The sequence below is a fragment of the Panicum virgatum genome, chromosome 5K, assembly GCF_016808335.1.
Source record: "Panicum virgatum strain AP13 chromosome 5K, P.virgatum_v5, whole genome shotgun sequence".
Classification (NCBI taxonomy): Eukaryota; Viridiplantae; Streptophyta; class Magnoliopsida; order Poales; family Poaceae; genus Panicum; species Panicum virgatum.
This window is the reverse complement of record NC_053140.1, coordinates 43,168,165-43,236,920: the sequence shown is the minus strand read 5'-3', so window position 1 is coordinate 43,236,920 and position 68,756 is coordinate 43,168,165. Positions and strand designations below refer to the sequence as shown.

General features: G+C 48.1%; 7 protein-coding genes across 7 annotated transcripts; 6 read left to right on the top strand and 1 right to left on the bottom strand.

The window, feature by feature from the left end:
• The first annotated feature begins 3,912 nt into the window (after positions 1-3,912).
• Positions 3,913-6,639, top strand: LOC120707559 (putative receptor protein kinase ZmPK1). Its single transcript, XM_039992477.1, has one exon. The coding sequence runs from the start codon at positions 4,081-4,083 to the stop codon at positions 6,466-6,468; it is 2,388 nt and encodes a 795-aa protein (XP_039848411.1). The 5' UTR covers positions 3,913-4,080; the 3' UTR covers positions 6,469-6,639.
• Positions 6,640-20,754: 14,115 nt separating this feature from the next.
• Positions 20,755-23,487, top strand: LOC120707557 (putative receptor protein kinase ZmPK1). Its single transcript, XM_039992475.1, has one exon. It carries the CDS (start codon positions 20,925-20,927, stop codon positions 23,313-23,315), a length of 2,391 nt encoding a protein of 796 aa, XP_039848409.1. The 5' UTR covers positions 20,755-20,924; the 3' UTR covers positions 23,316-23,487.
• Positions 23,488-25,858: 2,371 nt separating this feature from the next.
• On the top strand, positions 25,859-28,576 carry LOC120707558 (putative receptor protein kinase ZmPK1). Its single transcript, XM_039992476.1, has one exon. It carries the CDS (start codon positions 26,002-26,004, stop codon positions 28,462-28,464), a length of 2,463 nt encoding a protein of 820 aa, XP_039848410.1. The 5' UTR covers positions 25,859-26,001; the 3' UTR covers positions 28,465-28,576.
• A 2,229-nt stretch (positions 28,577-30,805) lies between these two features.
• LOC120707556 lies at positions 30,806-41,506 on the bottom strand. Its single transcript, XM_039992474.1, has 6 exons — positions 39,979-41,506; positions 39,546-39,686; positions 37,470-39,201; positions 35,602-35,822; positions 32,749-33,671; positions 30,806-32,592 (listed from the first exon to the last, which is right to left on the bottom strand). Exons 1-6 carry the CDS (start codon positions 41,326-41,328, stop codon positions 31,425-31,427), a joined length of 5,535 nt encoding a protein of 1,844 aa, XP_039848408.1. The 5' UTR covers positions 41,329-41,506; the 3' UTR covers positions 30,806-31,424.
• A 3,141-nt stretch (positions 41,507-44,647) lies between these two features.
• Positions 44,648-45,803, top strand: LOC120707555 (fasciclin-like arabinogalactan protein 11). Its single transcript, XM_039992473.1, has one exon. It carries the CDS (start codon positions 44,833-44,835, stop codon positions 45,583-45,585), a length of 753 nt encoding a protein of 250 aa, XP_039848407.1. The 5' UTR covers positions 44,648-44,832; the 3' UTR covers positions 45,586-45,803.
• A 2,509-nt stretch (positions 45,804-48,312) lies between these two features.
• On the top strand, positions 48,313-50,102 carry LOC120710125 (zinc finger MYM-type protein 1-like). The gene is made up of 3 exons (XM_039995794.1): positions 48,313-48,319; positions 48,425-49,485; positions 50,082-50,102. Exons 1-3 carry the CDS (start codon positions 48,313-48,315, stop codon positions 50,100-50,102), a joined length of 1,089 nt encoding a protein of 362 aa, XP_039851728.1.
• A 7,050-nt stretch (positions 50,103-57,152) lies between these two features.
• Positions 57,153-58,168, top strand: LOC120707554 (monothiol glutaredoxin-S5-like). The gene has a single exon (XM_039992472.1). The coding sequence runs from the start codon at positions 57,347-57,349 to the stop codon at positions 57,806-57,808; it is 462 nt and encodes a 153-aa protein (XP_039848406.1). The 5' UTR covers positions 57,153-57,346; the 3' UTR covers positions 57,809-58,168.
• Positions 58,169-68,756: the final 10,588 nt, after the last annotated feature.

Sequence of the window (68,756 nt, the reverse complement as noted above, 5' to 3'; positions counted from 1 at the left end):
GAGCAGAGCCGTGCAGGCCGCCGCCGGCGTCCACGCCGGCCATCCTCGCCACCCCGCTCGATTCTCCGCGCCCCAAGCCGCACCACCTCGCCCTCCACCTCCACCGCCCCTCCCTAAGCCCGTTCGTGCCGCACGCCGGCCGAATCAAGCTCCCGACCACCGTGCCGCCATTGCCGTCGTCCCCGAGCTCCGCCCCTCTCCGTCGAACCCCCATCTCCGGTCCATCTCCGCCCAAATCAAGCCCCTGGTGAGCTCGGCCGCGCTCTCCTCTCCCTTCCCGACCCCTTCCCTTGCCGAACCTCGCGCCACCGCCGCCGGTGAGCCGCCGCGCCGCCTTGCCCGCCCGCTGTCGCCGTGCGCACACCGCGGGACGCCTCTGCATGGGCCCCCGCAGCGCTGCCGCGCACCCTGGCCCCGCTCAGCTACACTGGACGCAGTGCCGCCCTGCCCCGCACGCGCCGCCGCCCTGGCCTTGCACGCCGCCGCCGCCTCGCTCCGCCCTCGCGCTACCCTGTGCGGGCCGCGAGCCCACGTGCCCCCTTGCGCGAGAGCCGCCGCGCGGTCCTGCTGGCCGCCCCCCCCCCCCCCCCCGGCCCCTGCTCCCTCTGTTCCACTGCGGGTGGGGCCCTCTTGTCAGTGGGGGTAGGGGTGGTCTTTGGTTTTGTTTTTGTTTGATTTGAGTGAAGTTTGTAAAATTTGTAGAAAAATGCAGGAAAATGCGAAAAATGCAAACTAAATTTTGTTAGGTTTCAAAAATCATTATTTTCAGAAGAAAAATGCTTGTGCTTGGTTAATGTCACTTTTGCCCCTGCTAAAAATTCAGTTTGTGTTTAACCTAGTTTATTTAATACCGGTTGTTCTATTGCTCTGAAAATTATGAAATTTGTTCAGTAAATTACTTTTTGTATGTGTAGTTCACTGAAAAATTTCCATGGGTAAAAGCTTTGCGTGTGTTGCAAGTCCATTTATGCTCGATTTATTGTAGCTAGTAGCAAAGTAAATGTTTTCTTTTCTCAATAATGGTTAATAAATTTTTCTTGCATGTGTTATCAATGTATTTTCATGCTAGTAAAGTTTGTGATTTATTCGTGTCGGCAAGTTGAGTTCCTGCACGTGTTTCGCTCCTAGCCGCAATCTTTTCTTTTTGCGCTGCCAAATAATCTTTCTTTCGGTGTTATCGTTGCATCATGAACACTTGTGTCATTTCATTGCACTAGTTTAATTATTGCATGGCATCCTTTTTCATACGTGTAGACGTCACGAGCGAAGCCGTCTACGAGTTGGCCGTTGAGCCGATCTAGGAGCCGCAAGCAGGAGAACCGCAAACCGAAGCAGCCGTCGAGCCAGATCCAGAAGTCGCTAACCCCGCTGACCTACAAGGCAAGCCCCGGAGCATAACCTCTATTTTCAGTATTCAATGTTATTAATTAAATATTGTGCATTAAGTTTTCTAGGAGTTGAATGAAACCCTAGTATGCATGTTTCTCCCTAGGTACCTCTGGGTCTCTACTAGTATACAGGCACCGTTAGAACTGCTTTGCTAATTAGGAACCCGGTAGAAGCCGAGTGATTCCGGTCACTCGCGAGAGTTAGGTCTTGTGACTTATGAAAGGTTGCTGGAGAATGAATCTTTGAGAAAAAGAAAGGAAAAATGGAGACCGGGCGGAGATGAATTGGTTATGGATATGGAAGTTATGGAAAGTGAGCCTCCGCCTGTGTCGATTGAGGACCGTACCGTTGTTGGCACTACTGATCGAGGATTGAACAGTACTAACCACATGCCGGAAGTAGGAGGTAGTCGAAACCGGTAAGCTCAGTACCATATGTGCACCGGTAGCCGGACTTGATACTGTCTTCACCAGTGGAGCTAGTATACAAACTCATGGCTGACCCTTCGATTGTATCGGTGGGGCTAGCAGTCCCGGGTCGCAGGGCAGTTCGGTTCTTCGGTGTGCATATGTGAAGGGTTGCCACGTAGGGTCCGACGGGGCCTATATGTGACGTGTGTGTTAGGTCCACCTTGCAAGGTTAAATGGAATCGATTCGCCGTGACTCGCAGATATGAGAACCTTGATCTCTCTGTCACATCGTAGTAAAGAAGTGGAATGAGTTTGAACTGAGAATGTTTGGCTGTGGTAATCTGAAAAGATAATGTGATCAACCATACGTGCTCTAGATGTTTAAGCAAATCTAGTTGGTACTTGATAAACTTAAATTGAGCTAAAATATTACAAGTAAGGATCCAGTATTAGTAGTTTTTCAGCAAAACAAATTCCAGAGCCAAAAAGCTTTTCATGTCTAGTTAATGGGCTAAGTATACCCATGGACGGGTAAGTCTTGCTGAGTATTAGAATACTCAGGCTTGTTGTTGCCATATATTTTTAGCAGGATGCGTTCCAGAGGACTCCGAGGAGATCTGCGCCTCGTGGATTGGTCAACCACTTCCTCCGGGTTGGTCGGTCGAGTGGGTCCCGTCTTCTCCATGAAGTTCGGGCAGGTGAGCCTCACATCAGTGGGCAAGGTGTGAAGCTCGTCTTTGTCTGCGACGTTATCTATCGTAAAGTATTTTGAAGCTTGTTTTAAACTCTAAATTACTTTCCGCTGCGTTTGAACTCTAAGGTTTGAAGTGTAAAACTGACTTGTAAACACTTGTTGTAGTACGGTGGTACTTCTGTTATAAACTCGGGATGTAAATGGCTTTGAACGCTTTTGTTGCCGGTAATCATCTGTGCTCGTCTTTTGGCGAGAGTTCCTGTGTAATCGATCCTGGTTACAGCAGGCGGTCTGAGTGTACTGATTGAGTGCAGTAATTCTGGTTTGAGTTTAAGTGTTAATTATTGCACTTAATTGGTATTATTTGGACTGTTCTGTGACAGCTGGCATCAGAGCTAATTGCTCTGGGGTGATTCCTGGCGTACTTAACTGTGTTAAGTAAACTTTTTTTTTGCAACATTTCGGGTTTTCGAAAAGTTGACGTTAAATGCGCTAAGGAATAGAGTAGATAGTTCGTATGCCCTAATTATGTTCTATAAGTTAGGTGGCATCTAACGTCACTGGGAGGTATGTTGTTTCGATCCGGGCCGGGCTAGCCAACTCGACCGCCCGACCTTTCGCGGCTGTAGTAGTAGTAACCAGATACTAACCTTGTTGCTTTGGTGAGTGGCCGAAAAGGCAGCAAGGTGTCATCAAGCAACTCCCGTCACAATAACAAGCACCTCTAGAGCTCCCAGTATATTTGGATAGCCTAAATAAATGCTAGACTTTAGCACATATTAGCATCCAAGCAAATACTAAAATTTTTAAGTCTTGGATTCTTGGTTATAGTTTAGCCCACCCTATTAGCACTCCCGTTTGGATTTTCACCTATTAGCATTTGGATCCAAACGAGATTATAGTAAAACGTAACTGAAGGAACAGTAAATTGAGATGCTACAAGTCGTTCCGTCAAACTAGTAGCTATTCTGGGCTTCTGGCCAAGTCGCAAAGATATCTTTCAGCTACGATTCTTTTTCCCAGAGTAACAGTAAGGCACCCAAACTACACTTTGACACGGCTTCCAGATGAACATCTTGACGAACGTTACCGTGGGTTTTGAAATTCCTGGGGAAAATAAGAAAGTTCAAAATTGCCTTTTAACTTTTGTTAACAAAGAATCAAACAAAGATGCAGCTTTAACAAGCAGAGACGATACATGTGGTTTGCGCACGACGCCGCTCGCGCGCATGTTTACACCGGGGATTTCCAAGATGCTCGATACCAACCGAGGAAAAATTGCTTCAATGCTAGTCTACGACTTAGAGTCACATGATCAACATAGCATCAATTAAAAAAAAGCTACTTTAGGGTCACGGGCAATGGCAGCATCCTTGTTGGCCACGATAAGCCGATCGAATATTAAACACGTGACATGGCCGAGATCTGATCTACGCATCTGCTATTACGTCATCAAACATTTAGCTTTCACTCTGATAAACAAATTTAGGTTTATATGCGTGTCATCGTCTAGCTACCAACCCACCTTATCACCATTGCTCTACCTTCCTACGCCTCCACAGCCAAAAGAGCTCCCTGAGAAGAAGAATGACTGCACTGCTCTATCTCCTCCTTATTCCATTGCTCTCCAAGATTTGCTCTGGTGCATCGCCATGGCAGACCATGACCACCGGCTCGCACATCAGAGGAGAGGACCACAACGAGGTCTTCCTCATCTCACCGGACCGCACCTTCTCTTGCGGCTTCCACGAGCTTGGCACAAATGCTCTCACCTTCTCCATCTGGTACACCACAAGCACCACCAATAGAACTGTCGTCTGGACGGCAAACCCCTATTTCGCGGCGAGTGGCTACTCTCCCGTGAACAAATATGGCTCCAGGATATCGCTGAACCACGACGGCAACCTGATACTCACAGAAACCAATGGTTCCACGGTGTGGGAGAGCAGGACATCGTCAGGCAAGCACACAACAGTAGTCCTCCTCAACAACGGCAACCTTGTGATCAACGACTCCAGCAACAATATCGTGTGGCAGAGCTTCCATTCGCCAACGGACACCTTGCTCCCGGGGCAGAACCTGACAAAGGGCACAAGGTTAGTCTCTGGTTACCATCACCTCTATTTCGACAACGACAACATCCTGCAGATGTTGTATGACGGCCCAGAGATCACAAGCATCTACTGGCCAAGTCCGGATTACAACGCTGAAAAAAATGGCCGCAGTAGGTTCAACAGCACCAGGACAGCAGTTCTAGATGACATGGGTAATTTTGTGTCAAGTGATGGGTTTAAGATAGAGGCTTCAGATTCAGGTCCAGGAATCAAGAGAAGGATCACAATTGATTACGATGGCAATTTCAGAATGTACAGTTTGAATGCATCAACAGGGAAATGGAACGTCACAGGACAGGCTGTAACACAGATGTGCTATGTGCACGGGCTATGCGGAAAGAATGGGCTCTGTGACTACTCCAGTGGTCTCCAGTGTAGATGCCCTCCAGATTATGAGATGGTTGATCCAACAAATTGGAACCAAGGATGCCAACCAATGTTCTTGACTGATAAAAACCAATCACCTGAGGATTTTACATTTGTCAAGCAACCTCATGCCGACTACTATGGCTTTGATCTGTCCTCAAATAAATCCATCTCATTTGAAGCATGCAGGAACATTTGCTTGAACATCAGTACCTGCTTATCTTTCACATACAAGGCTGGAGATGGTTGGTGTTACACTAAAGATTTACTTTACAATGGTCAGGTCTACATGTATTTTCCTGGAGACAACTATATGAAAGTACCAAAAAATTCGAATAGTTCTTTATCCCCAATCTCTAAAAAGGAAAGCCTCACCTGTGGACCACCGGGCTCTGAGGTCAAGCGAGGATCAGCAAGTATGTATGGAACAAAGAAGGACAACATAAACTGGACATACTTCTATGTCTTTGCTGCAATACTGGGAGCTCTAGAGTTGCTTGTTATTGTGACGGGCTGGTACCTTTTCTTCAAGAAGCATAACATACCCAAATCAATGGAGGATGGGTACAAGATGATTACAAACCAATTCAGGCGGTTTACATACCGAGAACTAAGGGAAGCAACTGGAAAGTTCAAAGAAGAGCTTGGGAGAGGAGGAGCAGGAATCGTCTACAGAGGTGTGCTTGAAGATAAGAAAATAGTGGCAGTAAAGAAGCTTACAGATGTTCGCCAGGGAGAGGAGGAATTCTGGGCAGAGGTGACACTTATTGGAAGAATCAATCACATAAATTTAGTCAGAATGTGGGGATTTTGCTCAGAAGGGCCAAACAGGCTATTAGTGTACGAGTATGTGGAGAATGAGTCACTGGATAAGTACCTCTTTGGTGAGAGAAGTACGGAAAGCCTGTTTGGTTGGAGCCAAAGGTACAGAATTGCCCTGGGCACTGCAAGAGGCCTTGCTTATCTTCATCATGAATGCCTTGAGTGGGTTGTTCACTGTGATGTGAAGCCAGAAAACATACTCCTAACACGAGACTTCGATGCCAAGATAGCAGACTTTGGACTGGCCAAGCTTGCGAAGCGAGATGGCACTAGCTTCAATTTTACCCATATGAGAGGCACAATGGGGTACATGGCACCAGAATGGGCACTCAATTTGCCAATCAATGCAAAGGTTGATGTTTACAGCTATGGGGTCGTACTTCTGGAGATTGTGACTGGAATCAGGGTTTCAAGTGGCATACTGTTAGAGGAAAGACAGATAGATTTCCTGGAGTTTGTCCAGGAGGCTAAACATATTCTGTCTTCCGGGAATGTTAGTGACATTGTTGATGATAGGTTGCATGGCCATTTTGATACAGAGCAGGCAATTGCAATGGTGAAAATAGCCTTTTCATGCCTCGAAGAAAGAAGCAAGAGGCCGACAATGGATGAAATTGTCAAGGTGCTCATGTCTTGTGATGATGATGACTACCATCCTGCTTATTCATATTGACTTGCAACAGATGCCAGACTAGCTGAAGACGTAACAAGTTTCATGCCAAGTGCAACTTTATCATGTTATTATAGGAACGATGAGACAAGATAAAAAGCTCTGACTGAATCGATGTAATGTAAAATGTGGAGATTGTGATATTTGAATGCAATAATGTCAAAATTACTAGAACCCAGCAGCTGCAGTTCCTTTATCTCAATTACATTTGCTAATTAGATAGAGGGGAGCATCTCCCTAAACATTTTCACCATCACAAGTTTCAGCACATCATATTCACAAAGACTGATAAATCTTATCCACATCAATAGGCAAATATACTCCTAGGATATCATTGTACACAAAGACATACAAGGAACTATTTTGTTACCTGAGGAAGCAACATCCACACAATTTATTGGAAACAACCTCTTTTCAGCAGTAAAATCGAGCCTCCAATGGATGTGCGAGTCTGAACCTTCCCCTTGCCCCTGCGTCGCCCCCCCACTCGGGCAACCCGGGAGGCCCCGAACCTAGCTGCCGCCTCGACCTTCCTTCCCCCTCTCCCGCCGCGCCACCGCCGAAGCAGGATGCCGGCAAGGCCGCGCAGCTCACCGGGATGGCGGCGGCAAGGCCTCTTCTCGTGTGGTGGCGTGGGTGGTGGTGGTCCGGCGGGGCGGGGCCGAGCCCGGGCTGCGTGGAGCTCGGCTAGGCCGCCCCTACGGCACCGACTAGGGCCTAGCGGGTTCTTATGGCATTGGAGGTTCCTCCTCCGCCTTCCCCTCACCTCCTTCCTCGCTAGCGGCGCGGCGCCGGCCTAGTCTGCCCTGGTGGCCGAATCCGGTGCCCCAGCGGCTGGATCCGGCTCACCCTAGCCAGGAGGCGTGGCGGGCGACGGTGGCTGTGGCAGTGGCAGTCGGAGCCCGTGTAGGCGCGGGGCGGCAGGGGGGGCTCTCGGCCTGGCTTGCCTACTCGCGGCGGCCCGGGCAGTTGAGGACGGAGGCGGGGGCGTCTGCCGGGGGCGCCGAGTTCGTGGCTGGATGTGGCGCCCTTAGGGCGAGGGGCGGCGCCCGACATGGTGGGACATGCGCCTCGTGGCTTCTAGCGGAGGCCGACGGCGGGTGCCAGTGCCGGAGTCAGGTCCGGCTCTACAGGTTGCCCGGACAGAGGGGGTGGCGGTCGACGCAGCTGTGCGGCTGCTGCGAGGAGCTAGCGCGTTGATACCCCTCTATACGGATGTCTGTGGGGTTATGGGACAACGGTGAGGGCGGTGCTGCTAGGTATGGGGTGCTTCAAGGCCCGACATCGTGCTAGAGGGTTTTTTGGGTGAAAGCCTTGATGACGGTGACGCTGGTAGGCGCCACTTTTCCTGATGGGGACGTCGTGTCTTCCCTTCTAGCAGTTAGGGGTGGTAATGGGCCATGACCCTAGTGGTCACTTCACAGCCCAACTTGGCTCTTAAATTTTTAGCTCAAAATTGTATAGGATTAGAGCCCAGCCCTTTTAGGGCCTGGCCCTTAGATTATCTAGGCCAAATTTGACGACCCTTTACCACCCCTACTAGCAGTGTCATCCAAGGGTGAAAAAGCCCGGTCCGCAGTGGACGTGCGACAGTGGCGCTATCGGCGTCGCTTCCTTCTTGAAGGCGTTGCACTTGGATCGTCACCGAGGCTTTGAATGTCTCCTTCGGCGTTTGCACTTCTCGGCACCCGGTAGACGCGTGGAGGCGGTTCTTGCAATGTGAAGTCGGAGCTGCTGCGTCAGGGACGTGGCTCGGCAACGATGACATGCGGCACGCCCCTTTCATCATGGTTCGGTGCTCTACGGAGGGTTTGCATCCGCCGAGGCGAAGTGGGGTTTGTGACTGGAAGTCGGAGCTGCTCTTGTTTGAGCTTGGCAACGATGACCAGCTGCAGCCTCGTGCTTTGAACCCGTCGGTAGGTGGCTCGTTTTTTTAGATAAGGGATAAACCGGCCTCTATATCCATCTGGTGGATATATATACCCAAGAGTTACAAGAGTTCTTAGACTCTACACCTCAAATGAGGTTCTCAGAATACAAGAAAAAAACTCTAAAACAATGAAAGAAAACTAGAAGACTAAGCTTTAACTTTCTTCTTCGCTCCGTTTCATCCTTGTAAAGTCTTTATGCCGCACCAAACACCACATCTCTCGTTTACTTAGAAACTTGATGTCTGAATTATTTGATGCCGCTGAAGTACCAAAGTCGGACCGAATGACCTCCAAGGTTACGCTTCAAGAAGAGAACGACATCGAAGATGTCATCGCCGCCACATCCAGCAAGCTGGACTTGAGTTTTCACCCGGAGATCCACCGACAGTTGTAGGTGACACCACGGTAACGCCTCAAGGAAACGACGCCCAAAAGCGCCGCCGTTATCGATACCGACACAATGCCGAAAAGGGCTTTCGCCTGGAACACCTACCCGGCATCACCACCATTCCAGCAAGAAGTAACGGTGATGCCGCTGCCAGGGTCGACGGAAAAGATGGCCATGCCGAATTGGAGAGTGGGTGACCGCGGTGGTGTCGTAGGTCCCCAGCCATGATCTGAGAGAAGAATCAGCCCGATGGAGGGCGGATCCGGCGCCAGTGCACTTGCACGGCAGCAGATCGGCGCAGAAGCGACCAAAACTGTCGATCACCGGTCCCACAGAAGGCACGGGGGCCACCACGCCGGTAGGTAGGGCGACGAGTTCGGTAGCACCGCCCACTATGCAGGTTGGGCGCAACGGGCACTGAGCCTCCTCGGTAGGTGGCTCGTGGGTGGCCTGCCATCGGAAGTGGGAGCTGCTGGTAGCTTTGCTTCCATGCTCGGCAATGATGAGCAATGGCAGTGCATCGTGTTAGTGCTCAACCGGGTAGCGTGGGGGTGGTTAGCTACTCGGATGCTCTGTTAGCATCTCGTTTGACTAATCATGTGCTTAACCCGCTAATGATGGACTTAACCTCATCGTTAGCGTTAATCGAGTTCGCGTGGTAAAACATTGTTTAGCCGCGTTCGATCTCGTTTTTCTCCTTAATCCGAGCCTCGAATCAATTTTCGCCCAAAAGCAAAGTTGTAGACCTTCTATCCCTCTACAACTTTTATTTTTGGCCAAATTTCATGTTCCCATATGAAGTTTGGAGTTTTGGGTGGTCAAATTTTGCTCAAAATCATTTCAAATGAATTCAATTCGGTTACTGGGCTCTCCAGTGAAGCCGTACGCGTGCCCATACCGCGACCCCGCGTCGTCGCCGGCGACGCCACGCGTCGGCCGTCGGCGAACCTTGTCTGTCGTGCTCACGCACCGTCCTTATCTCCCACGAAGCCGTGTCGTTTTCTCCTCCTCCTTCTCCTTCATCCTCGAGCCGTGCCGAGCAGAGCCATGCAGGCCGCCGCCGGCGTCCACGCCGGCCATCCTCGCCACCCCGCTCGATTCTCCGCGCCCCAAGCCGCACCACCTCGCCCTCCACCTCCACCGCCCCTCCCTGAGCCCGTTCGTGCCGCACGCCGGCCGAATCAAGCTCCCGACCGCCGTGCCGCCATTGCCGTCGTCCCCGAGCTCCGCCCTCTCCGTCGAACCCCCATCTCCGGTCCATCTCCGCCCAAATCAAGCCCCTGGTGAGCTCGGCCGCGCTTTCCTCTCCCTTCCCGACCCCTTCCCTGGCCGAATCTCGCGCAACCGCCACCGGTGAGCCGCCGCGCCGCCGTGCCCGCCCGCTGTCGCCGCGCGCACGCCGCAGGACGCCTCTGCGCGGGCCCCCGTAGCGCTGCCGCGCGCCCTGGCCCCGCTCAGCTGCGCTGGACACAGTGCCGCCCTGTCCCGCGCGCGCCGCCGCCCTGGCCTGCAAGGCAAGCCCCGGAGCATAACCTCTATTTTCAGTATTCAATGTTATTAATTAAATATTGTGCATTAAGTTTTCTAGGAGTTGAATGAAACCCCACATCTCTCGTTTACTTAGAAACTTGATGTCCGAATTATTTGATGCCGCTGAAGTACCAAAGTCGGACCGAATGACCTCCAAGGTGATGCTTCAAGAAGAGAACGACATCGAAGATGTCATCGCCGCCACATCCAGCAAGCTGGACTTGAGTTTTCACCCGGAGATCCACCGACAGTTGTAGGTGACACCACGGTAACGCCTCAAGGAAACGACGCCCAAAAGCGCCGCCGTTATCGATACCGACACAATGCCGAAAAGGGCTTTCGCCTGGAACACCTACCCGGCATCACCACCATTCCAGCAAGAAGTAACGGTGATGCCGCTGCCAGGGTCGACGGAAAAGATGGCCATGCCGAATTGGAGAGTAACCCGGTGACCGTGGTGGTGTCGTAGGTCCCCAGCCATGATCTGAGAGAAGAATCAGCCCGATGGAGGGCGGATCCGGCGCCAGTGGACTTGCACGGCAGCAGATCGGCGCAGAAGCGACCAAAACTGTCAATCACCGGCCCCAGAGAAGGCACGAGGGCCACCACGCCGGTAGGTAGGGCGACGAGTTCGGTAGCACCGCCCACTGTGCAGGTTGGGCGCAACGGGCGCTGAGCCTCCTCGGTAGGTGGCTCGTAGGTGGCCTGCCATCGGAAGTGGGAGCTGCTGGTAGCTTTGCTTCCATGCTCGGCAATGATGACCAATGGCAGTGCATCGTGTTAGTGCTCAACCGGGTAGCGTGGGGTGGTTAGCTACTCGGATGCTCTGTTAGCATCTCGTTTGACTAACCTCCTTGTACATAAATTCATTCCTTCGTCTTAATTGAGCGATAGAGCTCCTGCCATTGGTTCAAAAAAAAAATGGAGCTTCCACCTTCCTTGCACAAGCTGCTCTGATGGTGAAGCTTGTGGCATTGACCCCACCATGCTACACCAGAATTTGTTTTACAATGTTCTGAACCAGGACAGAAGAATGTTAACTACTGATAAACATGGAACTACGACCCTTCATAAAAGTATTACTGCCCCTTCGCCTAGCGTGATAATTGATTCAACTCTGGGTTCCATGAAAACGCACAATAAGTGATTGCCTATCTTTTATATCAAAACCGAAGAAAAATGAGGTATCCAGAAGGTATTACCAGGCTACCGACACCTATTATGTCGCGTGAATTCTGTAAACATGCATAACTTGACTCTATTTTCTCCAGAATCGGAAGCGAATAAGGTATTGATTGAAACAGAGCCAAACCCTAACGCCACATAACCGCCCCAGCATATTTTACATGGTTGGCCTTCTGGGCAGCACACAGCACTAGCTGCCAAATGCTCTATGTTGATCAAGCGCGCGGGGGCTATTTTGTTTGGAATGGACCTTAAGCTAACGTGCCATAGTTCTAATCCACAAATCAACAATTTCTCCAGGCGCGCACCCCGCCAGCGATAGCCGGAACAGGAACCGGCGAGGCCGATGGGTATCAACAGCAAGTGAGTGCAGTGCCAGCAGCAGCCGCATGCGGCAAGGAAGATGGAGATGACGAGAGGGCTTACCCTCATTGCAGATGCAGCGGGCTGGTGCCTGGTGAGAGGACGCAGACGGCAGACGGCGGACGGCGGAGGAGCGGCGGCGCGTTGGGGCAGGAGAAGGCCACGGCCGGATGACAATGGAGTTTTGGGCTGCTATTGAATGGCGAGGTTGGTAGCAACTGGGCCGGCTTGTGAGCCCAATTGGTGTCCCTTCATTTCTACACATCCAAAATGTACCCACACGATCCACTCATCAGTAAAAAAATAGAGAAAATTACGTATCTATCTGGCATTGTACTCCGTCACCAACTCTCTCCTCTCTCGAACTCTCTCCTCTCTTCTCCCTGCTACAGCTGAGAGAGGCGAAAGGGGAGCGACCTGTGCTCCCGCCGGCGAGGTCGCCGTTCCCCTCCGCTTCCGGCGGCCCTCGGGCCCTCGGATGTGTGCGGGAACGGTGTCTCTCTGCCTGGCGGTGTATATTAGTTACTAGTTCTTCTAGGGTTTGGTTTCCGGCGGCGGCGTCGAGGCGGCAGCGTCGTCGTCTAGGAATAACGTCCTCTCGATCTCTTCCTCGCCCTGTTGGTGCTCCACTCCGACGCCGGCGGCGAGACCGTGGAGGTGGTGCTCCCTGCGTGGAGCGTCTGCACAGGGGTCTGGTCTTCGTTCTTCCTCGGCTCCGGTGGGCGGTGGATGTATTAAGCTTTTGTTTTAGGGTGCAGAGCAAGCTGGAGGTCCGGCGGTTCCTTGGTGGGTGGTCCAGGCTCGATCTTCGCTCGGCGGCGGCGGTCGCCGACGGCGAGCCTTGGTCCAGGGTCGCTGGAGCTTGGGGCGGGTCCCTGACCGATGGATCTGCAGCGTTTGCTTTTTCTACTGCGGTTCTTCTTAAAGCCATGCGGCGATGGAGCTCCTCCCGACCTGGGGTTGGCGGTGACTGTTTCTGGCAGCCTCCGGCGACGGCAGGTGGCGGCGGCGTCCACAGGCGTGTAGTTGCAGAGGTCCCAGGATCTTAATGTATTTTCTTCTTTTTTTTAGGGGCCTTTCTGCAAGTACTTTGGTGGAACAGCTACTCTGTATCCTACCTGGGCGTATCTGTATTTGTACTAGACTTTGTACTGTTTACTTAACTTAATACATGTGTGTTCCGATCAAAAAAAACTTGCTCTTTTCTTATATAGCACCCAAACTTCAAAATTTCTCTATCTGTGCACTAATGAAAATTTTGTTTCATATCTAGCACTTCCACTAGTATGGACACTTGTAACATCTGTAAATTTCACCCCAATAAATCACTCGTTAAAAACAATTTTAAAACTTTGCAAAAATCTTCTTGAGCTCATTTTCTTTCCATCCAAAAATATTCTCTTCCAGCCTACCACATCTTTCGTTCATTTGTCTTTCCATCAGTATATAAACTTCTCTCTAAAATATCCCTAATCACTTCTTTCACGTGTACGTGCCCTCATGCACAAGCACCAACTCCCTTTTATCATCTCTCATCTCTGAGCTCTAGCGCACACACGGCATGCAGCTTGCACGCGTTCAAGCAGCACTTGAACACAGCACGCACGCAAGCGAAGCACTAGCATCAGCAGGCCAGGCAACGCACCCACGCGCCGCACGCGCGTCCCTGAGCCCCATGCGCACCACGCGCCCGGGACGCCCAGCGCGCTGCCCGGCCCTGCCCGACCTATCTTGTCGTCCTGTGCCGCCTCGCCGCTCGCGATGCCGAGCGCCATCAATGGCTACCCGGATGCTCGTCGCGCCGCCCGTCGACAGCACAGCACCACTGCCTCGCCGCCCGAGCCCGCACTGCTCGAGCAGAGCTCGACGCCGAGCTCCACGCCGAGCGGCCGGGCCCCTCCACTTGCACTGGTGCGCCTGCCCGAGCAGTCCCGTCACCCTATGCCGCCTCGCCGCTCGAGACGCCGCTCCGCGACGCTCGCAAGCGGCCGAGCACCATTAAAGCCGCCTGCCAAGCTCGCCGGCCGGCCACCACCGCGGCCTCGCCTCTCCACCGCCTTCCAGCGCTTATAAATAGGCCCTCGTGCAGCTCCTCGCCACCATCGAGCTCGCCGAGCTGTCCAGTCACGCCGCTCATCTTCTTCCTCGCTCCAATTCCGCCTTCCTCTGTTCTCGGCCAAAGAACATACCTCCCCATCGATCTCCTCGCCCGGGCCATCTCGGTCCGATTCCTCTCAAGGTGAGCACCCCCAAACCCTCCTCAACCTGCCCCAAGCCGCGTCTTTCCCTCTCCATGCCACCAGCGAGCTCCCCACGAGCTCCCGTACGCCATGCCCATGGCCGTCGCGGCCGCCAGAGCTACCCTTCGCTTCCTGCACCCGAAGTCACCAAAGCGGCGGGAAGGAGGAGAGAGCCGGTGGGAAAGAGGAGGCCGCACGAGTGCCGCGCTGCACGGGAGCGCCGAGGATAAGGGGGAAAGGAGTACGATGGCCCACGCGGCGCGAGCGGCGCCGGCACCGAGCTTGGTTGCCGCGTTGGCGGCGGGGAGGGGGAGGAGGAGGAGGAGGAGCAGCCGGGACGGGGATGGCGGGGAGGAGGAGAGGTGGGTTGGCGGCAGGGAGGAGAGCAGGGGAGGACGGGACGGCGGTGGGAACGAGGAGGCGGGGTTTGGGCGGCGGCGGAAGGGAGGAGAGCCGTGAGATGTGCATCGGACGGTGTAAAAATTTTGGCCGACGTGGACGAATGGAAGCTCGCCGAGCGGTGCGTCTTTAATATATAGAAATATATCCGGTCCATCATACATGAGGCGCAGCACATTGTCGTTGTCAAAATAGAGGTTGTAGCAGTAGTAAAAAAAACCTCTATCGGGGGTGGGGGTGGGCGGCCCCACTGTTTTTTCATTAAGAGGAGACCCTACCGACTTACCCAGGTAGATAAACCCTTCAAACCCTGGCCCATGCCCAAGAGGGCCAATGTGACAATCCAGGTTTTAGGGGGTCAAAAATAAAATTTTGTGTTGATTTAAAAATTTAAACCATGATTTCTATAACAAGGGTATTTTTGTTATTTTGGAAAAATGCAAAGTTCTTTTTACAAAATAGTTTGGCAAAAGGCTAAATTTCAAAATTTATGAGGGGTTAAAATGCATTTTTTGTTTTTCACTTTTACCCTCATAAAAATATATTTTAAGCTTAAGGATACCCTTGCAATTTCAAAATTTAAGTTGGGTTCTTTTGTTTTTTAAAAGATTTGACGAATTTGAAAAAATTTCAAAATCCTTTGATCTAGTGAATGCACAACATGAAAGTTGTAGGTCTTGAAAAACTGAACAATTTTTATTTTGGGCACTTTTTCATTTGAGCCCTAGATCAACGGGAAATTTTATTTTATAGTTAAGCCCCTGAAATTTCGGAATATTACAAAACCACCCTTTCCTATTCATCTTCTTCTTCCCTCTGCTGGAAAACAGGGGCGTTGCCCGGCCGCCGTCCGCCGTCCGCCGTGGTTTTTGCCCCGCCACCGGTTCCCCCGCCCGCCTGTTGACCTGCGTCGCCTCCACATGCCACACCCAAGGTTCCGCCGCCACTCAAGCTGCCCCTACTGGCCTTTTTCGCGCACGCCACGCGCGCCCGACCTCTCCTGCTCGCGCCACGCCGCCGGTCCGCCGCTGGACGGCATCCTCGCCGCCGAATCCTGCTCACAGACTTCAACAAGCTCATCTCCTCCCTCTCTTGCTCATCCCTTCCACCTCCAGGCTATAAATAGCCGACCGAACCCCTCTCCCCGGCATTATCCACCGCCGCGACCACCATCCGCGCCGCCACTCACCGGCCACACGCGGAACACTCTCTCCACCCCATCTCTGTCCAATTTGAGCGATCCATAGGCTTGCCCTCGCCCCCTGGAACCTTCCAAGCCCAGCTACCCCTCCCTTCCCTCAACCGGACACCGCTCAGCGCCGTCTCCCTCGCCGGCCGGCCGCTGCTCGCCGTGGACAGGCCGCCACCGACCACCCGAGTATGGCTGGGCAGATTACCCGATACCCGAAGCCCGAACCCGAGAAACCCGAACCCGAACCCGAAAAAACCAAATCCGAAAAACCCGAACACTACTTCGGGTAGTAAGTCACGGTACCCGAAATTATTTCGGGTAAATCGGGTTTAGGAGGCCGGTACCCGAACACCCGAACAAACCCGAAAATCGAATCAGACTAGATATTTACCTCGCACGCCCTGCCCTCTCCCGAGCCTTCCCCTCGCGCGCCCCGCCCTCTCCCCCTTCTCTCTCTCGATCCCGACCGTGGCGCCGCCGCTCCCACCCCCTGCCTCCGGCGCCGCTCCCGGCGGCCGCGCTCCCGAGCGCCGTCCCCCCGGCTCCCGCCACCCCCTACCACCACCCGCACAGAGGTTGCGAGGCCGCCGCTGGTGGCCACGGCGCGCAGCCCTCTCTCTCCCCCCCCCACCCATGTCGGCGCGGCGGAGCGGAGCAACCGCGGCGGGGCGGCCCGCGCACGTGCGGAGGCGTGACGGCAAGGGGCGAGCGGCCGGCGGGCAGGACCAGGGGACCGGAGCCGCACGCGGCCGCACACGGCGGCTGCGGCACGCGGCGGCGCACATGGCGGGGAGCTCGATTCCGGCCTCCTCGTGCGGATTTGAGGGCGGTGGTGGCCGGATCCGTGCGGATCTGCTCCGGGCTCAAGCTCCTCGGCGTGGAGGCCATAGCTGCGGGCCACCGGCGCCGCCCCTGGTCTCTCTCTCTCCCTATCTGCAGCGTGACTCCACCGGCCACCGCGGCTACCACACTCCACCAGCCAGCCACATCTCTCCATCTCGCTCTTGCTCTCTCTCTCAAATCCTCTCCATCTCTCCGTCGGAGCGGGAGGCCGAGCTCGAGTCTGCGCCGCCGCCCGCCGGATCCGCCTCCTCCACGCCTGCAGACCCAGCTTCCGCTCCTGGATCCCGGAGTCTCGCTGGTGGCGGTGGCGGGTGGGGCTTCGACTTCGAGCCTTCAGCGGCGGCGGCGACGGTCGAGTTCGGACGCGCCTTCTCCACCACGCGCTAGGAGAGTAGGAGGGGCACCCGCGAACGCTTGGCCGCAGACGCAGAGGATGGCATCGAGCTCGAGCAGCGGCATATTGCTCAGTATGTGGTTCGGGTAGTTCGGGTAACCCGAACCCGAACCCGAAATTTTTGGGTACCCGAATTGTCGGGTTCTGATTTTGTCAGTGAATTTCGGGTTCTATTTTTCAAAACCCGAAATTTTCAAAACCCGAAATACCCGACCCGAACTTTTCGGGTAACCCGAACGCCCAGCCATAACCCCGAGCCCCCAAACCACTACCGCAAGGTAGCCCACAAACCTCTCTTGCTCTCCCACCCCTTGCCCTCACCGGAGGAGAGCCATCCTCGTCGGAATTTGGCCGGCCAGGAGCTTCCCCATCGCCGGCCATGGCAGGGATCTAATTGCTTCAATTAGAATCTTTCTAGGGTCTTTTATGCAAAAAGTCCAGAACCCTTTTATGTTTTTCATGTGAATTTTGAAAATTCCTAGAAAAATGTAGAAAAATCATAAAAATGCCAAATTAATTTTGTTGTGCTCCTCTTGACTAGCTCTATCACTTTGGCTACTAAAGTTTGCATGAAACTTTATATTTTGTGCTCTAGTTTAATTGTTAGCAAATGAGAAATTTATTTATATCTTATTAATCATAGCCCTGTTATGCTTGATTTTTGAAACATGTAGTCTATATGCTATGTATGTTCTTGTATAAAATTTGTGGCTCAAATTCTTGATTTTTGCTTATTATTTCATGTGCTTTGTTTATTTCTAACTTATGCATTTGTTTATTTTATTAAAGCATGTTTTTATTAATTTCTTGGGGTCATATTTTTACCATGAACTCCAATGAACACAAGTAGCTTGTGGTAATTTTTGGGATAATTTTTGCATTGTTTAACTTGAGTTTTTGATTTATTCTTGAGTTCTAGGATTAATTCACATATGCTAGTGTTGTTTTTGTTGAAATAAGCTCCATGTTTGGATTGATTCATATACATGGCCATTCCTTTTTCACTTTGAGTTGGTACCCTAGTTATTGAAATTCTTTTGAATTCAAATTCTAAATTTGAATTCAACCCACCCCATGTTCCTAAATAGAACTACCCTTGCTTTTCTTTGTTTTCAAACCATGCTACTTAGTGTAGCTAGTCCTATTATTTTATGTAATTCCTTGTGTTCCTTTTTACTCTATAAATGATTGCTCAGTAAAGTAACACTTTTAAGTTTAATTTTAAATGTTTACTTTATTGGATAACAACTCTTTAGTGAAGGAAAGCTATACTTAAGCACTTCACTAATTTCGAGTACTACATTGCATATAGAAACGATATCGCTAGTCGACAGAAAGTACGAACTATTCCAATTTCCAGGAACCAGATAGGGATATTTCTGAAGTCCAAGTCAACACTACGGAAGATAACGAAGACCTGAACGTGAACCCGAAATCTGAAAGCGAACTATGTGAAGTCCAACCAACGTTGCGGAATTAACTGAAGTCTCGAACTTCGCCTCGGAAGAACTACAACGTACTAACTTTATATACTCTTCTAAAGGCAAGCCCCGGTGCATAATCCTATTATTTTAAATTATGCCACTTTTAGTAACTTTTATTTGTGCATTTAAGTTGTTGGAGTTGAATGAAAACCTTAGATGCATAATTCTAGGTACCTATTGTTTGAATACTAGAAACAGAGTTCAATTAGCTGCCATGCTAATAGGACCGGTAAAAATCGAGTGATTGCCTGTCACTCGCGAGCTTATAGGAGTTGATTGTTTACTTTCTGCAATCACTACAAGGACCATGGACGGATTGGGATACAAGTTTCATGGTGGTAATCCGTCTATGTTGATAAACTTGATAAGGCCGCAGTGTGTGGTAGTGTTGATTAAGTGTTTGAAAGTACTAGCCATATGCCGTAAATATGGTACGCGGCAAGCCTAGTAACTGATCGGCCCGGCAAATGGACTTTACCCCACTCTCTCTTAGAGATAGGAAGTTAATTTATGACGAAAATTTATTATATGTTACGCAACGACTACGGGTATAGGATGTGGACTGTTCGCTGTACTCGAGGAGAGTGGTCCTGATCTATGAACCGAAATGAGAAGCAAACGGTTGCTTGAGAGTGACTAACCAGTGCTCCAAGTGTGTGCGTTAGGTTTTACCTTGCAAGGATTGGAATTTCGGTTCGAACTGTTCCGCCTCTCACGGATAATGAGTCTGCTTAATCTCTTTGTCACATAGAGTAAGAAGTGAAACAAAGATGATACTCAATCTTGTTGAATGCAATTAATTTCTATACCATACTTGTATAGATAGGTGCAAATCTAGAATGGTTAATGAAACTAGAACTTGAAAGCGAAAACTTGAAATTAAGGACCTACTCTTTATTGCTTTTCAGCAAATAAACTCCAGAGCCTTCACAAATCTTTCATGTCTAGTTAAAGGGATGTTATATACCCTTAAGACGGGTCAGCCTTGCTGAGTATTAGTATACTCAGTCTTACTTGTAATATTGTTTTCAAGTAACATTGGGAATACTTGGTGAGATTGACGTCATGTACGGCCTTCTTCATGATGCCATATATCGACGCTAGTTATCGTTTTCTTTTCCATTGTCTTTAAAACTCTGAAGAACTTATCTACTTTCAAATTTCTAAGGTACTCCATTTGAATTCTCAAACTTAGTTTATAATAACATTTACTTTGAAGTTTGTAAAATTTTGGTTATTGTAATATCTGGGCTCACTTTCGAGTGAGGTATGTTGTTTCGATTCGAAATACAGTGGTGTTATCGGGATTTTACTTGACAGACTGTCAGATTACTCCATTGAAGTGTATGTAGATAATAGTTAGAGCACTTTAACTGAATTAATTTTGGCGGTTCTGCCACAGCCAAGCTTCACGGCGAGCACAGCGAGTGGGTTTTTTACCCCAATAGTCGGAAATTCGCTTACGATGAGAGTCGAACTCAGGACATGTTGGGGCGCGATGCTACCGGGCCGGGCTAGCCAACTCGACCGCCCGACCTTTCGTGGCTGTAGTAGTAGTAACCAGATACTAACATTGTTGCTTTGGTGAGTGGCCGAAAAGGCAGCAAGGTGTCATCAAGCAACTCCCGTCACAATAACAAGCACCTCTAGAGCTCCCAGTATATTTGGATAGCCTAAATAAATGCTAAACTTTAGCACATATTAGCATCCAAGCAAATACTAAAATTTTTAAGTCTTGGATTCTTGGTTATAGTTTAGCCCACCCTATTAGCACTCCCGTTTGGATTTTCACCTATTAGCATTTGGATCCAAACGAGATTATAGTAAAACGTAACTGAAGGAACAGTAAATTGAGATGCTACAAGTCGTTCCGTCAAACTAGTAGCTATTCTGGGCTTCTGGCCAAGTCGCAAAGATATCTTTCAGCTACGATTCTTTTTCCCAGAGTAACAGTAAGGCACCCAAACTACACTTTGACACGGCTTCCAGATGAACATCTTGACGAACGTTACCGTGGGTTTTGAAATTCCTGGGGAAAATAAGAAAGTTCAAAATTGCCTTTTAACTTTTGTTAACAAAGAATCAAACAAAGATGCAGCTTTAACAAGCAGAGACGATACATGTGGTTTGCGCACGACGCCGCTCGCGCGCATGTTTACACCGGGGATTTCCAAGATGCTCGATACCAACCGAGGAAAAATTGCTTCAATGCTAGTCTACGACTTAGAGTCACATGATCAACATAGCATCAATTAAAAAAAAAGCTACTTTAGGGTCACGGGCAATGGCAGCATCCTTGTTGGCCACGATAAGCCGATCGAATATTAAACACGTGACATGGCCGAGATCTGATCTACGCATCTGCTATTACGTCATCAAACATTTAGCTTTCACTCTGATAAACAAATTTAGGTTTATATGCGTGTCATCGTCTAGCTACCAACCCACCTTATCACCATTGCTCTACCTTCCTACGCCTCCACAGCCAAAAGAGCTCCCTGAGAAGAAGAATGACTGCACTGCTCTATCTCCTCCTTATTCCATTGCTCTCCAAGATTTGCTCTGGTGCATCGCCATGGCAGACCATGACCACCGGCTCGCACATCAGAGGAGAGGACCACAACGAGGTCTTCCTCATCTCACCGGACCGCACCTTCTCTTGCGGCTTCCACGAGCTTGGCACAAATGCTCTCACCTTCTCCATCTGGTACACCACAAGCACCACCAATAGAACTGTCGTCTGGACGGCAAACCCCTATTTCGCGGCGAGTGGCTACTCTCCCGTGAACAAATATGGCTCCAGGATATCGCTGAACCACGACGGCAACCTGATACTCACAGAAACCAATGGTTCCACGGTGTGGGAGAGCAGGACATCGTCAGGCAAGCACACAACAGTAGTCCTCCTCAACAACGGCAACCTTGTGATCAACGACTCCAGCAACAATATCGTGTGGCAGAGCTTCCATTCGCCAACGGACACCTTGCTCCCGGGGCAGAACCTGACAAAGGGCACAAGGTTAGTCTCTGGTTACCATCACCTCTATTTCGACAACGACAACATCCTGCGGATGTTGTATGACGGCCCAGAGATCACAAGCATCTACTGGCCAAGTCCGGATTACAACGCTGAAAAAAATGGCCGCAGTAGGTTCAACAGCACCAGGACAGCAGTTCTAGATGACATGGGTAATTTTGTGTCAAGTGATGGGTTTAAGATAGAGGCTTCAGATTCAGGTCCAGGAATCAAGAGAAGGATCACAATCGATTACGATGGCAATTTCAGAATGTACAGTTTGAATGCATCAACAGGGAAATGGAACGTCACAGGACAGGCTGTAACACAGATGTGCTATGTGCACGGGCTATGCGGAAAGAATGGGCTCTGTGACTACTCCCGTGGTCTCCAGTGTAGATGCCCTCCAGATTATGAGATGGTTGATCCAACAAATTGGAACCAAGGATGCCAACCAATGTTCTTGACTGATAAAAACCAATCACCTGAGGATTTTACATTTGTCAAGCAACCTCATGCCGACTACTATGGCTTTGATCTGTCCTCAAATAAATCCATCTCATTTGAAGCATGCAGGAACATTTGCTTGAACATCAGTACCTGCTTATCTTTCACATACAAGGCTGGAGATGGTTGGTGTTACACTAAAGATTTACTTTACAATGGTCAGGTCTACATGTATTTTCCTGGAGACAACTATATGAAAGTACCAAAAAATTCGAATAGTTCTTTATCCCCAATCTCTAAAAAGGAAAGCCTCACCTGTGGACCACCGGGCTCTGAGGTCAAGCGAGGATCAGCAAGTATGTATGGAACAAAGAAGGACAACATAAACTGGACATACTTCTATGTCTTTGCTGCAATACTGGGAGCTCTAGAGTTGCTTGTTATTGTGACGGGCTGGTACCTTTTCTTCAAGAAGCATAACATACCCAAATCAATGGAGGATGGGTACAAGATGATTACAAACCAATTCAGGCGGTTTACATACCGAGAACTAAGCGAAGCAACTGGAAAGTTCAAAGAAGAGCTTGGGAGAGGAGGAGCAGGAATCGTCTACAGAGGTGTGCTTGAAGATAAGAAAATAGTGGCAGTAAAGAAGCTTACAGATGTTCACCAGGGAGAGGAGGAATTCTGGGCAGAAGTGACCCTTATTGGAAGAATCAATCACATAAATTTAGTCAGAATGTGGGGATTTTGCTCAGAAGGGCCAAACAGGCTATTAGTGTACGAGTATGTGGAGAATGAGTCACTGGATAAGTACCTCTTTGGTGAGAGAAGTACGGAAAGCCTGTTTGGTTGGAGCCAAAGGTACAGAATTGCCCTGGGCACTGCAAGAGGCCTTGCTTATCTTCATCATGAATGCCTTGAGTGGGTTGTTCACTGTGATGTGAAGCCAGAAAACATACTCCTAACACGAGACTTCGATGCCAAGATAGCAGACTTTGGACTGGCCAAGCTTGCGAAGCGAGATGGCACTAGCTTCAATTTTACCCATATGAGAGGCACAATGGGGTACATGGCACCAGAATGGGCACTCAATTTGCCAATCAATGCAAAGGTTGATGTTTACAGCTATGGGGTCGTACTTCTGGAGATTGTGACTGGAATCAGGGTTTCAAGTGGCATACTGTTAGAGGAAAGACAGATAGATTTCCTGGAGTTTGTCCAGGAGGCTAAACATATTCTGTCTTCCGGGAATGTTAGTGACATTGTTGATGATAGGTTGAATGGCCATTTTGATACAGAGCAGGCGATTGCAATGGTGAAAATAGCCTTTTCATGCCTAGAAGAAAGAAGCAAGAGGCCGACAATGGATGAAATTGTCAAGGTGCTCATGTCTTGTGATGATGAAGATGACTACCATCCTGCTTATTCATATTGACTTGCAGCAGATGCCAGACAAGCTGAAGACATAACAAGTTTCATGCCATGTGCACCTTTGATCATGTTATTATAGGAACAATGAGACAAGATAAAAAGCTCTGATTGAATGGATGTACTATAAAATGTGGAGATTGTGATCTTTGAATGCAATAATGTCAATATTACTAGAATCCAGCAGCTGCAGTTCCTTTATCTCAATTACATTTGCTAATTAGATAAAGAAGAGGGGAGGAGCACAGCCCGAGAATTTCATCTCCCTAAACAATTTCACCATCACAAGTTTCAGCACATCATATTCACAAAGACTTATAAGTCTTATCCATTCCATCAATAGGCAAATATACTCCTAGGATATCATTGTACACAAAGACATACAAGGAACTATTTTGTTGCCTGAGGAAGCATCCACACAATTTATTGGAAACAGCCTCTTTTCAGCAGTAAAATGGAGCCGCCACCTTCCTTGCACAAGCTGCTCTGATGGTGAATCTTGTGGCATTGACCCCACCATGCTACACCAGAATTTGTTTTACAATGTTCTGAACCAGGACATAAGAATGTTAACTACTGATTAACATGGAACTAAACCCTTCATAAAAGTATTACTGCCCCTTCACCTAGCATGATAATTGATTCAACTCTGGTTCCATGAAAACGCACAATAAGTGATTGCCTATCTTTTATATCAAACCGAAGAAAATTGAGGTGTCCAGCAGGTACTACCATTCTATCGACACCTATTATGTCGCATGAATTCTGTAAACATGCATAACTTGATTCTATTTTCTCCAGAATCGGGAGTGAATAAGGTATTGATTGAAACAGAGCCAAACCCTAACGCCACAAAACCGCCACCGCACATTTTACATGGTTGGCCTTCTTTTCGAACGAACAACACTAAATGAGTGTGTTTCTATTGATATAGCAGAGAAATATAAGGTTATGTCCCTAGAAGGCCATAACCAGGCAACAAAAAGAAAAGAAAAACAACACCGGCGGGTTGGATTGGGGCATCCACACGCGCTGAACACAACACTAAACAACTGGGCAGCACGCAGCACTAGCTGCCAAATGCTCTATGTTGATCAAGCGCGGGGGGCTATTTTGTTTGGAATGGACCTTAAGCTAACGTGCCATAGCTCTAATCCAGAAATGAGCAATTTCTCCAGGCGCGCACCCCGCCAGCGCTGGCCGGAACAGGAACCGGCGAGGCCGATGGGTATCAACAGCAAGTGAGCGCAGTGCCAGCAGCAGCCGCATGCGGCAAGGAAGATGGAGATGACGAGAGGGCTTACCCTCATTGCAGATGCAGCGGGCTGGTGAGAGGGCGCAGACGGGGGACGGCGGAGGAGCGGCGGCGCGTCGGGGCAGGGGAAGGCCACGGCCGGATGACAATGGAGTTTTGGGCTGCCATTGAATGGCGAGGTTGGTAGCAACTGGGCCGGCTTGTGACCCCATTTGGTGTCCCTTCATTTCGACACATCCAAAATGTACCCGCACGATCCACTCAGGAAAAAAAAAAGTACCCACACGAGGCATAATGCTACCAGTCTACCACCTCCCCCTCAAAAAAAAAAAGTCTACCACCACCACACACACAGATGGGAAGGTACATGCAACCAAATCTTCAAAATCAACAAGGCCTGGTCTAGTCCAAATATAAAGGAAATTGTGGTGGCTTAGAATATTTCCTTGTATAAAGAAAAATTACAGTGACTTGGAATATCTTGAGATGTGAGAACATGAGACTACAATTATACGGCCACAGAATTTAAGAGCACCGAACAATGTCCACGGAGTGCAAATTCAGTTTGCACCCAATCAATCAGGCTAGATCGTTCCCTTCAAAAGAAAAAAAAACAATCAGGCTAGATCTGAAAGATGTGGCAGATCAGATTCGCCTAGTTCTCGGTCGATATAAATATGCGGACAACGTCGCAACGAAAATAAAATCGTGTACGCGCAGATCACTCGAGTTGTCGTTTGGCACTTTGTTCCCACTTGCAGGTATCCAATGGTACGTTAGTAGGATTAAAGGTACGAGACCAACCATGAGCAGGTCGATCAGATGATCAGATGGGAACATACGGCCTTGGTGGTATACAGGCTAAACTACAACAGTAAACATTGTTATCCGGTGACCGTGGGGAGATCCCCCATAAAGATCAATGAAGAAACAAATCGTTCAAGGCTTAGAGTTATTTCTAACAAATTTAACAATCGTCCTCCATAGAAACAAACTTCACTACTTCATTCAACTAGGACAGTGATAGAGATAGGTCAGTCATTTTCCAGTAAACCTTTCCCTCTTATCGACGAACGGGACAACAAATATTCCTGAGGTCGTGAGCCGTGACGTGAGACCACCACTGAGGAAAGCCGCATTAAAGTTTAGGCGGAAAGAAAATTCCTTTCCTAGTCCAAAGAGGGTAAAAGTAAGATTCAGTGGGATTTTCTACATAAAGTTATTCGTAGTGTCCGAGTGTCCGGACTGCAGAGGAAAGATAAAAAGGAGGGTCTTTTTTACGGCAAAAATAAAAGAAAGGTTACTCGCTAAGTCATGACCCCAGCAATTAAAAACAGTCAAGATCACAAGACGAGATCTGTATAGTGTAGATGGCCAATAAGTGCTCTGCCCGACGAACTCACCTTTGGTGCCGTCCTTCCACTCGAAAGAGGCAGGAATGATTGAAGGAGCGGAGCCACCACACGGGCTACACAGGAGAGCTGGATCTATTTCTTCCCGTCCTCACTCCAACCAGATTAGTATGGCAACCAATAAGCACTTGTTCCTCTCATCAATCTTTCTCTCATTCCTTTCAGTTCCGCTGTGCTCCCGTGCATCCCCATGGCAGGCCAGGGGCTCAGGCACATCCCTGCGAGTAGATCACGGGGAAATCTTCCTCGTCTCTCTAGACACGACCTTCTCCTGCGGCTTCTACTCGTCTGGAGAAGGCACTAACGCCTACTACTTCTCCATCTGGTTCACCAACACCACCGACAGGACTGTTGTATGGACGGCGAACCGTGGCTCTCCGGTAAACGGCCATGGATCAAAGATCTCCTTCAACCGTGAAGGGAACCTGCTCCTTACCGATGTCAACGGCTCCACGGTGTGGGAGAGCAAGACAAAATGGGGAAAGCGCACCACAGTGGCTCTCCTCAACAGCGGCAATCTTGTCATCAGGGCCTCCACTGATCAGGTAGTATGGCAGAGCTTCGATTCGCCCACTGACACCTTGCTTCCTTCACAGAATTTGACCAGAGAAACGAAGTTAGTCTCTCCATCTGGTTATCATAACCTCTATTTTGACAATGACAACGTACTGCGGCTCCTGTACAATGGACCAGAGATCACGAGCATATACTGGCCAAGTCCGGACTACAATGCACTGCAAAATGGCAGGACTAGATTCAACAGCAGCAAGATTGCAGTTCTGGACAGCGAAGGCGTATTCCGGTCAAGCGACGGGTTCAAGATGACAGCTTCAGATTCCGGATCCGGAATCAAGAGAAGGATCACCATGGACAATGATGGCAATCTCAGAATGTACAGTTTGAATGCAGTAAATGGCAACTGGACTGTCACAGGGGAGGCTTTACTGCAGATGTGCTATGTGCATGGGTTATGTGGAAAAAATGGAATATGTGAGTACTCACAGGGTTTCAGATGCAACTGTCCTCCGGGATATGAGATGACGGATCCAAAGAACTGGGATAAAGGATGCAGTCCAACCTTCAGCGTCAACTGTGGACAACCACGAGAAGATTTTACGTTCATCAAGATTGCCCACGGTGACTTTTATGGTTTTGATCTGACTTCAAACAAGTCGATCTCATTTGAAGAATGCAAGCAGATATGCTTGGACAGCTGCTTGTGCTTATCTTTCACATACAAAGCTGGAGGGGGTCTATGTTACACTAAAGATCGACTCTACAATGGCCAGGTTTATCCATATTTTCCCGGAGACAATTACATCAAACTTCCTAAGAAAGTCACTTCAACATCTTCAGCCTCCAGACATTCCAGTCTTACCTGCAGCCCAAAGAATGCCAAAGTTATGCTAGTATTATACATGAAAAATTCTGATAACATAAATTGGTTATACTTCTACATCTTTGCTGCTATATTAGGGGCAGTTGAGCTGCTTTTCATCATGACAGGATGGTACTTTCTTTTCAAAATGCACAGCATACCCAAGTCAATGGAGGAAGGTTACAAAATGGTAACAAGCCAATTCAGGAGATTCACATACCGTGAGTTGGTGGAAGCAACAGGTAAATTTAAAGAAGAGCTAGGAAAAGGTGGCAGTGGTACAGTTTTCAGAGGAATACTTGGAGACAAGAAAGTAGTGGCAATAAAGAAGCTTACAGACGTTAGACACGGGGAAGAGGAATTTTGGGCAGAAGTGACTTTAATTGGGAGGATCAATCATATCAATTTAGTCAGGATGTGGGGATTTTGCTCAGAGGGCAAACACAGGTTATTAGTGTATGAGTATGTGGAGAACGAGTCCTTGGACAAGTACCTTTTTAGTGACAGGCGCACTGAAACATTGCTATCATGGAGCCAAAGATTCAAGATTGCCTTGGGAGCAGCCAGAGGCCTTGCTTACCTTCACCATGAATGTCTGGAATGGGTTGTCCACTGTGATGTAAAACCAGAAAACATACTACTCACCCGAGATTTTGAAGCAAAGATAGCAGACTTTGGATTGTCCAAGCTTTCAAAGAGAGACAATCCTAGCTTCAGTTTCACTCATATGAGAGGCACAATGGGCTACATGGCACCAGAATGGGCACTAAATTTGCCAATCAATGCAAAGGTCGATGTTTACAGCTATGGAGTTGTGCTTCTGGAGATTGTGACTGGGAAGAGGGTTTCTAGTGGGATAATAATAGATGGTATAGAGATGGACTTCATGCAGTTTCTTCAGGAACTCAAACAGATGCTCGCTAGGGGGGGTGACCTGGATATAGTTGATGCTAGACTCAAGGGGCATTTCAACCATGAGCAAGCAACAGTGATGGTGCAAATAGCTGTTTCGTGTCTTGAAGAAAGAGGCAAGAGGCCAACAATGGATCAAATTGTAAAAGACCTCATGGTGTACGATGATGAAGATAATCACCCTGCATATGTTTTATGACCTGTAACCAAATGAAACAGAAGCAAGAATACTAGAATCTCTTTTGAATAGAATGTTTGTCTAGGATATTTGAAACCTGTGTAAGAAAATAATCAAAAGAACTCAACTAAAAGATGTTTTCTTCATATTAAAAAAGCACTGAATGGGGAGCCAAAAACGTACCTGCAATTGGAGCACTCTTCTTATAACAAAACGTACTTGCAGTTGGAGCACTCTTCTTATAACAACAATGTTCTTATAGTCCTGACACAAAGCGATGAGGCTCCCTAGCTAGTGATGCTGTAAATGTTGTGGTTTTATGCTTAGCTCCGGTTAAAAGCGCAATAAACAATGGCTAACAAAGAACATTCCACCTGGTAAAATATCTGCATCTGCCACTGCTAGCATGTCAAGATCACATCTGGGAAGAAGACAGAAATAAAGAGGGTGTCCCCAGGGTGTATTGGCGGCAAGCTGAGCGGATCGTTTTATTTCTGTTGTTAGCCGTTGATGAACTCGATCTATTTTCTTTCTTGAAATAGAAGTAGACCTCTGATTATCTGCTATTATCCTTGTTTTCTAGTTTGTTTATCTCCGTTTCGTTTCATTTCATTTCGATTATCTGGTCAGATCCTGACATAGCCCTACTCTAACAGAAAAAAAAAATACTGCGGTACCTGTAAACGATGGCCTACCTTGATCTAATTAGTTTTCAGCATGGCTATGGCTGTACCAGAAACCCAGTAGGTGCAAATAGTTTACCACTTGGCCTAACACTAAGCCTCTTAATTCTGTTTCAAAAGACAACACAGCACCGTCTCACCTAATACATAGGCGTTGTGGCTAGGTATTCTTCGAAAGTAGAGCGGTTTAGGACTTGGGCCATGTGCCAAAATGGCAAAAATCTGAGATGGAGGAAGATGAAGTATGATCATGGAACATTGGAACTCATGGATTCATGGTATTGTCAATTTCTTTATTTAAGATATCAGATTTTCTCTCTATTTAGTATGCATTAATATAGCTGCACGGACAAGGTACAATGCTCACGTCTATTCCTCACTGCGTGCGATTGGAATCGATTCAATCGCAGCAGCCGAGCACCCCCCACCTCCCCCGCCTCCGGCGGCGCCTCCAGCGCCTCCACTGCCGCCGCCGCTAACCACTCTCGCCGCCGTGCCGCCCATCCACCACCGCCGCCTTCTCGCCCCCGCTGTTGGCCACCGCCCACCAGGGGTGCTGCCCGGCCGATCGCTGCCGCCCGTCCTCCGTTCTATAGCCAGAGGCCATTGAAGCCCTCCAGGCCCCGGTAACCCCGAACCCTAAAGCTCCACCACCCAAGCCGCCGCTCCCCTCACCTCCCACCCCTCCCCGGCGGCCGCTCCACCCCCTCCCTCTCCCCTAGCTCGCAGGCGGCCACTCCACCTCCTTCCCTCCCCTCTCCCCTAGCTCGCCGGCGGCCGCTCCCCCTTCTGCGACAGCTCAGCTGCCACCTGCACACACGATCAGTAGATTTCCCGGGTACAACTGCCTAGACACACCTAGGGGCGCCTAGGTTCTAGGCGTAGCCCGACTGAAAGGCCCGAAGCCCCAACAGGTCTCCCAAGAACACACTCACACAAGGCACGCACGTACACAGTACTTTGGCGATGCAATTGCTTGCTGCCTTTTCTGCTTTCCTTGCTTTTGTACACAGCCGAACACTACACTGGCCTGAATCAATCAGCTAAGAAGAACAGCTGTTACTACTTTGATTGGTTACTATTCTCACTAACTAGCAGCAGGAAATCTGCAAACTAATGACCATGTACCAGGACACTAGCATGCACATGGACACATTTACATGCACACACAGGATAGCTGCTAGCAGCGACTGCTTGCCTAGTGCTATTTTAGATTTCTAGTGGGCTCATCCTAGCAAACACTGCTTTGTTTTGTAGTGCAAATATATAGCTACTCCCTGCCTAGTGCTATTTTAGATTTCTAGTGGGCTCAACCTAGCAAACACTGCTTTGTTTGGTAGTGCAAATACATAGCTACTCCCTCCGTCCCAAATTATTAGTCGTTTTGGCTTTTCTAGATACATAGATTTTGCTATGAATCTAGACATAACATATATCTAGATGCATAACAAAAATTATGCACCTAGAAAAGCTAAAACGACCAATAATTTGGGACATAGGGAATATATATATAGTGAAACAAATAATATATGAATTATTCAGCAGCATGCGAAACATTTAAACATCTATAATAACTGTACTGCTTACATCTAAAGCTGTCTTATAAGTTTCTAAAAAAGAAAAGATTAGGGGTAAATCTGTAAGGGTCACATCAATACCATTTTTGCAACAAACACCAATTAGAAATTTGTTTCATTGACAATAGCATCTATAAACTTGTTTACATTCCTAGAAGCAGCTGCAAAATGTAATTCAACCTCATTCATCTAAAACAGTGTGTTCATAACTACAAAGATTCATCATGCTGGATGTTAGTTGCTCAATAGAAAGCATACCGGTCACAAGTATTATTGTACAGCTTAAAATGCTCTATAAGATTCAACCTTGTTTCAACTCGATGACTTAGCTGTAATGCATCATATAATTAGAAGTAACAACTAACAAGGCATCAATCATCAGCTAACCATACAGATTCCAGCAGTCCATGCTCTACAACAGAGTAACTTCACTGAAAAAACTGAAGATGAATAGCTTAGCTTCTCTTCATATATCCAGGTTGCAAAGCAAATACAACAGTCATCATTCCGCTACTGACCATAGCAGGTAGAGGCAATTCATTTGCAACAAGAGCAAGCTCGTATGTTGCATCAAGGGTGACAACATAAACCAACAGAAGACATCCAGATGATCTTGTGACATGTGCAAAACTGGAGACAGACAACTCAGGGAAAAATCAGAACTGTGGCACCTAAAGCATTGAAGAACTCCGTACTTTTTTATCTCCCTCAGACAATCTCATCAACTGGAGAATTGACTGAGCATAGAAATTGTTCCTAGTATCGAGCAAATGCAGAATCTCTTGAAGCTGCAATGAAGTTTTGTTTCTGCAGTGACATTCGATGGCATCCACACACCATCCTTAAAGAAAAAACTTAAACTTTGTCCTGATAGGCAATCAGTATTTGCAGTTTCAGTATCCTCATTGCTTTCCAAGTGGCATGTGCACTCCCTTGAAAGATGACGAAGATCACTCTTACAATCACAATGCTCTAAAAAGGTTTTTGTTTCAAAGTTTTCTTCACAGCTGACCTCATCTTGAGAGCTGTAACATTTTCTAACAGTAGCTAATAGATTCATGCACCATGATGACAGAATGTCATGCGTATCATCAACTGTTAGGCAATGCAGATTAGGCCTTAGAGAATTTGATAGAGTACCATGAACCATCTTATAAACTGCACGGAAGCATGGAGAGCAACATTTGTAGAGACATGAAGATTTTGGGACTGAAAGATTACTCATGTCATATTCCAGTTGACCATCAATCAATTGACTTGATACCACATCTTTCAGAGGATTATTCTCCTTCAACTCATTATCATCACCACAAGCTTCGGAAGAAACAACCTTCCTTGATATTTCTGTACTGTCAGCATTTGCAGAGGATCCAACAGAATTTTCTGCCTTCTGCAGGTCATTTAAGTATTCAACAGATTCTGTGTGGTTTCCAGATCTTTGAATATGTGGTACGTGGTTCTCTTCATCATAAGTTAAATCGGACACTTTCCCATCATTGTTTGCTCCACTGCATTCTCCATCATTTGCTGATGTATCCGCATGTGTAAGGTTATGCCTATGCACCTCTGGTGAAGCTGAATGAATAAGATTGTGTTCCACTGCATCCTTGCTGGATATAGATGTCACATGATCATCATCAAGGTCACAGACATTAGTATGGATTCCAACTTGCTCTGCAGTACACTGAACTGGATTGTCTTGCATCTCATTAGGACCAGGAACAACTACACGGTCCTGTATGTGTTGGGCTGGTATGTCTTCAAACTCAGCAGAGTTGCCAGTAGGAGCAACTTGTACATTGGTTTCTGCAGCATGAATGGAGCTTTGATGTTCTTTGGAGCATGAACTCTTTGTACCTGATGTTCCTGTCCTGCTACCAACATGTAATCTGTATATAGAAGCAAATAAAAAAAATGTTAGCTCAACTTTCCGATGTTCTACATCAGCAGCATGCTGGCGCCAGGCGCCAACAATTTTTTGCTGACTGTAAGAACTAAAACAGAAGTGACAATCAATATAAACAAAACATAAAGATCTCGCTTACCTTTGAAAGGTGTAAGCCCAGCTGTTCACGATATCATCCAGATAAGCTACTTGAGACAGAATATGGAAATACCGAAACTGATTTCTCTTTTCCAAAAGTTTAGTTCGGATCTGTCCAACTAACAGTTCCAATACCTTTCTCACCTCAGCACAGACTTCAATAACAGACTCGTAGACACCTCTATAAGCTAATAGGCCAACAGCAACAAGCCCTCTCACATAGAGAGTCTTTTCCTTGCCCTTAACAACAACATTGTTTCCTCCGTTTACTGACTTGTCAGGTGAGGCACTGGTATGCAATAAACAGGAATTAAATGGCCAGCCTTTCCATGGTCCATTTATATCAGTGCAGGGTCCTTCTCGCAGCTTCGAGGTAACCCAACAAAGTTTAGAGAACTGTGGGTGCTGCAGTATCTGAATTCCAAAAGCACCAATAGCAAGTGACTCGTTGCCTTTTACCATCCTACTAGAAGGATATCTTTGAACTGTGTCGTCGAAAAGTTTCTGAACATTCTCGACGCTATCTTTCACATGATTTGGTGGTGGCTCTTGTTGAGCTCTGCTTGCAGCCAGCTGAGTTGGATTCTCCCTATCAGCAACTCCACACAAGGGTTGCTCACTCTCACTGGATTTAGATTCACCTTGTACACTGATTTCCATGGAAGTAAAGACTTCTTTCTGTTCATGGCAATTATTCTTATGCGATTTGTCATGCAAAAATTGAACATGATGTTGAATCAAGTCATGAGATAACCGAAAAGCACATGAATCAATCATCTCATCCCAACTAGAGCGGCTGTCAATGTTCACAGAAAATCTTGGAATTGTGTGTTGAGAAGAAGCAAAGCATCGATCCACAACATGTGTGCTGAAGAAACCTCTTACTCCACTAGGAAGATCTTGAAATCTCATGTCACTAGCGCACTACAAAACAGAATGTTAGCTTACCATCCAATGCTGTGCATAAACTAATAAAGTAAATTAGGCTTAAAATATTACCACACAATCTTAATTCTCAGAGAATTAGGGACAATGGCCAATAGCAATAACCATCATTCACATGGGACAAAAAAATTTCCACAAAAACTGAATCAACTGGCTCAGTATCCTTTGCACAACAGCACTGTATATTAAACTCACATTTACGCGCATCAGCATTGCTGCTAATAGTATGCTGTTGTGTGAACATAACAACACTTGAGTTCTAACCTACTCGCAACTCAACTCTCGATTTCATTCGATCTTAGGGGTTGTTTGGTTCACCACCTACATAAACCTTACCATACTTTGGTATTACCTAAAAAAAATGACTAGCTTTTGGATTGCAACCAGCATTAGGCATGTCAAAGCACATCGCTCTGGGAAATGCAGGTGAACACAAGCTGCCAAAGCTTAGGTGGCAGTAGCCCATTGATTGCATGCAATTCAGAATGTTTTGGATTAACAGAGTACAAATCAGATTATTTCATAAAGCATTTATCCAAAATGCGACGAACCCTTTTATTTTTTGCAATTAAATCCATACAAAAAGACATTACTCCACTGTAGTTTTACCCTAAAAAAACAGCATGTAAGCCCCACAGGTTATACCCAAGGTTTTGAAAGCTTTGGTATGGTTGCAATCAGGGGCGAAGCCAGGCAGAATCACCACCGGGGTCTGCTCCATTACTCAATGGGGTCAGCATAGCTTATAAACAGTACATTTCTACATGATTTACAAAATTTCATAGGGGTTGGATGACCCCAATAACATAAGGCAGCTCCACCCCTGGTTGCAATCCAACCATTCTTTTGACTCCATTTTGGTAAGGCCTGCGATTTGGCCATTACCCATTTTTTGTAAGGCTCATAAAATAAGCCAAACAGTCCCTTAATTTTCCATGGCAGGTTCTTCAACGCCACAGTTTATTTTACTGCTTTTGCATATGTTCACATATTGGTAACTTCTTTTTTATGGCAAATAACAGAAATAGTTTACTCTATCAATAAAAATTTTCTTAGCTAACTAGATTTCATTCAACTGCACAGAACAGATCACATTATCAAATTTGTCCTCAGTCCACCACTATGCTGCATGTCCGCTGAAATCCTGTTCGGAACATGGGGTGATTGAACTGTATCCTATGAAATTCTCAAAGTTTCTGTGAAATTCCTGCATTCCAAACAGGACCTGAGATTGCCTTTTGTAATGTCTAAAAGCATGATTAGACAAGCTGCTAAGTTCAATCCATACTGATTGAAATACCCACATAGTACCTCTGAATGGGTTCCAAGACTGTTAGCTTAGCTATAAACTTGGTCAGTAACAGTATAAAATTTAAATGGATTCAGACAGTCAGTGCTACTTTGAAAGAATTTAGATACCAATGCTGTCATATAGCTGAGAAACAACAAATTTAATTAAAAATGAAAATCTACAAAGAGAAAAATTGGCATTACAAGTATCCACAAGAAACCAATTAGTAAGCACATGATAATCAGTATTGCAATGGCCAATCGGTACCAGGATTTGCCCAAAAACAAGATGATGGAATCTTGGAGCAGATCATTACTTTTGAAAGATAGAAGAACATTTTCAGCTCTTGAGGTAGTTATTATATGCATCTCAAAAAGAACAAAGTACAGATTAGGTCATTATATTCATATATTGTATGAGAAAAAAATTGCAGCAACAATATTCAACAAATGTTACTGACAATTATCAACATGTTCAGAACCTAAAATCTCAGTATTTTTGCCATCAGTTCACCATGGACGGTTCCTTCGTAACATTTTACAGAAAAGGAAGACTCCTGGTCCATGCACAAAAAGCAACGAAGAAGCATGTGGTGTGGATAGTTTATATAAGCCTTACCAGAACACTTATTGATACAGAGGCTAACAATGAATCCATCTGCTCAACCAACGCATTCCAAATTTCAGAACATTTCCTTGTGTGATTGGTGGTTGAGGATGCTAAATCACTTGTATCCATATTGAGCATAGTATCTTCTATCTGGCCATGGACCTTATCAACTGCCCATAAATCAATTCTAGGCATGTAGATGATGCACCTTCCAAGATTTAGGCATTTTACTGATCAATAAAAGAAAAGGAAATGCAAAAGATATCAATACATACCCATATCCAGAGAAAATAAATGAATTGTAACACAATAATATACAGAGTTTATTTCTAATCAATTATAAGGAATGGTGAACAATAGGTTGGCCTTCAATCAATCCATAAAGAATCATAATTTGTGTGGTGCTGATCTCTAGAGCATATGTGTCATAGATATTTTGTCATCAATTGAAAGAGGAACATGAAATAGCATGATTTTCCAAGCTCATAGCAATAGAAATGGCCTCAGTCCAATTTGTTGGTATGTTTTATGAATTTAAACCAATGCATCATCGTTATATCAACAGTCATACAATGGTTGTTGACTTGTTGGGTCTCACACAGTGTGGTCAAAATTGCAAGTGTCTTCTACTAAAGTAAGTATGTCAATGTCTGATAAGGTGTCGAGGTCTATGAGGAGAACGTAGGAAGAGGTGAGCTTGAGAGGCGGAACGCAGCATGTAACGCGGCGGCGAGCTGTTGTCGCCGGCAGCCGAGGACAGGTTCCTCGCCACCATCGAAGACAACTCGCACCCCAAACAGAGAGAGTTTATTCCTTCGATGAAAATCCTCGACTCCTCGTACAGGCTAGGCGGTGACCTTTATAGATGAGGTCCCGATCAGGGTAGCTAACTAACTAACAAGATGCTAAAAAACATATCCAAACTGCTAACAACCCATTCCTAAATCCTCTCCCGGTAACAGCACACCTAAAGTCCCGGCTAGCCACCTTGCTGCTGCCGCTCCCGATGGCGTCGCCGGTACTGCCGCCCAACGAAGGCAACGACAACAATGTCAGGCACCAGAGGTGCATCCTTCCCAGTCCTCTTGTACGGATAGGTCCTCTTAATGCCCAAACGCCCCGAAATCGTCCAAATTACTTCAAGATAGCGTTTTTAGTTTCTAGAAACATATGTGGTCACATGTACCAGCACCGTTGTAGGCCTAGGGTGCAGGAACAGATATAGGTCATCCTTCAATTAAATCAATAACGAAATTAGAATTTGTGAACTATGTGAATTTTTGTTAAAGTTCATAAATGAGATACACAGTTAGTAAACCCAACCGCATCGAAAAAGGTAATTAACTCCTCCCTCCTTTTCAAATTATAGGCCGTTTTGGCTTTTCTAGGTACACAGATTTTGCTATGCACCTAGATATGCACTATGTCTAGATACATAATAAAAACTATATATCTAGAAAAGCCAAAACATCCTATAACTTGGAACGGAGGGAGTAGTTTGCAGCAGACTCTCAAAGAAAAACAAAATGAAGCTCGAGTAACCAAACACGTGTATCTCAACTTCATCAAATTTTATGTTTTGAGTAAGCAGTTTTTACAATAATAAAAAAAATGCATGTCCAGCTTTATCTAAGTTAAAGCTAGAATAGAATTGTAGTTGGCTCCTCTATTAAGATTACTTTTGAGCATACATATGCACCAGTCGTCACTTCATCAGATAGAATGACATGCGTAGACAGTATAAAGTAAACAAACAACACGTACAGGTGAAAAATAATATCACCAGCTTTGCAAGAAAAATGCAAATTAAGAACCAAGTGTTGTTCTGTCAGTGAACATTTCAAAAGTAAATGAAATTAAAGGAAACTGGAACTTACAAAGAATTTGTGTCAGTCCACTAAGAATATCACCATTTCCCTCCTGCACCATAGTTGCGAGATCAAGCTTGTGTATTACAATCTGGCCCATAAAACCATGAAGTAGGCAACGAATTAGGTGTTGCTGGCCTGATTTGGGTGCTCCAGCAACTAAAACTCGAAACCCTGATAACTTATGTGGTAACCCTCCTTTCATATGAGAACCAGTGGAATTCAATCTGCTGCCGCAAAAATTGTCCTGTGTTTCAACATGGCTTGGCAACATTGAATCATGACTTCCTAGTGCAGATACTAGGCCACAGCTTGACAAGATTGTTTTAATTCTATTTGCAATATCTTTTTGTTGAATCAAAGAATTAAGATAAGTAGACCAGAAAGTGCGGGGTACACTATTCTTTTCCATGGATGAGAACACAACTTCTTTAATAGAGCCAGATGCCTTAAGAAGGGACAAAGGTAACCATACACGTTCATCCAAATACAGAGAAATAAGCAGGTGTACCAATGGTTTAAGAAGACTTGGTACAAGACAGGAATCTAGAGGTGAGGAAACTAGATCATTTGCAGCAATCCCTGCTTCTCTTTGTGAACAGGGTGGGGGAGCAGCTGCCAGAGCAGCTAACCAATCTCTTTCCTCCACGAGAACTGATGGTAAAGGAACTCGCCCATGCTCAACTCCTTTTTCGGCAGACCGCAAAATCTCATGTAACGGGCAAGTTCTTTTCAAAGCATTTATTGCAGCTTGTGTGCAGATTGCCTGCAGATCAGCACCAGCATATCCAACAGTTTGGCTAGCAATAAGTGACAGGAATGCACCTGAAACAGGACTTGGCCAGTTTCTTGTATGCAGTGACAGAATAGCAGATCTATCCTCAAAGGTTGGAAGTGGAAAGTATAACTCACGATCAAACCTTCCTGGTCTCCTAAGAGCAGGATCAATAGCATCAGGGCGATTTGTAGCCCCAATCACTATAACCGAGCCTCTTGATTTCAAACCATCAAGCAATGAAAGCAAAGTTGCCACAACTGAATTGTGTGTCTGGTCTTGTTGTCTGGATCTACAGGGTGCTAAACCATCTATCTCATCAAAAAATATGATAGAAGGTTGACATCGCTCAGCTACCTGAAATAGAAATCTTAACTGTCGCTCAGCGTCACCAACATATTTACCCAAACAATCAGCACCTTTTCGAGCAAAATAAGCAATCCTTCTGTTACCTTGAGAACATGCCCCTATTAGTGCCCTCACAACAAGTGTTTTACCAGTACCAGGGTGGCCATGCAGCAGAACACCTCTCGGAGGTGCAAGACCTAAAGAGCTAAAGAACTCAGGATAGAGAAGAGGTAGTATCACCATCTCTTTCATGCTCTGAATAACATCACTGAGCCCAGCAACAGATTCCCAACCACGATATGAATTTTCATTTTCAGAGGAGCCTCCTATATAAACAGGTGCAATCCGCAAAAGGTCTCTGTTTAGCCTTTTGCCCTCACGTTTCAAGAACTCTTCATCTTCCCCACAGTTCTCCAACCATTTTTCCTCAGCCTCTCTGTCCTTTCTCCATGCATCTTGTGACAGCTTTCTGATATCTGCCTTCAACTTTTTTATCTTCAGTTTTCTGAGCAGTTCAACATACTTATCTCCTTGGGGTTGGAAGAGATGACGATGATCGTTGCAAGCTATAAGAAACTTCCGGTGATCGAATATACAGGCTTCTGCTCGACTACAAGGCTACACATGGAAAAAAAATGTTAAATACTAGGCAAATACAGGGCAATAATAGAATGATGAAGTACTCCCTCCGCTCAAGAATACAAAGCGTATTTTATTTTGACTCAGATTTCAATGATAGACCTTAATAGCTATAAAAACCAACATAGTGTGAAAGCATTTTTTTTCAAAAGATTGTGAAAGCATTTTGAAATATGAATCTAATTGTATATCTTTTATACACTATAAACATGCATAGAATGTGACTAATTGTTGGTCGCAATTTACAAAGTCTGACTTTTCAAAAGCAAAAGGTGTATTGTATTTTTGAACGGAGGGATGTGTTTTGAGAACCATCCAATTACCAAATGGTAGGTTTTCGGACAACGGTCAACGCGACACCCGATAGTCGCTCCAGGTCTGCCACATCGACAGCATTTCAGAAGCCTTCCACGGCAAAGCGCGGCTCTTACATTTCTTAGACACCCCAAACCAGCAAAGTAAACCTGAAATTTGGAGGAAAAGAATGGATTCTCAAACGCCCAGTATCCTGCATTGATATCGCTAACGTGGAATGCAGTAAAGTATTTAACTTATTCATCTTGCAACACATTCTGTTTGAATTCAGTAAGCAGTAACCTAGATCAAGCAAAATTGATCTTAACAGCAAAGTGCAGCTTACTTTTTGAGAAATTTATGACAAACAAGAGTGTTTGAACAGTACCAAACTACAACAATAATGGAGCAACATAATGTAATAATACAAGAGAAGTTTGAGTGTATACTGCACATACAGACCTCAGGACTCCAAACAGCACAGTTCTGATGAACCCAGACACGTGCAATGCCAAAACGGTCATGAATTGGACCCAACAACCTCCCAAGCCATCCGGGATCATCACCAAATCCATCCCACATATCATAGTTGGGCTCTTCTGAAGGCAAAGCCCCCTCGTAGGCTTCATTCTCACTGTCAACAGAATCATGCAATGCAATCTTAGGTGGTCTACCATCAGTCCCTCCACCACAGAGCCCACACCTCCTCCCTTCTTTGACCACCTTAGCCCCCCGTTTTTCATCTGAAATGGGAGATTTCCTCATCCTCTCGTTTGGTCCATCCTTAGCCGGTATCACATCTGGGACATGACCCATCTGTTCATCCTGATGTACCTCTTCCTCTTGCTCAGCAGGACCAGATGGGTCCAGTTGCATCTGCTGCTCAGCAGGAAGGTTGCTCTCTTCTGCAATCTGTTCATTTTGCATGACAAGCTGCTCAGTTCCGCCTGAATTGCTGGCCCTAGCCTCCTCATTGCTCTCATCACAAGGTAACTCATCGCTACCGTTTCCTCCCAATACAGGCAATTCCAACTCTTCAGTCATTTCCTCTCCCTTGCCTTCTTCTAGATCATTTGTAGCACCTACCGTTGGTTCTTCCTCCTCTTCCTCTTGTTCTGCTGACACTTCCTCCCCAACCTTCTCTACTCCTTTTTGTCCCTCTTCCTTTTCTACTACATTGACACCCTCCACGGCCTCGTGTGTTTCTACATTCAAATCGATTGTTAAATTGATCTCTCTATCCGTCAGTTCCCTCCCTTGCGGCTGCAAATCTCCACTCTCCTCGCTCACCTCGTCGTCCTCAGCCCTCTCGCGAACGTCCACCACCAGCATCCTGGCCGCCTCCTCCTCCTCCTCCTCCTCCTCCTCCTCCTCCTCCTCCCCGTACTCTTCATCTTCGAACCACAGGCTCCTTGCCCGCCCCTCCAGCTTGGCCTTCCCCTTAACCCTATCCCTCAGCCGCGAGCGCCACGCCACGCTACCCTCGTCGTCGTCCTCCTCATCCTCCATCCCCCCGACATCAGCCTGGTCCCGCGCCCTGCCCCGGCTCCCCCTCCGCGAGCTCCCGCCGCGGCGAGGCCTCTTGCGGCGGGGCGAAGGGAGCGGCGACGTGTCGAGGACGACCGGCGCGCGGCGCACCCGCGTGCTGCGGCGGATGCCATCGGCGTCGGAATCGTCGTCGGCGCCGCCTCCCAGGGGCGCCGGGGGAGGTGGCGGTGGCGCGACGTCGCGGATCGCGTCGAGGTGCTTCTGCTTCTTCCGGCCGCGCGAGGAGGCGCCGCCGCGCCGCCGCTTGGGCTTCGACGGAGGCATCACGCGCCTCGCGCCGAGACGGCGACGACGACTCGACCTCGACGGGGGTTTAGGGTGCGTTTCCTTCCCAACGGGGTGGGTGCCGGAGAGGAGGATTTGCGGGGGTGGTAAACAGGGGAGGGGAGCAGGTCTGCAGGTGCCACTGCCAGGGACGAGGTGCCGTCACCGACAAGTGGGGCCCACGATTTCTGGGCCCGCGTAGCAGTGGGATTAATATGGAGGGCAGTGGATGATGCTGCTGCCTCTTTTCAAGTGTGAGCTGGGTGCGCTGCGTCTGCGACAGTACGGTTTCAAATTTTCTGAAATTTTTGTCTCGTTAGCTACGGTTCTCGCGTAGTAGAGATAAGGCAATTTCCCGCGTAATATACATGTATATGCACACCTGAACGTAACAAAAAGGCGGCAAAGCAAGGTTACGCTAAGTGCTGTTGAGTTACGCGCGTCGTCTTTGCTTCAGCTACGCACTCGGGTGCCCGTAAATCCGCGAATACAGGCATGCGTAAACCAGGTCTAATCTGATCTCTCCCCCACCCAAAGCTTCCGGCACATCGTCATCTCCGCCGACCACTCAAGAGGAGTCCATTTTTTGGTTCTAAAAACCTACAACTTTGTAGCCCCAGCACGTTTAACTTTGCTCTTCGATAGGGACAAAACCATGAGGTTTACATTTACCTCGCGAATTTTAGCAATATATAATTGCACTCCACATTTTTATGTTATAATATATGCCCGCGGGGAATGATGTGCCAGTGCATCATCATTAAGAATAGAATCCATGACTGAATTGATGCTTACATGGCCGATGACGCGATGACTGAATTAGTGTGATTCCTTTGAAGAAGCGGAATGGTAATTGGTAATGAATCGTCTCTCATAAAAAACGGATAACCGTATTTCTTTGCTATAGTATTCTGTTCAGATGTGACTTTGGAGAGTTCTCGTGTTTGCCATGTTTTGGTCACTGGTCGAGGGCCAAATTTCTTTTCCTGAAACAAAAACGAGCAATTTTTGTAAATTAGTATCTCCTTTTTTAAGGAAAGGACAATTTTGTAAATTATCAGGGTCGTAGTTATTGGTTTCTGGCCCGACTCTGTTCGGAAAATGGGCCGACATTCATGGAATTGTTCTGTGCTTGTTGTGGGCCTTTCGTTCTTGCTAATAGGCCCATGATCTGTCCACGGGACTGGTCTGGCCCATGATCGTTTCCTGCGCAGTTCTAGCCAAATCTTTTTGTGCCTGCCTGCTGACAGCCTGACATTGACCAAGTTGCCAACCGAATAACATGTGTCGCGTGTCGTCCACCGTCCACGAGACCTTGCCCGTTTGCCAGAGCACGAAGAGGCATGGGCGCCAGCTGCAAAAGCCGGGACACGACACGCAGACACGAACGTCGGCATCATTGTTCTCCCTGGCTGGCGTGCTGCGCCGCGGGGCTCGATCGCGTCGCGGGTGCGTGCGTGCATGCGTGCCCATGATGATGGCTTCCAACGCAGCGAAGGGCTCGTGGTGACGACGAATCGAGCGGCTTCTCTTTTACTAATTCGTGCGAGAATTCAGAGATCAGAGCAGCGTCCCAACAGCAGCAGCAGCAGCCATCGGTTTGACACCTCGGCCCGGCCGCAAACAGGCCCTAACGAACCTGCATTTTAAGGACAGGACAGACATGTCACATGTGCATCCGATCCGACGCCGCCGCCAGCTTTGTTTCGCATGCCTGGACCCAGCGATCAATCCGCAAAGCGGAGGCTCAGACTGACTGATTGACAGACACAGATCGCTATCCGATCAACTACCGCACCCCGTCTGGTGCCGGGATCCTGTCCACCTGACCGTTCTGATCAGTGGCGGACAGCTCGGCCGCCGGTCGTAACGTAAACGCGCGCAGGGTCAGAATCGTGTGCGCCTCGCGGCTGGTTGATCGTTACGTTGTAACCGCAGGATCAACGTAAAACCCCATGGCTGACCTTTGTTCAGGACCATCTCTTTCTCCTCCTCCTCCTTTCTTTAGCGCACTAATTAGAAAGGCCGGTCGGGCTGTGGTTTGCAAGTCCCCGTCCTCAAATCTGACCGTGGAGATGGCTCGCTCCCGCGCGCCTCTGAATCGGGAATTTGCAGGTTTGCACCGTCGGCACCAACCGCCAACCGGTTTCCCCATCACTGTACCTGATTAAAAAAAAGATGCTACCAACTTACAACTGGAGAACTGCAAAACGATACTAAAAAAAAGCCTCCGTACAACAGCTCAACAGCTGTCTGCCAATCATTCTCCGCTCCTTGGATAGCATGCGAGATAAGTTGTTTTATCGACCGCGGCCGGGTCAGGTTGGAGGCCTCGACGCGCGCTGCGTCGCGATCGGACCAGCAACGATCTTCGTACGAGCAGCGTGCTCCGCAACGGACAGGCAGACATGTCCGGTGAACCGACGAGGAGTGGGGTTCGTGGAGAGCAAGTTCTTCTCGTCTGGCTGGCAGCTGCACGTTCAGCTTATCCTGTCGTCGGAAATCCGGGGTCGGGCCGTCGGAAACTGGAGCGAAGCGATACAAAACAGAGATGGCGTGGAAGAGAGATCCCACGCCGTTACTTTTTTTACGCGTATCGAGTGCAGTACTTGCTCTGACTCTTTAAATAAAAAACAATTGGTCAAGTCTGATGACCGTTAGCTTTTCCAAAAAAAAAGAAGGTATGATGACCGTTATGATCCGTGGCGTGCAAAGTGTCAACGATCGATCCTCACGAGGCGCGTTTTTTTGTTAAAAAAAATGAGGCGCGGGATTTTTCATCCAGCATGATGGTTGTTCGCGAGCGATCGTACCGCAGCCGCCGAGCCACATGCGCGCGTCGCGCGTCTGATCTAGTAGTACACAGCCTCAAGGCACGCGGCGACGCAGGGTACGTCCATAAATAGTTTTCATCATCCATGCGCCCCCTGTCCTCGTCGGCATTATTAGCACCGGTCGCGACCCCGGCGGGGCAAACCTTGTCCCGTGTGCCGCCGCCGTTCACGCGTCGGCCTCACATCATCAACCCCACTGGCCACCACCGTTAATCATCGATCGTTCACCACCGGGCAGCTCGCGGACAGGCGCAGACAGTAACAACACGTCTTCTTCTACGAGTTCCATCCTTTCTCTTCCACCGGCTCGCTGGGCGCCGGCTCGCCGCGCACGCAGGCCCGAGCCTCGGCCCCGGCCGGGCCCTCTCCTTCCCGTAGTCTCATCCGCTCGGCGCGCGCGCATGTTCGCATATTCCGCGCGCCCCCCGCCGGTCGTAACCACCGGGCAACCACCGCTCAGTACGCCCCACCACCAGCTCAGCTCCAGCCGTGACGCTCTGCCCCACCTCCCGCCACCGCCACAGCCTCCGCCTCCGCCTCCCTATAACAACCAACCCCACCGCTCTAGCCTCTCTCTACCGGTAGCACACTACGCTGCTCTACGCTCGCCGGCTAGTCGATCTTACTGTGCGTTCCGCAGTAGCCCAGCCCACCCACACACACACCCACAATGGCGGGGCGGCGCATCGCCGTGGCGGCGGCGTTCCTGGCGCTGGCGGCGGTGGTTCCGGCGGCGCTGGCGCAGGCGCCGGGCCCCGCAGCGGCGCCGAGCGGGCCCCCCAACGTGACGGCGATCCTGGAGAAGGGCGGGCAATACACGACCTTCATCCGGCTGATGAAGGAGACGCAGCAGGACACGCAGCTCAACAGCCAGCTCAACAGCTCCTTCGGCAACAACGGCGGCGGCGGCTACACGGTGTTCGCGCCCACCGACAACGCCTTCAACAACCTCAAGCCCGGCACGCTCAACTCCCTCACCCAGCAGCAGCAGGTGTCGCTGGTGCAGGGCCACGTCCTGCCCAACTTCTACAGCATGGACTCCTTCCAGACCGCCAGCAACCCCGTCCGCACCCAGGCCTCCGGCCGGGACGGGCCCTACACGCTCAACATCACCTCCGACACCAACAACCAGGTCAACGTCTCCTCCGGCGTCGTCGACGTCCGCATCAACAACGCGCTCTACAACGCCAAGCCGCTCGCCGTCTACTCCGTCGACAAGGTGCTCCTGCCCATGGAGCTCTTCGGGGCCAAGGCCCCCGCCGCCGCGCCCACCGCGTCCGAGGGCAAGCCCAGGAAGGGCGGCTCCTCCGACGCCTCGTCGCCGGCCGGCTCCGAGGATGCTGAGCCCACGGGCGCCGCCAGCGCCAGGGCCGTCGGCTGGAGCGTCGCTGGCCTCGCCGCCGTTCTTGGCTACCTGTTGTGAGTCTGAGACAAGAATGCCAATGTCCACCAAATCCATCTTTGCCTGAGATAGATTGTCAGTGGTGGTGTTTCCTTCCTTCCCCTTCTTCCTCTCTTTGTTTAAATTTCTCTGGTACTGCTAGTTGCTTTTTTTTATTCTTGTTCTTGGCGGTCTGTAAGATTGGGTTAAATTCATGTGCTTGAGGCTGTTCATAATGCATTAGGCCTGTTTACTTCCCACTCCATAAACCCCGTAAACATAAAAAAACCGTCATATCGAATGTTTCGACACATGCATGGAGTACTAAATGAAGTCTATTTACAAAACTTTTTCATAGATGGGCTGTAAATCGCGAGATGAATCTAACGAGCCTACTTAATCCATGATTTGCAACAGTGATGCTACAGTACCATCCGCTAAATATTGATTAATCATGAATTAATTAGCATCATTAGATTCGTCTCGCGATTTACAATCTATCTATGCAAAAAATTTTGTAAATAGACTTCATTTAGTACTTCAAATTAGCAAGATTCCAACGCAAAAAAATTTTGCGCACCAACTAAACAGGGCCTTACTGCTTTTTAGTCGTCCTACTGCTTCTTGCCGGCATAAAATCGCCGTCACGTCGACGAGCTACGCGTTATTTTCCTTGCTGCAGATAGAAATGTGAGAGATTGTCGGCGCTTTACTCTTGTTAGGTGAGAAACAATGATTAAGCAACCGAATCGGACATTTAGCGCAAGATGTAGTTGGTCCAATCCAAGTGCGTGTTTTCTGCTTGGCAGTAGCATCAGACGTCTAGTTTTCGGTTTTGGATTTATCATATCAAGCGATGGGAGCTATGATTAGCTAAGCCAAGCCATGCTATGCTAGTAGTAATGCAGTTGGTGGAGCAGGGTGGAAATGCGGGGCCCTTTCTTCACACGAGCACGTGGTGCCAGGTTCGGTTGGTAACAGGCCGATTCTTCCACTGGACTGGAGTACCTTACTGCACGGAGTCGCAGTGCAATTCGAGGCAGTATCTGGCTGTGCAAATATGGGGTGGTTTTTTGAGTTTTTCCATACCCTCTGACATCCAGAAATTATCATGAAGCTCGTTGATAGGGCCCATGTTTAGAACCTCGCATTTTCACAATTTGATGCAGGCCTCGCCCACGCACCAAAACAGACTCCAACCACCAGAGTCCAGAGACATCTGACCGGATGGTTTTCTCTTGGCATGTCTCTCCGTTCAGTTCGCGCTGTCTTCAAAGGGCACAAGAACCATCGGCATTGTTGCTCTGTTATTTAGGAAATTAGGAGAACAGCACCGATGATGGTCTTCAACCCCCCTAGCTGTCCATTGTGGTAGCAGATTTTGAAGCTGGTATGCGTTCCTGCGCTGTCAGGCGAGTATAGACAAGTGGCTCCGCATCACTCTCAATCATCAACGGCCAGCTAGCACTGTCTGTACAGTTCGTTTAATTTGCTCAGCTCAGATGATTACCCGGCACGCATAGTTGGTGATGGTAGGGCCACGCTTTGCAATGCGGACCACCGTACCACCGGCGTTTCCCGTTCCTTTGAATATACAAAGTCGTGGTAGTAAACTTTTGCTCCATGGCAAAGAATTGAACAACGCGACGACGACAGCCTAACCAGCAGCATTGGAGAAAGAAAAGTAGAAATCGCCCAGGGTTCAGCAAAAGCAGCGGATCTGATTGCCGCGCGCCACGACATGGTACTGGAAATGTCACCATCTAGCTGCCCAGGCCCAGAGCCGTTTGTTGGGAAACTGGGAGGTTGGGATAACAATTAACTACGCGCCGACTATAGCCGAATCCCCCCCCCCCCCCCCCCCCCAGGCTGTAGCACACGATCGACCGTTTCAGGCAGGAATGCCGAATGCGAATGCTGGACAGCAGGAGTGAGTGACCTTGTCGATGGATTGACGACGACTGACGTGAAGACTATTGGAAAAAGCCACACCCCGACGTCGACCTTTCACGGCACCCACCCACGCAGGGGCGGAGCCAGGTTTAACTTGCCGAGTGCACGTGCACCAGGGAAGAAACAAAATTTTAGTGATTAGCTTCTAAATTTTACCACATGTGCACTCCTTAAACACCAATTAGGTGCACCACGGCCCAGCAGGCAACAACAGCCATGGAGCCCAATGCCCACTAGGCCCAGCTTGCTTACAGATCAATTTGAGAAATTAAGGCCCACAAGAGAAGGCAGAGTGGTGCTGCGCTAGTTGTTCTGCTATTGTGCGCATTAATCCTGACGAGCCAGACGAGAAGACGAAACGACACCGGCGATCCAATTGACAACGCAACAAAAAGAAAACCAGAGAGGCGGAACTAGCGAGGCGGCAGCATCGCATGTCGCTGCGACTGTGCAGCACCACTGCACGACTTGTCGCCGCTCGCCGGAATCTGCATCGCAGCAGCAGGCAGCAGGTTTGAGTGATCTTTGCCAACTCCTTTTTCTATCCGCTGTGCACATGCTTCTAGCTTCTTACTTTGTTCCTCCACTCTAACATAGTAACATTCGAATCCTTTAGAACTTATGTAGGCATGTGGCTAATCATTTTCTTTTAAGTATTAAGGCAGTGTTTTATTTTATTGGTTACAGGTTATCCTTACTTCAATTGAACTGTAGGATTGTTTGGATCTAAATTCTAAAGTTGAGGCCTGAGGGTTTATTTTTGCAAGGATTCGTTGAGATTAGAGACTCTGAAAATTGATCTAATATACCAAAATCATGTCAAGTAAGTTTTATAGTTGATCAATTGACTCTTTAATTTTCTTCCCTTGATTCTTGAATAGGAGCACATAGGAAGCATGTAACTGAAATTTTTAACAATGTGTTGCAGGTGCATTTATGGAAAGATGGTTGAAAAGAAAAGCACCAGATGATGCTAATAATGTTGGTAATTCTCTGCAGCAAGATGCCAATGTTACTTTTCATCCAATGCCATCAGCTCCTAAGGATATCAATTGGGAGGAGGAGATCCAATTTGATCCAGGCAAAAGGAAGGAAATAAGTGCTTATCATCCTAATCTTAGAGAAACAGTAAGAAGAAAGTACCTGGTAAATGGTCCTTGCCAACCTCGCACTCTTAATTTTCCATCTATTCGGATTGGAGATAAAAATAGAAGGTTTAATCCTGAATGGTTTGATGAATTTGGAAATTGGCTTGAGTATAGCGAGTCCACCCATAGAGCATATTGTTTTGTTTGTTTCTTGTTTAGAGACCCCACTAAGAAAGAGGCTGGGTACAAGTCGTTCGTTTTAGATGGTTGGAATTCTTGGCATAATAAAGAAAGATTAAAGGAACATGTTGGTGGTGTTAACAGCCTTCACAATATTGCAAAGAAGAAATGTGAAGATCTGTTACACAAAGCACAACACATTGATGTTGCTCTTCATAAGCAGTTGGAGACTTCTAAAAATGCATATTTTGTTCGACTTAATGGTGCAATTGATACTGCCAGATTGCTGCTCAAGCAAGGATTGCCTTTTCGAGGACATGATGAGTCAAATACATCTTATAATAGAGGGAATTACAGGGAAGTTTATGATTGCTTAGCCAAGCATGATGCGGCTTTAGCCAAGGCATTGACAGTTGATGCTGCAGATAATAGCCTTTTGGTATCTCCTGACATACAAAAAGACATCATCAAGTGTTTTGCAGATGAGATTTTGCATTCTATCCTTGAAGATATTGGGCAAGATGTATTCTGCTTGCTAGTTGATGAATCTAGAGATGTCTCTTACAAGGAGCAAATGGCAGTCGTGCTGAGATATGTTGATAAATCTGGTGTTGTGAAGGAGAGCTTTGTTGGGATTGTTCATGTCAAAGATACAACGGCTGCCAACCTCAAGTCATGTATCGATTCTTTGTTTGCTAAACTAAAGTTGAGCTTGAAACAAGTAAGAGGTCAAGGATATGATGGTGCTAGCAATATGCGAGGTGCATTCAATGGCTTACAATCATTGATCATGAGAGAAAACAGTAGTGCGTATTATGTCCATTGCTTTGCTCATCAACTTCAACTAGTGGTTGTAGCTGTTGCTAGAAAGCATACAGGCATTGCTGAATTTTTTAATAAGATTTCTACCTTGTTGAATGTGGTGGGTGGATCTACAAAGAGAAGGGACATGATTCGATATATCAATCTCAATGAAGTTAGTAAGGCCATGGGATGTGGGTTACTTAATACCGGAACAGGATTGAATCAGGAACAATGTCTTCAAAGACCCGGAGATACTCGTTGGAGTTCTCACTATAAATCTCTCAGAAGTTTAGTTAACTTGTTCCAAACAATTATCAAAGTACTAGAATATGTGGAAAAGGAAGACAAGGATGGAAAAGCGAGGGGTATTCTTGTGTACTTCCAATCTTTTGAATTCGTGTTCTATTTGCATCTCATGCTGACCATTTTGACTATCACAAATACCTTGTCAACGGCACTGCAACGGAAAGACCAAGATATTGTGAATGCTGTTAATTGTGTGAGATCTACTAGAAACCATTTGGACAGGGCTAGAAGAGAGGAGTGGGAGAAAGTACTTGATGAAGTATATGAGTTTTGTGATAAACATGATATTTCCAAATTGGAAATGGATGAGGCTTACATTGATCCGACTAAGCCTAGGAAAAAGACAGGAATTACCAACAAGCATCATTTTCAAGTTGATTGTTTTAATGAAATTCTTGATTGGCTACTGCAAGAGCTTGATAGTCGCTTTAATGAGACTTCCTCTCAATTGCTTGTATGTTCGGCTGCATTCAATCCAAGAGATTCATTCCATGATTTCAATGTGGACAGTTTGATAAGCTTGGCTAAATTATATCCTAATGACTTTGACCATGTGGAGTTGAGGGATCTTAACGCCGAACTTTTCCTTTATATTGATGATGTGCGTGGAGATGACAGATTTGCCAACATAAATACCATTGTCGAGCTTTCTCAAAAAATGGTAGCGACAAGGAAACATCTTACCTACAGTTTGGTTTATCGGCTTTTGAAGCTAGTACTTGTATTGCCCGTCGCCACTGCTACAGTAGAGAGGATCTTTTCAGCCATGAAAACTGTGAAAACAAAGCTGCGCAACCGTATGGGAGATGACTACATGAATCATTGTCTCATTTGCAATGTGGAGAAAGAAAAGATGTTAAAAGTTACAAACGAGGCTGTAGTGGATCGCTTTAAGAAAATAGGAAATCGCAAATACTAAGAGGTATATTTTATCATTACAATGTAGACCAATTAATATTTTGTTGGTGTTTATTGATAACTATCTGTGCTACTGTATTCTTCATTTTATTAAGTATTTATGTGCCTTGGCATATGTTAGACAAGTTTTTTTTCATATATATATTGAGGTGTGCACTCGGTTTCTCTTTGCTCTAGCTTCGCCCCTGCACCCACGCCGCCGCGGCCGGGGTCGTCTCCAACGCGCAGCTACCACGCGAGACACCGAACCTCACCACGCTCCGTTCTTCCGGTCCGGGTCACGAGAAAATCAGACTCCTACTGTCCTACAGCGCGCTTTACGTTGCCGCCCTGATCGACCAGCGCGCTCCAACGAACCCGGCGGACCGTCCGCACGGCGTGCGGCGGTGAGCAGACGGTCCCGGTGGAGGTCGCGGCACACGGTGAGAAGTGAGAAAGAACTGGTTGGAGACGGGCATGTTTAGTGCAACGCGCAGAGTCCAGCGTTGAGAAAACGCTAACGTCGTTTTTTTTTGGCATGTGGTCTAGGGGTCAGGACTCGGGAGTCAGGACAGGCTCGGGAAAGTTCGCGACATGCATGCGGCGGTTGTTCCCGGGCGGGCCTGCAGGAGTTTCGCCATCGGTTTGCTGCCAGTTGGGCCCTTTCTGCTTTCTTATTCCTTTTTATTACTCTTCCCGCCGGCTGCTTAGCGTGGGCCTTGTGACCACGCACGCGCGTCACACGGGCAGGCCGAATTTGCCAGTGGTGCGGGCTCGTGTGGACGTTGCTGACATGCGACGCGGATGGCCTTTTACAGAAAGTATATGGACGGGCACCATACAATTTAGCGGAGGAATGGTTTGCTATTGTTTAGCCCACGAGCTATCTCTGCAGGCCCGTAAGCATTCTTACTCCCAGAACATTGGCTGCTGGAGGCCGGACAAGGTCAACAGATTTCATAAATTCGTGGACATGGTTAGCCAAGCAAAGATAAGATCGCATGCGCGCATGTGTGCTCTCTACATACCATTATCATATCATAAACATAAAGGATAATTCATAACTAAGCACCGTCGTGCGACACCAGTCGGTCGTAAAAGTAAGCCAGGGACGCTGGCAGGTCACCTTCTGCGTGCGTTGGCTGGACGCCGAATCCACCACAAGACGTGGTTCCGCTCGCGATCGGGGTCACCACGACGAGCTCGCCGCATTTCCCGTGGGAAAAAGGAGGCACCTGGGCGGCGGGTGATGCGGGGCTTATCTCCTCCGCGCGCGAGGCTCGCTAGATTTTTACGAGGCCGACCGAATGAGTGGCCGCCGCGTCGCGTTTATCCTCCCCGTCCCCAGCCCAGGATCTCGAATCGGCGACAAGTGGCCACTTCTACTGCCTGACACCGCCGCCGCACCCAACTCCAAAGAACAGTGACGTCCGGGCTCGCCTTTCTGAACCATGCACTGTATGTTCCGCTCGGAAACGCAAAGACACGCACCTGCTCGGGATCAGATGACGTGCGGGATGACATGCCGCCCACCGCCGCACCGTTGCCCGGAGAAAATGGAAGTTGCCCCGGGCCCAAGGTCACTCCTGGCATTTGTGCCCCGTTTTTTTTGCCCCGTTCCGCCCTGCGATTTAACCCGTCTCCAACCACAAAGTGTGCCGACTGATAAAGTTGTGAGATGTGAGTCCTATTTGGAACATTAATTCAAAGATAATTTGAGGGCTAATGTTTAGCCTGGCTTTTCTAGCTAAAGAAGACTTCCAACAATTCAGTTTAGCCTATTCTTTTACCAATACCATGGCTAGTGATTAGTTGTTTGGTTAGTTGCCCCCAGGGGTTTAGTGTGATCTTGGTGCAGAGAGTTGTTAGATGGAGCACCACCGTCTGTTTTCTTTTTGAGTTGTTGGTTATTATTTTGTTATTTTTCCTCTTCTAATAAAAATTCGGCAAATCTCTTGCCGTCCATTCAAAAAAAAAATGTTTAGCATAGAATTGATAGTCTAAGAATTATTTCAAGCTGAGCTGTTTGGATTCATGGGCTAATACTCATCTTCTCCCTCTCATTCTTGTACCTAGATATACGTACAGACTCACCTTTTTTATGGGGTCCACGTAAATTAGTATCATTAGCACCTCTTGAAGGGACTAAGGATTTTGAGTTGCTAATTCACTTTAATCCAAAATGATCCCACATGTTTGGATACATGAAGGATAATTTAGAGCTAAAATGTGAGGGATAAGAATTATTCCATGCAAACAGAGCTTGGTTAGGGACTTAGGGTGGCGGTACGATGAGCTTGGGGATCACACCTGTAATCTGTTTATGTGCGAGAGTGCGGCCTACTTTATCGTGGACTTAAAACCACCACCTCCGATTAGGGGTGGTAAAGGGCCCAACATTTTGAACTAGAAAATCTAAGGATCGGGCCCTAAAAGGGCCGGGCTCTAAACATATGTATTTTTGAACTAAAAATTTTAAGGACTTTATTGGGCTGTGAAGAGGCCATTAGGGCCATGGCCCATTACCACCCCTACCTCCGATCCTATCTCTTTTTGCACGGTGACGGACTGACGGAGGCGCTATCCGTTGGAGACTTGCTTGTGCCGCTAACACGTGCCGCGTGGACGGGGACAACCGAAAGCTTTCCGCGGCCGAGCTAGACTGCCAGGAGCGAGGGTGAGGCACCACCACCAAGTGGATAAAACGGAACGGGCCGGGGTGCGCAGGCGCGCCGCGCGAACCATATCCGGATATGGCGATATCCACGACACGTCAGCCGGATCCGCACCGGGCCCCGACGAGGCCGACGCCAGGACGACGCGCAGGAGCGTCGGGTGGCGCCAGCAGGCGCCCCACACGGCCACACCCCACTTGCGCGGTGACCCCGTCGGCTCGGGCGTCGGCGGGGCGCAACCACGGGCGCGGCGTGGGTCGCGCCGTCGATCGCGCGCTCTGACCGAGCCCCGCGCGGGCGGCCGGCGACGCCGCGCGCGCAGGCGGCGGATCCCCGTTCGCTCCGGGCCGGTCGGTCATCATCGGTATTAAGCTAGTTTTGTCGCGACGCCGGCCCGGCCGGGTAGCGGATTGGTCTTTGACGGCCAGAACGTGAGCGAACGTGGGGGCTATTCGAGAGCTGAGCGCATGGGTGGTTGGCTGGCTGACCACCGGCCCAACTAAGTAGTGACACAACTCAACGTTGAATGTGCATCAGTCCAGTTGGCTTGGATTCGTCACGTGAAGCCAAATAAAACGAGAAAACTTTGCTCCTGTACCCTGCCATTTCTCATAGGAGTAGTTCAGTTTGTTGGTCACGTTTGGGGACGACGTGTTATACTTTTTTTTCTCGAATACTCAGGAGAGTTGAGCATATCATTGTATTAACTATTAAGCAGAAAACAATTCAGAATTACAACACGGAGCAACCGATGTGCTCACGCCGATCATTTACATTGCCAAGACAACAAACGGTCCTAACAACCAAAATTATAGGCTTCGAATACCGATTACTCGCAAATGAGTCTACCGAGCTGCACGGCCCGGTTGCGACCCAATGGGAAGGCGCGTGCTGTACTTGGAAACCGGGAATCTCGAATGCATCACGCATATCCTTATCCTTATGGCTCTATTTTTTTAAAGACACAGATCCACAAACGCACGCACACTCATCCTAAAGAATATACGAATGCAACCATACTCCTATGAGTACCTCCGATAGACTGAGCCGGCAGATCTTCGAGATTGAAGAAGTGACCAAGAGCAAGCGCCTCGCTATTGACTGGCACGTCACCTACCACTAAAAGAATATCGCCTGTTAAATAATCCTGGAATTAATCTAGAAAAATACAAGCACCAGTGCCACGAGTTGAGGACTCAAACTCTGATGGGCAGGTTCTACCCCAAAGAACCTTACGAGCTGAGCTACGCTCTTCTGTTGATACATCGATGCCTTTGTCTAAGTATCTCGGTGTTTAAATTATAAATACATAATATTTATTAGTTTCATAAATAGTTAGCAATCTGTTTTTTTCGAAAGGAATATCAAAACGGTTTTAAATTCGGGAATGATTGCATTTGGGGGTTGACGAAAAATACTCGAGTCCGGTTGGTTATTATTTGAATTGAAATATAATTAAGTATTGAGTTACACAATGTTTGAATCAATAACAAGGTGCGAAACTTTGTTACAGCATCTGGATGACTAGATCAATACGTGCGTAGTTATTTATAGTGAAAATCGTATATACTCACTAAACCCTAAGGGTTTAATTAGGACCGTGTGATTAGTATTTCCCCCCTCTATCTCTCTTTAGAGCTTTAGAAGACCACCAGCACTTATGTATGTGTGTTGTCCACTTGGCGGAGGAAGCCAAGACAAAATATACCAAGTTGGACTTGATGCTTGGCGTACGTGCTTGCATGTATATGCGACTATGCGTCATGCGGCTTGGCAATGACGCAAGCATTTAGCTATGCTTTTTGTCCGGCTGCAATTGTGCCGTCCATCTACTTGCTGAAGAAACTTCCAAGTAAATGCTTTTCAATTTTCACAGTTCTAAAGTTAATTATATACCTTGCTATTTTACCATGAAGTGGGAAGGTATATATAGCTTTATTATGAACAGCAAATAACTCCCATATATACTCCCTATGTTCCATATATGATATGGATATCCCTAAAAAAAATATGATATGGATTTCCGAGTCTATTATTATAGGTCAAACTCGCCTAGCTTTGATAAGGTTACGTGAAAATAGTATTTACGATGTTGAATATGCAAGGTTTGATCAATTACGAAATACAATTTTGTAATATATCTTTTGGCGTGATTCGCAAAAAAAAAATCTTTTGGCATGGTGCATGTTAAATGCTGTTCTCATAAATTAAGGAATTTATCATAATTAGGACAAGCTAACTAAAATATCCTATATTTTGGGAGGGGAGGGAGTGGTTGATTTTGTTACTACTGTATCCTAACCCATTCTGAATTGTCACCTTGCACGGTATACAATAATCCGAGCAGCGCTACCGCTACGGTTGCAGCACGCAAGGAGACGCCAGCGGAGTGCAGAAACAAGAGCAGCAAGTGCAAAAAATATATCAGACGCTCCTCCAGATGCGTCACGCGTGCTGTCCTCTCCCCACGGCCCCAAGCCCCCAACCGAAGCAGTGACGTCCGGGACCTACAAGAGGGACGTCATACGTGATCCACATGCGCTGTCCGGCTCTGTCCCCGCCCACGCGAGAGCAATCGTATTCTCCATCGACCGGGCAGCACAGCACACGCGCGCACGCACGGTAGGTCTGACCGGACGCCGGCCGTCCTCTCCTCCGCCCAAGCTGGCCCGGCCCGGCCGGTCGATCGGGACGCGCGCGGCTGCGGCTCGACCGGCGCTAGTTTAATCGGGGGCCAGGGCTAGCTACGGGGAACGCGCGCGCCCGACATGTGCTGGTAAAAAAACGGGAGGAATACGAGGGCCGCAACCGCAAGTCCAGCCCGCGTGACGTCTCGGATTACGAGTTCACGACGGCGACGACGACGCTGCCGACGCCATCACACACGCGGAAACGTCGGGCGCGCGCGATCGACGACCGGAAAAGAAACTACTACAGCTAGCTAGTGGCAAGCTAGCGGGGCCCGGTTGGTCTGTGCTGACCGGTTCCCTTCGAAATTGGAGGGGGTCATAGTATACGGTTCCGCCGTTGATCCAAACGGAGCGGCTTGGTTCTTTCTGGACGGCTCTGATAGAGGATGGCAACTTTTATGATTGTTATGTCTGGTTTGCGATAAGCTCCAGCTAGCTCAACGTTTCAGGGTCTTAGCTTGTAGCGCAATTAGCCAACTCGATCCGTAGCTGATCCATAATTTAGACTGGTAATCTTAAGTCTTAATTAGAATTATATATTATCTTACGATCGAAAAGAAACTTTGGATTCGCCCTATCTCAGCGAAATAGCTTGCATTTCCCTTCCGTGGATGCGCCGATTCGGCTGGGAAAGAAGTCTAGGACGGCGGCTGATCCGTCGTCCACTTGGCTCAGGCTCAGGCTCACAAAAAATCGTGCCCGCCTGACCAGGATCACGATCCGCCGCCGCGGCCCGCCCCCATCATGAGTCCCAACCGCAACGCGCGCGGCGGGTCCGCCTCCGCCTCCGTAGCGGCTGTCGTCACGGAGCCGGCGTCCCGAGCCGCGGCTGACGCCCCCTCCACGCCAACGCCCCCTCGAGGCCTCCTCGACCAGGAGCGAGACTCGCGTGCCGCAGCAGTCAGTCCGCGCGAACCGGTCGAAAGCTACCCCCGCGTCGCGGCGCGGGGCCAGCGGTGACGTCACCCGCCCACCTCACCTCCCGCCCCTGTATATATCCCGCGTCGCCCCGCCATTTACACACCAGCGCCCACCCCAACCATCGTGAGTCGACCCACACACGAACCACGCTCGCTGGGGGAAGGAGAAGGGGGGAAAAAGAAGGGGAGAGGGAGAAAGAGAACGGAAAAGTTAGGGGGGGAGAGAGACGACCCTGCGGCCGCGACGTCAAACTCGAAGCACGTCGGGGGGAGGCGCGCGGGGGAAGTAAATGTACCAGGCGATCCCCTACAGCAGCGCCCGGCCGTGGCTCATGCCGGCGGCCGAGGCGGGCGCCGTCTCCGTGAAGCCGGAGCCGCCGGCGGCGGCGACCCCCGGCGCGGAGGAGCCCGCCCGGCCCGACGACGCCGCGGCGGGGGACGACGGCGGCCGGGCGGAGGTCGAGAGGGCCGTGGCCGAGAGCCCGGTGCTGGTGGTGGGGCGGCGCGGGTGCTGCCTGAGCCACGTCGTGAAGCGGCTGCTGCAGGGGCTCGGGGTGAACCCGGCCGTGCACGAGGTCGCCGACGAGGCCGCGCTCGCCGGGGTCGCCCCGGCCGGCGGCGCCGAGGCCGCCGCGCTGCCCGCGGTGTTCGTCGGCGGGAAGCTCCTGGGCGGGCTGGACCGGCTCATGGCCGTCCACATCTCCGGCGAGCTCGTGCCCATCCTCAAGAAGGCCGGCGCCCTCTGGCTCTAATTTATTCAACCAGGCGCGTGTTTCTTTCTGCCTTCCAGTTTCACACAGAAAAAAGGCCGCCGTTGGATCGAGTATTAAACCTCACACCGCGGCGGATGATGAAGCGCTGCGCTAGGACTTTGTTCGATTTTCTTGATTTAGGGGGGAAGCAAGAAAGCAAATGATAATTCCTAATTTACATAATTTTATCCAGTAATAGCTTGTTTGGTAGCGTGTGTGATGCGTGCTCGCTTCTTCCATCCATCATGTGAATACGGAAGGGAAGACGAGCGAGGCGGAGAGAGAGGGACATTTGCCGCATCTGTACAGTCGTTTCCGTTTCAGATTTTAATGAAGATGAGCTGTCCGGTTTCCCATTTCGTGTGGTTCTTGGACCATTTTGTGCGCATCATACCACCTGGGGTGTGTTTAGTTTCCACAAAATTTCCAAATTTTCCATCACATCCATCACATCTCCTATCATATCGAAACATTAAATATAGCAAATAATCCATGTATGAAGTACTAAATGTAGTTAAATAAAAAAACTAATTGCATAGTTTTGATGTACGTTGCGAGACGAATCTTTTGAGCCTAGTTAGGTCATGGTAGGACAATATTTACCACAAACAAACGAAAAGTGATACAGTGTGCTACAGTGACTGATGTGACTTTTTCTTCCTCTTCTCCCCTCATCTGAACACAGCCCTGGTATACTGCTGCTCCATACGGCTCATTGCCGTCCGTATACGGCATTTTCATTTTGTCTTGTACTCTGCTGGCTCGATCCGTGGCCGGTTGCTGAGGTGGCGTGGGTGGACGACTGGACGTCACTGCACTATGATGCGATCAGATGGCATGTCACGGACGCATATTTTCTCTGTTTTTTTTCCTACCCCACAGAAGTAAATTTTTGACCGAACTTTGCTACGTACGTGGTTTGTAGGAGTAGTAAATTAGCAAAAAATGGAATGAAATAAGAAGGATGTTAGGATGCAAATCCTGGATTATTAAGACACCATCGAATTGGAGTAGTATAACCCAACTATCTCATGTTGCCAGTACTAAGGTACATGATTTTGCGACAAACAAAATCATTTTTTTTTGGTGTTGCTACAACTGGTTCGTGGCTGCTCGTGGAAGAGAACTAGTAGTGCCAAACGGAAGACGATGCAACTAAGGAACTAGTAGCTCTGCTTCGCTGTACTCTTGCGTGGGACAAGCGTAGTCATACTGTTCCCGTCTTCTAAAAAAAACCGTAGTGAGGGCGCGTTTAGTTCTAAAAAATTTTCACCTCGAAATTTGTAATTTTCCCTGTAGACACATGCATGGAGCACTAAATGTAATTAAATAACAAAACTAATTACACAGTTTGGATGTACACGACGAGACGAATCTTTTGAGCCTAATTAGTGCATGATTAGCCATAAGTGCTATAGTAACCCACATGTGTTAATGATGCAGTCAAAGGTCTCAAAAGATTCGTCTCACGGTTTCCAAGTGAGTTCTGAAATTAGTTTTTTAATTAGTATCCGAAAAACCCTTCCGATATCTGGTCAAACTATTGACGTGACACCTAAATTTTTTTTGGAACTAAACGGCTCCTGATATTGCCAAGTGCGTAAGCAGTGATGGGCGCGAACTGGAAACAACCGTGGAGTTCGAGTCGCAGGGAGCCTAGCAATTAGCAAAGCACGACGCAGCAGAGGAGAAATCAAACTTGCCGTCTCGTGGATTTGCGCGGCGCAAGTGGTTGCGACGGCAGCGAGATGAGAGTACACAACACAGGTCAATTGACCGCAGCCCAAGGATCCAGCAGCAGCGCAAAAATCTTCGCCTCCCAAGTGGAGTACAAAAGGCACGTCCTTCCTCGGACTGGGTAAAGGACTTTCTTGTCAGAATCCAGAGAGAGAGAGAGCGCTTCCTTTTTTTTTTGAAATGGAGAGAGAGCTTCCTTTTACAGTGGCAGGCAGGCGCCAGGCAGAGGGAAATTTCACGGCAGGGTTTCTCACGGCCCACACGCCATGAACTTGTCGCGCAGCCGCGGCCGCTCTTGGCACTTCCGTATGGCCACCGGGCTCGGCTCTCTCAGCCAGCCAGACTGCCATTCTGCCACTCGAAAACGAGAGCGGAAAGAAGATAAAGCGGCGGGATCGGGCGGCCGCCGCGCGTCCGGGTGTCCGGCCTCGCGCGCAGCCACCGGCCAGGCCACCACCAAACGCGCCCGCGTCCGTGGCCGCGGCCCACCGCACCAAATACGCCATGTGCGCCGCATCCGCCGCGTTCGGCCGCGACCGTAGCAGCAGCGCGCTGGGCGCTGGGCGCTCGCCTCGCCCGTGGTGGTGGACTGGTGGTGGTGGTCCCCGCCGCGGCCAAACAAACAGCCGGCCGCGCGCATACCGCGTGCTGCAGTGCAGGTAGTACAGCCGCCGTAGCGTGGCGAGATTCCGCGTTCACTGCTGCTGCTTTGTGCTGTGGTCCTCACTCCCTTCTTCGCCGCCCTGGCCGCGGCGGAAAGCGGGTAGTAGGCTACTACTCCCTCCTTCCCTGTTTATAAGGCATACACGTATATCAAGATTCAAACCTTGCCATCTTTGACCAATAATTTGACTATTAAATTTTTATTTTTATAATGCAAATTTCATATGATTGGATTCATAATCAAATATATTTTACAATGATTATAAGTTTATAATCAAAAGTGATATAATATATGATAAATAAATGGTCAAAGTGTTGTTTAGAAGACCGTGTCATGTTCCACCATGCCTTATAAACGGGGAAGGAGGGAGTACTACTTGTTGTACTTGCGCGCGTGGTCATTGGCCGCCGCCAGGCAGGGAACGACAGACCACACGCCCACGAGCTGTCCGAGTCATCTCCACGTACATAATCTGCGTCTGTTCAGAAATCTGTTTCCTTTTCCTTCTCGTGGGCTGATGATTACACATTCGATGAACACCAACACCAGCGCTGCACAGGGATGAACACCTATTGCTAATGACACACAGTGTGGTCGAGGGAAAGTCCTTTGCTGCCATGACGATTTTCCAGTTTATTTTTCCTGTAGTGACAAGCAGCTTTTCCCTTTCTCATGATTACATACACTGGGCCCTTTTGGGCCACCGATATAGCGCAGGAGCTGTCATGGCGGCAGTACCAGTCTCTAGCGTTTCCAGGTACATGCGGCTTTACGCTAAGCTCCAGTCCGCCCTCGCTTCTCGTCTCCCTCTGCTTTCAGTATAGACCTGGGCATGGGTCACCCGACCCGAACAACCCGACCCAACCCGCCCGAAAAAAACCCGATCCGACCCGACCCGAGCTACGTGGCGGGTGGGCGCGGGCCGTATTTTTTGACCCGCAACAATCAACGGGCCGGGCACGGGCCGTGATTTTTGACCCAAAACCCGACCCAACCCGAAAAACCCAACCCAAAGGCCAAAAAACCCGACCCAACCCGAAAAAAAACCCGACCCGACACGCCCGCGCAGGGTGCACGGGCCAACCCGACCCGACCCGGTGATAAGTACGGGTCGGGCGCGGGCCGTCCTATGCGACCCGTGACCCGGCCTTGACCCGACCCGAACCCGACCCGACCCGACATTTGCCCAGGTCTATTTCAGTATGCCGAGACATCGCGACAGTAAACAAATGTTGCTCCAGTGCTAAATACTAGCCTTCATGGCGATGGAGTATCACGCCATTCTTTTCTCGACTCTTTAAGATATGCAGGGAGAGGAACCTTCATGCCGCCCTCATGGCAGAGGATTAGGAGATGCTACGTGTGAGGAACCAGCCCAAGTTAATCTCGTTTAATTAAGTTATCGCCCATTGATCAACTAGATTAAAAAGGGCCAACCCCGGTAGTCCTTGGAATGTATCAGGAGCACCGCCCAGGATTTAAACACACTCCACTTGCACAACATGTAGACATCGTCACACAAGCACAACCGTACATAGAGTTTAGATTACATAAAAGAGGTTCAAGTACAAGGACATCAAGTTTCAGAGTTTTTTTTGCAGCGGAAAGTTCTACATCGCGCTCATTCCATACATAGTACAAAATAGAAGGTTAACACTATATGCCGATAGTGTCCTTCTCATAGCCACCGGCCATCTACTCCTCACCCGCACCTCCGTCCGCGGGGTAGAAGTACCAAAAACAGCCTCCGACTGCGGATCACCTGCAATAACTTTAACGATAGCACCATGAGTACAAAAGGTACTCGCAGGGCTTATCCAATATGGGTATATACTATCCCGACCTCAAAGAGAATGCATTTGGTTAGTAGCAAGAATAGGGTATGGTATTTAACTTTTGCATAAAAGCATCTAATTTTGATCAAGTTGTAATAAGCAAAAGACAGGGCATCTATGATCTCTAAAGCATGCATCAAACAATTACATAAGTAAAGTGTTCATAAATCATAAGCTCAATCTTCCATGAACTTCCTCGGTAACTCTACGTTAAAGTCAAAGTACAAGAGCGTGCTCAATGTCCGAGAGCGCGGCTATTGCAATAGATCAAAAACCTTGCAGGGGTGTACAACTTTTCCAACACGAGAACAAGACCAATGACCATACCCACGGTCAAGAATAAGTGTTGATTCATGTCTCAACCTTTCACACAAACACAACCGGCTATGAGTGAACAGTCGAGAAGGACAAGTGCACCGTACCCGCCGATCACACTCCATCACAACTCGCACCGAATCCGATCAAGGCAATGTGTGACTCATGCTAATTGGCTTACCGTCCCATTATAAAGTATGTGGTTTGTACGGAAAGGTGCTCAATTATCAAAGCGATTACGCATCGGTCCTTAATCAACTCAAGCAAGACTAACCATGTGAGCTCCATCCCAACATGGCCCTATCATACTTGCCCAAGTCCGAATCATCTTTCATATTTGCTCAACTTTTATCCATTCTTGACTAATCATGTAAATTAATCAAATATCCTATAGCTCGCAAGTGGTGGTGACCTTGCCACCTCTCGTCTTGTACCGTAGCTAAGCATGGCTAAGCATATAGTTCGTGACACATGATATCCTAATCAAGGTTGATAATGCATCAAATAGGTTCTACGCAATCAATGATATATATAGTAACTCATGCGCAAACAAGACACATATACTTCATTGATCCAAAATAGGGTGTAAGAAATGCTTAGGGGCCTGCCTTGAGTCTCGACGGGAGTAGAGTCTCCAACGATCTCCGGTTCAAGCTCCTCTTGCTCCGGCGTCACGGTCTCTACACGAGTGCAATGATGCATGATAAATAAATATGCCATGAATGATTGACATGGTATGCAAATAGTATGAGAAGGTATGATTTAACATTGCAAAACTATGATAAAGGGGCTAGACATGTAGTACATATGTGGATTAATCATAGCTAAGTGTAAGGGTAAAGAACCACTAAATGCGGACCGTCCGGCTTGGGAGAAGCGGACCGTCCGGCTCTAAACGGCGGACCATTTGTCGGACTGTCCGCCGATCAGGTGCGGATCGTGTTGGGTGAAAACATGCTCTCTGACTAAATCGCGGACCGTCCGCGTAGATTAAGCGGACCGTCCGCCTCTCAAATCTTGAAAGGCTAGGAATCGTGCAGAGGCTCTGTTGATTTGGGGGGATCTGGTGGACCGTCCGGCCATGTCGGGCGGACCGTCCGCGACACAGCCGAGGCTCACCGGTGAGTTCGCCGCCGGCGATTCCGGCCACGGTTTGGGGTGGGGTTTGATCCTAGAGGTTCCTGGGAGCCTAGAGAGTTCACTTTGGTAGCTAAACCACACATGCATTAAGATCTCAAAGCTCTAGGTCAACAATGGTGATTGGGCTCTAGGTGAGTTCTTAGCTTCACATCCTAGGGCAATGGAGAATGGATCGGGGAGGGGAAACACTCACCGGCGTCAAGTAGGATACCGGGAAGGGCTTCAAGGCAATGGGGAAGGCTTGGAGTAGTTCGGGGTCGTCTTCCTTGCTTGGGGCTTGAAGGAGGAGATGGAGTAGAAGAAGAACTTGTTGGGGAAAGCTCCTCCCCAAGGAAGAAGAGGAGATCGGGGCGGTGTAGCTCGTCGGCGTCGTTTCTTGGCGTTCTCCGGCGATGCTCCGGCGAGGTAGGAGTTCAATGGCAAGAGAGGAGGAAGGGGAGCTCCTCCATGGCTTAGCTAGAGAGAGAAGTGTTTGGGGAGAGTGGGAGGGAGAGAGAGGGCTGGGAGATGGTTCCTAGGGGAAGAGGGGTCGGGCTGACGAGTGGGGCCCGAGGGTGGGACGTGGCGCCCAGACTCTGCGCGCATGACACGCACCAGAGATGCACTGGCGGACCGTCCGCGAGTGAGGAGCGGACCGTCCGCGGATGGGTGACGTGGCAGTGAAGTCGATGTGTCCGAGGTTAACTGTGGTCAGCCATGTGGCATAACCGCGGACCGTCCGCCGTATAGGGGCGGACTGTCCGCCACTACCAAAAATAGTAGACTAGCCCAATGTTTAATTCTCTCTTTAAGTGTGAGCTAATTATATTTAAAGCTTAATGATACACATGATGCTATGTTTAACTCGTTAACAAATATGGGGCTGTCACACTACGTGTCCCGAAGGGAGGGTAACGTCGCAAGTCAAAGCCACCCAATCATGGTCGATCCGCACGTTGCTGACGGCCGGAATCGGCGAGATGGGCGCAGTGCACAGGGATGCACACGCGCCGCTGACGAGGCCCTGTCGGCGAGCAAGCGGACAACGCTGCATCTCCTTCCATGCTACCTGCGGGAGCTCTTTACTCGGTTTATTCACCCGGTGTCCACACATCGTACTCGTACACCACGCGGTGTCCACCGCGATGCCACGACGAGCACGAGCTCGAGCTCGCCGGCCGGACAGGGTCGTTTTTATTTGGTCTCCCTGACTCCCTATCACGCGGCTGCCTGCCTGCCTGTGCCTCTCCCTCGGGCCGATCCCTCTCAGCTCTGTCTGTGTCTGCCAGAGCGCACGTCGCCGCAGCTCCGCTCCGACATGCGGCGTGGAGGTTGCAATCCTATCGATCCGCGCGCATCTTCGTTCGCAGCCTGCTGCTTCCGATTGGCCCGTCCCCTTCTCTTCTTCCCTGTCCGTTCTGCGCCTGAAGGGCCGGCCGTCCGGAGGACGTTCACTGAACCCGAAACTCCTGTGGGCCTGCACCCTACACACATGACAAGCCATCATGCGTGTCTGGCGTCGTGCAGTGCCTCCTGCCGAGTGTGCTTCTAATCGCGCCACGTAGCCCGAACGCCCACATGGGCAGGGGGCCATTGTATTTTAAGCCACCACTTGTTCTCTACCACCAGTAGCTTAGTGCTAATGCACATGGTTTAGCACAGGCAATGATGCACATGCACGCATCCGTGTGTCTTGGTCTGACGGGAACGTGTGCATATACATGGCCGATGGCGGCCCATTGGTCACTATCATAGTATCATATCTTTGTAGATAAAACGGATTTGGCGACGGTTTAGCGCTTAATTGCCGTACTTAAATGGCAAAAGAAAAGGGGAAGCGTCGCCAGTGACAGTAATAAGTACTGCGCTGCTTTCCTCTCAGGGAGGAGTGACAAAAGTAAACGTTACCTTGCTGTCACGCTCTTGAGTCGTCACTTGAGAGATCAACATGAGCTCACGGTGGGTTTGAGTAGTCACACTAACTAGTGATATCCCGCTCGTTGCTGTGAGATTTTTTAAATAAAATTTTAACGTGAAATTTGAAAGTACAAAAATTAAGATGATTGCATGGCAACATTCACAAAAAAATCGATGGAAAACATAAATAGATAGCCCTAGTGGACGTTGATATGGCATTTGATATAATGTGTTCCTATATGATGCGGATAACTTGCATGTTAAGAGAAATAGAGTTAATGACTTTAGTGGGTGTCATCTATATATACTATATAGATGATATGAATTTTACTTGCATGTTATTTTTTATCAGGATCTGGTAGAAATCGATAAACTAACAGAAGTAACATCAATAGAATATTTGATCACATTATAAAAGAATAGGTGCTCAAAGAAATAGAGTAGGCATATGAGTCTTTACGTTAATAGATTGAAAGCATTGCAAAAATAGAGTATGTATATGACTTTACGTTAATAGATTAAAAATTAAAAGTATTGCACATAGTATAGGTCATATGGACATTTTCTTGTTTATTGAATCTCGTAAAAATCGATAATCTAAAAGAAGAAACACCAATAGAATATTGATCACATTATAGAAGAATAGGTGATGAAAAAATAGCGTATGTATATGATTTTACTTTAATTAATTAAAGATTAAAAGTATTGCATATTGTAGAGATGACAACATGAACATTTTTTGTAATTAATAAGGTAGTTGAAAGTTAGTGGGACACTTAGTGGAGAATGAGGTGGACACTTTGCATGAAGAGAGAAATAGTTAGTGGGTGCTATGTAGATAAGACAGCTTCAACGAGAAAACCACGAGGAAATGACTGACGGAGAAAGACTGGGAAGTACAAGGAGGAATAATGGACAGCAATCGAATGCAAGTTTCCACACAGAATTGTCAATTCAGATACAAACCAAACAAAAAGATCAAAAAAGCTTGGCCGGCCAACACATGGAAGCGTAAGCCTCCAGGACTGCCGTGCTTGTAAACTCTCTCTAGAAGCCTAGGAATGTGTGTGTGACTATACTTGATGTTGAATTGACTGAACAGATCTGGTCTTTTCCTGAATCGTCACATCCTGGTGCATGGTAGTAGGTAATTTGCTTCTGATATTTTGGTTTGAACTTAACAAGGCAGCTCTAGAGACAGAGAGGACATATGTTTGGTACATAGGGCATATTTGGTTTGCCGCCACACTTTACCACGCTGCATTGAGTCCGCCACAAAAAAATAAGATTGCTGCTTGGTTGCTGGCAAATCTGTGCGTGCCACATCTTTTTCAGTTTATTTTCTTGCCACAGCTGTGGCGGCCAAATTTGGCGCAGCAACTACGGCGGCGCCCAATGGCTGGAAACCAAACATGTACCCCCATGGTCCTTCATAATGAAACGACAAGGCTCTTTTCGGATGCATATGCTGCCCATGGCGAAAAATGACAAGTGGGAACCCGTTGAGGATAAACTCCTGTAATTGAACGGCCATGGCTCACGAGGACTTAGGCCTTGTTTAGGTCTCCTGGTAAAGTTTTTGAAATGATTTTTTTTCACATTTGAATTATTAAACATATATAGACTAATTACAGAACTCATTTGTAAACTACGAGATAAATTTATTAAGACTAATTAACCGATCATTAGTACATTTTATTGTAGCAATTTATTGTAATTATGGACTAATTAGGCTCAAAAGATTCGTCTCGAAATTTTCAGGCAATCTGTGAAAATCAATTTTTTTTCGACTACATTTAATATGCCATGTATGTGTCCAAACTTTGATGTAATTGATTTGTAAAGTTTTTGACGGGGAACTAAATAAGGCCTTAATTAATCTGCTGATGACTAAACATTTGTTAAATGATACGTAGTACATGCACACAGTTTTTGTGACGCGACCAGCATGGCCAGGTGAGATGTAACCGAGGATATTCGATATCCACATGCCTCATCAGCGGTGTATGACTTTGTCTGGCTGTTTCATTTGAATTTCATAAAGAATAATGCACTCCAGCCCCGTCCAAAGATTAGGTATAATTGAAATTCAGGGAGACCTGCACTTTGCAGTGGTTTAAAATCTCTGAAAGTGCATGTCGATGTGGTGGCCGGCTGGCAACACAAATGGACCAACGACATTTAAATGCCTAGCGGAGACCATACTGAAATACTTGCTACGTACTTACAAAGGAGATCCACACTGTATGTCAGCATGTTTGACAAGTTAGGAGATACCGAGTGCTTGTGGCCAGGTCGCAAATTCTGACGCTTCGCGGAGACCGTTCCATGCTGATGCCAACAATTGCCAGTTGCCACCAAATGGGACTCGATGACGTGCGTGCTTCAGGATTGTTAACGTTTTGATGGGCACTCCAAAGTCAGAACATGCCGTTTGATCCACAAATTAACGTGATGTCTCTTGTCACCGATGAACCAGCGGAGGCCGCGACTCCGCGTCACAGTATTTGAAGGTCGATCTGGCACGCTGGTGCATTGTTACATCATCATCCATATGCAAGGCCGACCAGTGCTGAACGGTTCACACAAGATGCTCTAGAAGCAGCCGCCTACTACAGCATACTCTCTCCTTCCACGTTTATAAGCATATACTCTCTCCTTCCACGTTTATAAGCATATACTCTCTCCTTTCACGTTTATAGGACATAATGGAACATGGCACGGTCTTCCAAACGATACTTTGACCATTTATTTATCATATATTTATATCACTTATGAATATAAACTTATATTCATTGTAAATTATTTGATTATGAATCCAATCATATAAAATTTATATTATAAAAATAAAAAAAATTAATAGTCAAATTATTGGTGAAAGATAGAAAAAGGTTTGAATCTTGATATGCGTGTGTACCTTATAAACGAGGAAGGAAGGAGTAACACCGAAGCTTTCGCATTCTCCTTTTTTTTTTCTGATCGTTGTTGTATGATCTATGATGGTTCACCAACTATGCTACGGCTGACCTGTTTTACTAGGCACGTGCCTGTAGCCATCTATGCCAATTTTCATCAACTGAAGTTCCGTTCAGTCTTAACCAAGTCGCAGATGGTGTATTCTAGAGACCCGTGTCCGTCGTCATCGAGCGAGCATCTGGTAGTCCAAATCCAAACATATAGTTAGATCAACGGTGGAGCAGAAATAAACGAAGCATATGTATACTTGGGCACACTGGCGGAGCTTAGTGTAATGCAAAGGGGACCATGGCCCCCTTGGCTATTGCAAATCTCCACTATATAAATAGTAAATCTGCTACTGTTCATCGATTTTAAGAGAAAATTAACGCAGCTGGCCCCCACT

Bases quoted from the DNA above. Each gene is read 5' to 3' on its own strand.
- LOC120707558 (XM_039992476.1), top strand. From the start codon at position 26,002: ATGATTGAAGGAGCGGAGCCACCACACGGGCTACACAGGAGAGCTGGA.
- LOC120707559 (XM_039992477.1), top strand. From the start codon at position 4,081: ATGACTGCACTGCTCTATCTCCTCCTTATTCCATTGCTCTCCAAGATT.
- LOC120707557 (XM_039992475.1), top strand. From the start codon at position 20,925: ATGACTGCACTGCTCTATCTCCTCCTTATTCCATTGCTCTCCAAGATT.
- LOC120707556 (XM_039992474.1), bottom strand. From the start codon at position 41,328: ATGCCTCCGTCGAAGCCCAAGCGGCGGCGCGGCGGCGCCTCCTCGCGC. The intron at 39,687-39,978 runs GTCTGTATGTGC...TCCAAATTTCAG, and splicing joins GTGCTGTTTGGAGTCCTGAG to GTTTACTTTGCTGGTTTGGG. The intron at 33,672-35,601 runs GTAAGGCTTATA...TCTGTTTTGTAG, and splicing joins CTGTATCAATAAGTGTTCTG to TGCGCTAGTGACATGAGATT.
- LOC120707555 (XM_039992473.1), top strand. From the start codon at position 44,833: ATGGCGGGGCGGCGCATCGCCGTGGCGGCGGCGTTCCTGGCGCTGGCG.
- LOC120707554 (XM_039992472.1), top strand. From the start codon at position 57,347: ATGTACCAGGCGATCCCCTACAGCAGCGCCCGGCCGTGGCTCATGCCG.
- LOC120710125 (XM_039995794.1), top strand. The intron at 49,486-50,081 runs GTAAGAGGTCAA...GAGATCTACTAG, and splicing joins TAAAGTTGAGCTTGAAACAA to AAACCATTTGGACAGGGCTA.